The 60,948-nt window shown below is 41.9% G+C and overlaps 1 protein-coding gene across 2 annotated transcripts; it reads right to left on the reverse strand.

Moving 5' to 3' along the window:
- Positions 1-10,971: 10,971 nt before the first annotated feature.
- KDR (kinase insert domain receptor) lies at positions 10,972-55,470 on the reverse strand. Of its 2 annotated transcripts, XM_061192309.1 has the most exons (30): positions 55,120-55,470; positions 51,009-51,102; positions 48,866-49,062; positions 45,825-45,955; positions 45,372-45,540; positions 44,668-44,807; positions 43,868-44,045; positions 42,331-42,445; positions 42,077-42,240; positions 39,995-40,151; positions 38,769-38,892; positions 38,136-38,244; positions 36,970-37,311; positions 34,800-34,946; positions 33,940-34,071; positions 31,563-31,669; positions 30,999-31,134; positions 30,537-30,641; positions 29,082-29,195; positions 28,417-28,505; positions 27,667-27,820; positions 25,648-25,745; positions 23,250-23,372; positions 22,986-23,097; positions 22,270-22,369; positions 21,756-21,861; positions 20,420-20,571; positions 14,930-15,029; positions 14,343-14,428; positions 10,972-12,557 (listed from the first exon to the last, which is right to left on the reverse strand). In XM_061192309.1, the coding sequence occupies exons 1-30, from the start codon at positions 55,448-55,450 to the stop codon at positions 12,335-12,337; spliced, it is 4,335 nt and encodes a 1,444-aa protein (XP_061048292.1). In that variant the 5' UTR covers positions 55,451-55,470; the 3' UTR covers positions 10,972-12,334. The 2 variants fall into 2 exon arrangements, with proteins under 2 accessions (XP_061048292.1, XP_061048293.1); XM_061192310.1 differs by lacking the exons at positions 10,972-12,557; positions 14,343-14,428; positions 14,930-15,029 and adding an exon at positions 19,283-19,407.
- Positions 55,471-60,948: the final 5,478 nt, after the last annotated feature.

Below are 60,948 nucleotides of genomic sequence, written 5' to 3' on the forward strand. Positions count from 1 at the left end.
CACCATATCTGAACAGTTGGTGGGTACAGTGGAGGGGGAAGAGAGAGGGGAACACAGGTATCTCGTGAGATACATAGTGAAAAAAAAATCAGAGCCACAAATAAGAATGACAGCTTTCAAACTGACCCACCACTCTACCTAACCAGGCCCTAGGAAAGCAAACTGGTGTGAGGAGGGACAAGCTTACACCTTTCAGGGACTAACGCTTCATAGGGATGGTTGTACAATTAACATGAGCTGTGGGCTGCCAATAAAACGTAATAAGCTGGGCCCACATGAGGGCAGGATCCCTGGGGGAACCCAGTCAGGCCCACCACACTAATGGTGGTTTTCGTGCCATTAAACAGCAAGTATGTTAATAATTGTGGTGGTTTATCTCAACACTCCCTGGTGCTCTCAGTGCTTAACTCAAACGCGATGTTCATCAGCTTTTGCTAGTAGCAAGAGGGAGAGATTTATCAGAAAATGTAAAGATCACTTTGTGATTATTATTTCACCTTGGGGCAAGCCTACCCTAAGTGTCCCCGCATGGCTCCTGGTGGGACATTATCTTCTGAAGGTTCTGGAAATGAGTACCACAGCATTTAGATTTTCGTCCATGCCTGCCCCACTCCACCACTGCCCCCACACTTTAAAAAAAATTTAATACTGGGCTGACTTAAGTCACACAAAATGGCAATTGATAAGACATGGAGTAAGCTGTGTTTTCGTCTCGGCATAGCCTGGCTGACCTGGTCACTCTCTACTCCACTCCCACCTGGTTCTGGCTGGCCACAGAGCCACTTACTGTCTTGCCATCCTAAGTCTACTGCACAGACTCTGTTATCTGGTGCGCTAAATGCTCAAGGCAGTCATGCTGTCCCCCCGTGTGCACTCAGCACTTTACATACAGTACAGGGTCCGAGGACGACCGTGGACTAAGAACCCCAGCAGGTTGTGGAGGTCGGTAGTGGGCTGAGACTAACTTTCAATAAAGTGCCTGGTAGAAGACCCTCTTGTCATTTAAGAGAAATCAATAAAGCTTCCACTTGGAGTGAATCAGTCTCTAGGGATCTCCCATCACAAGTCAGTGGATGGAAGATTCAGCCAGCATCTTAAAGAGAGCAGTGACATCACTAAGCGGTCACATCACAATCTGCCTTGGCAGGGAATGCTCATTGGATTCTCAGATCAGACATTGTCAGTGTTCAAATATTTCTGATTGGAAGCTGCATAGAGGAGACCAGAAGAGAAAGAGAATGTCACCTTGAAAAAATGTAGTCTGCCACCCACCCAGCCTTAAGCATCTTATCCTGCCCGGGCACACAAACTCCAGAGAGCCTGACAGCTGGAGTGCTAGCTGGCCAATTCAAAGGAAAGAGACTTTCCTATAGTCTGCTTAGAAATCCAGAATCTTAACTTGATTTCCTCAGCATCCCACCCCAACTGTTGGTTATTCGCCTGAAAAACCCTGTCTCTATAAAATTTGAAGACACTCAAAGACATAATGACAAGAGTTTTCACCGATTGCTTTGTTCTTACACCATCTCAAAAAGTTCCCAAACAACATAAAGTTAACTAGGACAGAAAAGCCCCAAATGAGTTTCTGAAGGTCAGGCTGAATCAGGCTGATAAAGAGAGGGGATAGAGAAGATTATATTGTTATGGGCGCTACCAACATATTTTTCTAATACACCTTATTTTGGGTTGGTCTTGATACCAATTGGAGTCTGAGGAATGGCAGATTTCTCCACAAGCCTAGTGGAGAGATGTTTCTAACAGGTCCTAAAATATTTACTATGAGTTTCAGTGCTTGAATCAGCTTCTGGGATTAAAATCTGGATCCACTATTTCTTACTAACTGTACAATTTTGTACAAATAGGTTAACCTGCCTAAACTTCAGTTTCCTCATCTGTAAATTGGTGATAACATTAGTACCTAGCTCAGAGGGTCGTTATGAGAACTATATTTATAACTGCTTAGTACCCTGCCTAGCACAGACTAAGTTCTTAATAATTTATCGATTATTATTGTTGCTGTTATTATTATTTCTATGAAATCAATGGAAGTAATGAGGAGGTGCCATTGGTACACAAGGTAAGGGCCATTTAGTAGCTATTTGCCCAGAAATGAGACTTATAGTCTCCTTCCTTCTGACAGATGCAGTTTTAATGGCCTTGCCAGGCATCCACCTGGCCATTCTGGAGGGGCACTCGACCTTCACCAAGCTCACCTGGCAACCTAATGCCGCAGTGCCAAACCCTGAGTTAGCAGGAAACGCCGAGCCAGCTGGCTGCCACACTGAGCCTTGACAGGACTTCAAAGCCTCCCTCAGAGGTGACTCTTTAGCCCTCCCAATATTAGGGAAACAAATGGTCCTTCGTGGCTGCGGCTCCCTGGGGTCCTTCCTCCTCAGGAGGCTCATGGCTGCCGAAGCTTCAGAAAGCTCAGCCTCTTGACCCATCATCGGTCACCATTCTAATGATCTGGCAGGAAAAGATACCTGCCCTCGGTCCCCCTGGGGTGGACTCACAGTAATTTATGAGCCAGCAGAGCACCCCTTCCTCACGACTTAATATGCTTAACAGCTAATTGCATCTGTGTAGGGATTACACTTTACATTGTGCAGCTTTATGGAAACAAACCCCGGGCTTCCTCGGATTCCCTTAAACAGCTCCTTATCTCGGAGGGGGAGATCCTTATCAGGGCCATATGTTAGAGGGCCTGGACTGTTTCCAAATGACCCCAGGAGAGTCTGGGGCCTAATCAGTCTGCAGGCCCAAAGAGGGGCCTTGAACAGCGTCCCAACCTGAACCAGCTGGGAGGCCAAAGCCAAGGGAGGAGCTTCCTCCCTGCCTTCTGTCCTCCATAAACCTGTCAAAGGCCAAGCTGGGGCCCAGATGACCCACATCAGCTCCTCTGCCCCGGCGACCAGGGCTTCCTGTGCTGACCTTCATGCCACGTGGAGCTTGAGCGAGCAAAGCCCAGGGGATTACTGAGCACCTTATCCAAAGTCAAAGTGAAGCTTTTGCCCTTCCAGGGGTGCCATAGAAGGATTCTTTTGGTAGTAACACTTGGCTTTTTAACTCACAAGCTAGCTAAGCCCCTCCAACCCCTGAGGGAACCAGTCAACGCTACCGCCTTCCTTTGGCCAGGACGGCAAGGTAGGCCCCAACCTGGAGAAACAACTTGCTTCATACACAATTACTGGAGAAACAACTTGCTTCATACACAATTACTGCAAGGCTTGGGAGATTCCCGGCCTTGGCAGACACAGAAAACACTCCTTCCCCTGGGTTACAACAATTCAGTTAAAGACCGAGTCTTAAGGAACTCCTGGGGGAGGCGGGGCCGCCAAGTGTAAAGAACAGGAAACGTCTCCCAGCGTGAGGAGCTCGGGAGCCAGAGGGGCCCTGCCGGAGTTTTCCAGCCTGTGACTCACGGGGCCACTTCCCTGCTGAACCCGGCCTGCACTCTGGCTCCTCGGCCACTGTGTCTCAGAGCCTCTTCCTGTCTCCATTCCACCCAGGCCCCTGAACAAAGCAGAAGTCTGGAGCCCACGGCAAAGACTAAAGTGTTGTGTATATATTTGGGCGTCATCTGTGGAAGCAGCTATTTTGAAAACAAAAAAGTAACTTCCCTGCCCTCAGAAGAACTTGGTGAGCTCTTAGAAGTGTCTACGTTAACAATTTGAGACTGAAATCTTGATTATCACCTCTTGAAAAGAGAAAGGAAGACATAGTACATTCTTTTTCATTGATTCATAATAATAGGTAAGGAACTTATTGAGCACTTGTGTGTCAGGCACTGTCCTAAGCCCTTTACATCCATTACTTTATTTAACCCTTATGACAACCCCTGTGCGGTTGTTATCTCTATTTCATGAATGAGGAGACTGAGGCTCAGAGAGGTCAATAAATTGTACGTGATCACACAGCTAGTATATGGTAGAGCCAGGATCCAAACCCGTCTGTCTTACTCAAGCACCCAGCTTCTTGGTCTCTAATATTCTGGGCTGGAAGAGGACTTGGAGGCCATCTGAGCCAACTGGTACTCTGATCCTCAACTCTTATAACTCCTCTCCAACAACCTTACAGAACAATCTCTACTTACTCCAGGGAAGGGAGACTCTGTGAAGCACAAAGGAAAGAGCATGTGATTGGGCATCAGATGACAGCTTGTCAAATTATCTCTTAAGTGTGGTTACAAGAATGGAGAGTCAGAATCAAGTTGGTCTAATCAGCAAGGAGACTGGGGGACAACTCCCTCCCTTGATCTCCCCATATTTACACAACTTAAAATTTCCTTCACCTCTTTGGAAACTCCAACGTACCCTGAACATGTAGTCAACAAAAGCCCTTAAGGTTTTTTTTTTTGCTCTTGCTGGTACCTAGGAAAGCAAGCTAAAATGCCAAAAATCAATTTGCTGAGAGCCAATTGGCTAAAATTCTATTTACCAAATGACCGATTTTATCATTGCATTCCACAGATATTGAGTACCTACTACTGTCCAGACACTGTTCTAGACACTAGAGATAAAGTAGTGAACAAAATAGACAGAAATTGTTGTCCTGATGAAGCTAACATTCTTAGTATAATGGAATTGCTCCAGCCACTTTTCAGTTCTTATTGCTTTGAATGTCATTTCAATAATGCCTCAAATGGCATGAGACTTCATCTTGCATTTCTAGCAGCAGTTAGTAAGAACAATTCAGCATTTCATATCATTGTGATTAGTTTGGATCCCTTGACAGAATTTATATATCAATGGCAAATATATAATACAATTTTATGCTGAAATTGACGAGTTTGAATGACTCATTGAAAATGATTAAATGTATTCATGGGAAATGTAAGCCTATGTCCATCAACTTTTGAAGAATTGAACTTTCCATAAAATTCTGTTTTGAAGACAGAGTGAAAGCCAGTCCATTACAACTTCACAGAAATCTTCAAAACAAATTGATGTAAACTTTATAGATAATTCTTAGAAGTTTGGGGTTTATTGACAAGTTTAATTTGATGAGTTCATCATTGGGCAAACCGGTCATCTGACAAACTGATTTTTAGCAAATTGGTCATTGTCTAGCTGATTTTTGGGAAACTGATATTTGTTAACCAATTTAAAGTTATTGCTAAGCCATGGTGCCCCATCCCAAAATTTGTGCAGAAAAACTGAATTAAGTTATTTGAGTCACTGACCAGTGAGCTTTTACTGAATCCTGACTCTATCACACTGCAATCTTCCCAGGCACTTGTCATCCAGCAGTTTGTTCTTCATGCTGAGTCCTTATGCCAGTCTTCAAACCTAGGGAACCAGGGACAGCAGAAAGTACCATTGGAGACCTCCAAGCAGTTTGTCAACGGTAAGTTAATTAACAATCTTTGAGAACTATCATTCAACAAGCTATAAACCTAACTTCCCTATCCCCAGCAGCATAAGAAAATAGCTACCTTTATTGAATACTTTCCACTTATCAGGTAGTATGGTGGGTACTTTACATACATATCTCATTTAATTCTTATCCAGCTAAGGAAAAGAAGACTCAAAGAGGTTAAGTAACTTGCGCAAGACCATACAGCTAGTAAGTAACACACTTTCTTCCCTCTGGAAATCAGATGTTTATTGTAACACTAAGCTTTTACATTTAGTCAAAGTGGATTTAGCTTGTAGATAAAGCTGCCTGAAAGACGGAAATATTTAAGCCAACATATATTAACTAAGACACTTAGAGGTACCAGGCCACCTTCATATGTACCTTTTATTTGGTTGGTTGATTTATCAGATAAGTCAGCTCACTGCCTTCCATCAGGAGAGAGGATCCCATCCTGGTTCCCATCCCAAATACGAACATGTCCCCAAGGTATAAGTAGACTGGATTCAATCCCGGCATAACCTTGTTTACCCGGGCTTCAAATTTTAACTGCCAGTCTTCACTTGTAACCTGGTGATAATAGCACCTAACAGGAGGGTCCATTACAATGATTTAATGAGATAAAATGTGAGGAGTGCATAGCTCAATGCCTGGCATATGGCAGACGATCAACAATCAAGGTTATTTCTCTGTCCTTCAGGCTACTCAGGTCTGAGTGACTGCAGAGCTACTTGAAATGTCTATCACCATGAAACAGAGAAACATAATGAAAGTTGAATCCATGATATATATTCATCTAAAAATTCTATTACCATGATTAAACTTGTTCTAATATATATGTCATTCAAAATTAATACTTATTGGTACTTCTTCTTAAAGTGAACATTACTAAGTAATTCTGTAAGATTGGACTCAGGAATAGTTTCTGGCATGACATCCTCTTGTCTTGTTCATCAGTCAGAGAAGGAATAAGCTCTCCTGCAGTGCAAAAGACTACAAGAATGAAAGCTGGGCAGAACACTGAAATTTACTGATGAATGAGGTTGATAAAGGAAGAATGAAGATCTTTTTTTCTCTTCATGACAGGTCCTCAAGGCAATTTGCCAACCATATTAGACAGGGGCAGGGGGAAAAGGCACAGCAATATATCATGATCTATTCATGGTGATTGAACTAAAAGAAAATTCTGTTTCTATTGACTTCAAGTATATGCTGCTTAAAAGATTCTCAAGGTGGTTTATACAGGAGTACACTTTGATTTGTAAAACAGATGTATTCATGAAATGTTGCATGCTACTTGATAATATTTTGAAATACCCAAGGGGAAGTCATTATACATTTAGAACAATCCCTTCTGAAGAATTCCTAGTCAAACTAATGGCAATGATGGAATTTATTCTTTCCGTACTTTGGATTTTCATCCACTGGAAAAGTTTAAAAGGTAGAACAGTAGTATAAAGGTCAAACAGTGTTATATGACAAAACAAAAGATTCCTTCTATGTTGCCATACAATGCCTGCCAACATGGAATTCTTCTGGATGCATTAACAGAATCTCCTCTTGCTTTACAAGGGAAATGCAAATTTTTCAAGGTGAGGTGAACCAGACCAAGAAAAGCATTTCCTCAGCCTTCTGTCAGAAGGCTTCTTATCTGGTTTTTCCCATGAGCATCCTGACTCTGAAGTCAGGTTAAGCCCCCCATGGTGGAATCTATGTATTACAATACCTAGAAGGGTTCTTGAACTCAGATCTTTATTCAAAAATGACTGAATGAAGAATGAGCCAATAATGAGAACTATGCTCAATTTGTTAAAGGGGTACCATAAGGATCTGTAGAGAGTTCCGGAATAAGATTGGAGTTCCTCCTCTCTAGGGTTCTGACGATAACCTGTAACCCAAGCAGCTAAGAAAACAGTTTTTTTTTTGTTTTTTTTTTAAGAAAACAGTTTTGACCACTGTCTGCTAAGGTGACTGGCACACAGTAAATGCCTAACAAACATTTGTAGAAACCATCAGTGAGGATCCCTTTATGTCTCCTACATAAAAGGAGGAGATTGCCACCCAATCTACACTGTGATGCCTACATCTTGCTTTAGGGTCCCTATTAATTCAATGAGTTAATATTAATAAACTCTTTTCAAAAGAGTGTCTGGCACAATGTAGCATTTTTAAAGTACAGTTAAATATAAACAAATAAATATTACTTGCTTAAAGTTTAGTATTAAGGGCTGAATCTTTGGTACCTGATTTCTCTGGAGGGCCTTGCTTTTCCCCACTATGTGCTGCAGGATTCCTGTCTGCCAGTTTTCTTGTTAGCTTGGGGGATGAATGTGGAATGTTGCTTACTATGTATCCAGCCTGAATTCTCTACTTTGCATCTGGGTTTTCATTTCCATTTCTGTTCTCTCTGTGGCAATGAACGGAATGTTTTCAATCCCCTTTATCAGGATAAGACATTCAGCTTAAAGAGATTCCATGCAAAGCACCAGGCTCCCATGAAACCTCTCCCCATAACAATGGTTCAGAGGGCTCTTGATGAGTCATTTCTTACCCCATATCCTGTGAAGTACACACGGGATCAGAGTCAGCCACTGAGAGTATCCTTCACAGTGAAGAACTCCACTCACTTTCCTGGCCTTATTCCACACCCCCTGCCCCCCACAAACGTCACTCCCTGAAGAAGGGAGACGACAGAGAGCAAAGAATGGAATACAACTGGAGCGAAGGACAGCTTTCTTATTCCCTGCCCTTTTTCTATGCCAGTGTATCTAAAAGTTGAGAGCTTCTAGCAATTATAGTATAGTATGGGGGTATGCTGTCACCAGTTACTGGTAAGTACACTAATCATAGGTTCTAAAGTACTCGGAATAAACAAAAGGTGAGACTAACATAAAAAATCAAACCATATGTTTTCATTCTTTTATTTTTAAACCAAAAACTATGAGTGAAACTATTGAATGTAATGTTGTTCTACAGGTATCAAGAAGTCACATAAAGGTCATATGCTGTTGTAAAGAAAATAAAATCTAAGATACAGTTTGATATCTTCTCATTAACATTCACTCGTCAAGTATCTGTCACAGTTTACTGTAATCCTTGTCTTATCAATAGTCTTCCTTAGAATACTTTTTTCCTAACTCAGAGCTCTTATCTCTGAGTCAGACCTCAGCTGAGCCTGGTATGTTCTACCACTTTAGCTCCAGAACTTCAGGCCAACTTACATTTCTCTCTGAGCTGCTCCTCCCAGATTCTTCTAATTCTCTCCATTCTGATCAAAACTAGAGCAAATGGCTTTATTTTACCTTTTTAACCTCCATTACCTAGGAGCATTCTGTAACTTTCCCCCCCCAAAATCAGACTTAATATTGGTGCCACAAAGACTGCCCAGATTTCCACTTATGTCTAAACCCTTACGTGGGAGAGACTCATGTAGAAAAAGGAATTTTATAAAAACAGATTGGAACCCCCTTTGATCCTGTGCTCACTCCTTACCTGAAAGCATGGACATGACGTGCCTACTATCCCTAAGGGACAAGGGCACACAAATGTGGAAAGATTTATATCAAGAGCTACTCACTGAAAGGCTTTAGCTTTCTGGGTTTGCCTACATTTTACCATGTGGGTGATGAATATCCGAGTGAGAGGTAGAAAGACATACTAGGGGAGACAGGAAAATGGGTTAACTACAAAGTTGTGGATTTGAGATTTTTACTTTTCTTCTTTCATTGAAACAGACGTTGATAGGAATAGTTAGTCCAGAGGTAATGAACTTAAACTTCCCACCACTCTCCTCTCTCCTGTGATGTGGTTGAGGAGAAAGGCTGCTGGGGGGAGGGTTCACAGGAGAGGAAGTTTAGTGGAAAGAGAGAAACAGAAGGAGAAGGGACAAAGGGGTTTGAGAAGAAGGAGAAGAACAAAGCAAGTCAAGGGAGAGAATGAGAGAGGTCAGGAGCCAAGGGGAGACAGTGTGGCCTCACCTAAAACACACCAAATACCTTCAGTGAAAGCCTTGAAAATGAGACCGTGCAGGAAGCACTTTAAAAAGCTACAACGTTCTCTTCAATACAGGGGCAAATGAGGAGAGAAAAGGAGCTAAGAACAAGGGGCGTGGAAAACAGAAAAGAGAAGAAGGAGAGGGCCAAACCTCACCTCTTAATTATTCTGCCTGAGGTACTGAAAGCATTTCTTTATGAAGTGTGAAGTTTCAAATGAATCCAAATTCCTGGCATTGGAAACAGTGCCAGCGGCCGCTTATGAGAAATAAAATCTCTTTTTCCTCAAATGAAGAAAATTCTGTTTGTCTATGAGGTCTTCTCCATCTTGAATAACCTAGACTCTTCTGCCATTCATTTACTGGACAACACTGTAACAATGGGAAAGACAAGACCAGGCGTGACCTACAGTTTAACATCTGTCAGAAGACCCTACTCCACTAACTCCAGCCAATGGCCCAGTCTGGAAGTGCAGTGCCCAGGAACCACACACACCCGGAGGCACGCTCTTTTCCATCATAAAGTTGTGCAGAATGTCTCAGTGAGATGATAGGGTTTGAAAAATGTCACAATGTGTATTTCCCCAAGCACAGGGGAAAAGAGGTATATTTAATAAACAATGCTGCCATGATGGACAGCCGCTTGAAGAAAACAAAGCCAGATCCCTACCTCACTCCATATACAAAAATAAATCCCAAATGGATTGAAATGTAATAAAAGAAGGAAGGCAATTTAGAATTTTGCATTATTTTAGAATTGGGAAGACCTTCCTCAATATGATTAAAAAACCCAGAAGACATTAAAAAAAAAATAGGCATATCTTTTGATTATATAAATGTTTCAAAATCTTGTAGAAAAAAATCCCACGAAGAAAGAGTAGGACCACACTTTGGTGCCAATGATCTTTGGATAATTCCACTCACTGAATTCAGGCAAAAGTAATCATTTAAAATGGAAATGTTGGGTCTGAGGTTCTGACACTGCAAGGATAGAGTAAAGCATTATTGAAAACTATAGATATGCTCCATGCTTCCCTGCGCTGCCAGGTCTGGCCACCTGTCTCGGGACCTCTCACCCCATGATTTTCATGGTTGGCTGTTCTAACAGGCATGGGGGTTACTAGCGAGCAACAAATACTGTTGGAGTATTTATCAGGTATCTCTCAGTCCATGTTTTAAGGATCTCAGAAGTGCTTGGAATTTAACAAGAGTGCATGTGTGTGTGAATTATTTGTGTAATGAAGAAGAGGAGGGGTAGAAGCAATTAAGCCAGAAATATTTACCCTCAAAACAGCTGTGATAGTATTATACCATTGTATTTTTTTTTTTTACTAAGAATACATTTATTGGTTTAAAAAGTATATAAACATTTAATGAAAATATCCTTCATAAGAAGAATAAGGGAACAAGTGAAAATAAAAAACAGCTATATGGAAATGATGTCTGATTCCCCCTCCTCCATTCTAGAAGTGAGAGAAATGATAGGTACAGTGATGCAACCTTGCAAAAGGATTACTTCAAGTTTTTCACTTTTTTTTTTAATAAAATGGCATCAATTGCTAAAAGCTTTATGACCTTCGTTATGCTACATAATACTGATACAAAATGTGATAGTACAAAGTTCATTATATATAATATAAGGTTTTAATATATTACATTTGTTTCTACATAAACAGACTATAAATATATGTGCCATAGCATGTTTTATAGTCATGGTTCCCAGCATCTCACACTATGGTACCAAACGAAAAATACATTTTCTTTTTTAAAAAGGAAAGAACAAGGGCAGAAACCAGTAGAAAGAGCTTTACATGTTAAAAGTCTAAGTAATACAATAGTTGTTGTTATAACTTTGGCTACAAAGTAATTTTGAAATCTGGCTAATAATTACTCAGAGAGTGAACAAACCAAATCAGCTTTTACTAGGGTGTAGAGGCCAAATTACTAGAATACTGACTGGCCGGGAGGTCAGGAAAATACTGAAGGGAGGGGGAAGGCATGGAGAGGGGAGAAGGAACAAGAGAGTAATATTCTTCCTGAAGCTTTGACACCACAGCTTGATACTGAATCTACTGCATTCAGGCTCAGACATATCACATCAGGACAGACATGTCGGTATTCATCCAGAAGAAACCAGAAGCTGGTTTACACAGTCAGAAATCTTCGACGCGACAGACAGCCTGAGTGTCCTTTCTTTGTGGTGTCTTGAATAAAGGATCAGCCTGGGAGACAAGGAGCCAGAGCTGCATCATTTCCTTCCTGGGGCTTGGCCAGGAGACACGTAAGAGTCCGGAAGGAACTCTCATTAGGAGTCGGAAACAGCACAAGGAACTCTCATTTAGCCCAAATGGGAAGAGCACGCAACCTTCTAAAACCAGTCACCTCGTATGAAGCCTTTACGTTTCCTAACAGACCCTATGCCCACCTCCACCAGAGCCAACGCAATGCATGTGCAGGCTCCAGTGCATCCTCAAAGCAAGCCAGCATCTTCCTTTCCATCAATCCAAACCCCACACATAAGACTTGGCTCAGGATCCATCTCCTAAACAAAGCTTCTTAGATGGACTCAGCCCTAAAGGTCTTTCCCATCTTCAACACCTAAAGCACTTCCATTGCCTGGTTTATCTTCTACTTTTACAGAGGTGTCAACTCCCCCGGTACTGCTACTTCTTGGAGGATGAAGCCATTTCTTGAACTTCTTTTGCTGTAACCCCTGGGGTGACCCACATTAGGGGGCATCAGACATGCTTTTTAAATGAATTTTAAAAAGAATAAGGTCAACACCGGGAGAAGACACAAACACATTCTTGGGTCACAAGCATCTTCTCAGGAAATGCCTAGAGGACTGCCTCCCTGCAGTCCGAGGTCCTTGTTTTTGAAATGAAAATCAAATGTGGCTACTTTCTGGTGGTGGAAAGAACAACACTTGAAAATCTGAGCAGCACCTCTCATGTGATTTCCAGGACTGGGGGACGTGGGTGCCTCCTTTTACACAGGAGGGGCGCTCAGTGTGATCCCAGTGTCAGGCTGGAGAATCTGAGCTGCACTGCCAGCTTGCGGTCCCATCTCTACCAGCTTTAAAAGTTCCGCCTCCTCGCTGGAGTACACAGTGGTGTCCGTGTCATCGGAGTGATACCCCGACTGGTAGCCGCTCGTCTGGTTTGAGCCTTCAGATGCCACAGACTCCTTGCTTTTGCTGGGCATCATTCCACTGCAGAAGAGATGGCAACCAAGTGAGTCGGCAGAGAGAAGGGAGTTCTTTCGCATCTTATCCTAACCCCGTTCCCAACCCCGTGTGGGCTGGCATCTCCCTGGAGACACCAGTCCCTCTCCCTCCCACTTGGTAATCAACATAGCAGCCTCACTCAGACAATGTCTATTTTCAGGTACTCGCGTGAATTTGGAGTTTCAGATAAGTCCTCTTATTCAGGTCCAAGTCTTTCAAGCCTGAGATGAGATAAAAGGCGGTTCTCCTGAGTTATGTGAAGGCTCCAACCAATGGAACCTTTTTATGGCCTTGCAGATTGACAAGTTTGTATACAAGGATAGGAGCCAAAGGGACTCTTTCAGGATGTGGAGGGAAAGTGGGATGCTCTGAAAGTCCGCTAGTGCTTGCCCCACACTGTCAAGTAAGGGATTACAAGGCCTGTGGGTGGTGTTAATGAAGTTCTTGAGCAACTTTAAACTTTAGTAAGTCGAAGCGTGTGTGTGCAATCAAGCCAGACATGTCAAAAAGTGCTTTTTATTCATCAAACCCACATTCTTTGGAAGGACGGAGGACCTGGATCACTCAGCAGCAACTAGGGAATGTTTTCAATGGCGTGGAATCGTGACAGACGGTAATCATGTCCAAGCTTAGAAAAGAAGCTTAAAAAGGCTTTTTGTAGCTTGGTGTAGGCTGTGGGGAGCTTAAGCCATTCTGAAGTGTGGGGTTTTTTGCCCCTTTAGTAGGTGTTTTACCAAGCTATTCATGTTAAAAACTGCAAAAAAGGATTTTATTAACTCCCTGTTCATATATGGTTTAAAAGTTATTTCAAATGACTAGATATACATTTTTTCTTTCAATTCAGCCTCAATAAGATGAGCTTATTAGTGTCTCAGACAATGGCATAGTACCTATTCATTGCTGAACAAATATATTGGAATCAGTGAATGAAACATATGATTGGCTCTCACAGTCTCTCATCCTGGGCCTATGGCAGACAATGAAATTGCACAATGGCACGTTTTAATGGGTTTTTTGTTTGTTTGTTTGTTTTACATGAGCATCACTCGATACCAAGGGGGGTCCCATTTTATCCAACAGTTCGATTATAAGTAGATCAAAGTCTTCTCTGTTCTCACCTAGAGTGAACCTGCTAGCAAATAAATGACTACTCTGCATCCCAATATTCTTATAAATACAGAATCTTATTTATTTGTTAAGTTAAAAGCAGGTATATCTACTCAAAACAGCTACCAATTCCTACAGAATCACATGGAAGAAATATTCAAAACCAAATTCAGCATTTTTCCCACAATTAAGTACTTAATAATTCAGCCAAAAAAATTTAAGTATCTTAAGCAAATAGATAACGGCTTCTTTATACATTATATTTCATAAGGACAGGTGTACCCGTTTCTGTTCAAGTTTGAAAATTCTTCAGAGTGCACAAAGATTTTAACTATCTCAATAGTTTTAAGGATCACATCCAATGACCTCTTTCTTACTTAGCCAGTACCACACAAACCACTGACCATAGTAAATATGCTCAAAAATCCCCTAGTATTCATAAATTCTCATGAAAACTGACCAAATCCTCTTATTTCAGATTCTTTTTTAGACTTGCCAGGTAATTAGTTTGATTTGTTTCCATTCTTTATTAGTTAGGTTGATGCAAATTTGCCCAACAAACAAAGACACAAAAAGGGAAAACTCTGCACCTACGCTCAAAGTCCTAAGTTCCTTCCAAAAATTCCTGTTGAAATGTGTCCTTCTATTTTGGCTGAGCCTTACCTAAAAGACGGGGCTAATTTGGTTCTGTCTTCCAAGGTTTTCAGCTCTTCGGATGCAAGAACCATACCACTGTCCGTCTGGTTGTCCTTTTTAAGAGACAATGAGATGGCACAGTTGATTGTGTACACTGAACAATTACTTAATTAAACTGATTTCCTAACCCATCTATCAGACAACATTCCCACGTTCTGCAGAGGCAGGTAAAGGTATCATAGCCAGAAACCGTGCAGGCTACAAAAGGAAGTAACTGCTTCCAAGAAACAGACGCAGGCCTGGAAGAAGAGAGAAATTTAGGAAGAAGAAGCCGAGGAGACCCGTTTCTATCCCTCTTTCACAATGATGCTATGTACACTTGAGTGGAATTGGGCATGAAGCTGGATTGTCTTGAACCTTAGACCAGGGGCTTTGCTTATGGAAAAACCAAGGGGGCCCAATAAGTTCCATTGCTGTAATGACCCCATCACACATACCCTCAAGGACAGCCTTATAATGAGGCTCCAGGTCTCTAATGCTTAGGTTAATATTTATCTAGCTAATGTTTCACCTTTGGTATTATTTCTAAGAATATTTTTAAAAGATGTGCTTACATCTGGGATTACTTTTACTTCTGGTTCTTCCAACGGGATATCTTCAAATGTTTTTACACTGACAGGCCGGCTCTTTCGCTTACTGTTCTGCAGATACTGACTGCAAAAGAACAAATATTTATATTTTAGTGGTGGTATATTTGGCTGCAGATTCCACAAGTGATACCTAAGTTCATTATCTTTCAACCGCAAGTTTAATAGCAACCTTCAAAACATCCTTTGGAAAAAGAAAAACAAAACAAAAGTCTTTCTCTGCTAGCACACACTGAAGGCTTAATTTCCTGTGAAAGTCCATTTAAAAGTATAATATCACTGAGGGGCCTAGATGAGCCCCTTTTCCTTTGAATCGTACTTCTGAGGCCCAGGGCTGGACTGAAGACAACAACAGCAGACTCAGTGGTCAGCTGCCTTCTCCTTGGCTTCCTGGTTGCCTGTGATTCTTCCACTGAGCTCTCGGCATATTACTGAGTGTTTCACATCTTCCTGGCCATCTCCTAGGCAAGTTCTCTAGACAATGCCCACAGAACAACCAGTCAATGAAAGATGGGCAGAGGAAACACCTGCAGATCTCACTGAATCTCACCTGGCTCCGGTAAAGGATGCTGAACCCAGCAAGGTCTGGAGATAACCTTCCTCTACATGTTAATAGAGGCATAATGGCTACAGGGGCAGGTGGGCCGAATCTCCTATTGTTAGCCCACAGAGTTGGGGGTGTAGTTCGAGAGTCACAAGGTATTCTGTCTATTTCAAAGTCTACCACGAACTACACAGACTTGGGAAAGTCACAAATATATTTCTGTGCCCCTATTGCTCCATCGTTAAAATGTACTGGCAAGAGCTTTCCTTTCCTCACTCACAAAGATACCTGGAGGATGAATGAGATGATCATTGGTGGTTGATAAGGGGGTCTTAGAAAGAATGATGCACCATCAGCCAAAGCTTGTTTTCCTCCTTTGAATTCCAAAGGGTACACGTTTCTTTCAGGAGTCCAAAGGATTGGACTAGTCACATCAAAACAACACATCACCTGTTCCCTAAGGGTGTTCCTTCCCTACTATGTGACTTTGGGTGAGTCTGATTTTCTGTTAAAATCAGCCCAAGTGGAGAGAAGGAAAGTCCTTTTCATGGGAAGGGACAGCAAATTCACTCTTCACTCTTATCCCAGCATACTTCCCACTTTAGACGGCCTTCTGGATATATTATATATTCCGTGTGTTTTCTGTGATCAAGTGAAGAGAGGACTCATTTGGGCAAAGAAGGATAATGGAAACTAAGTCTCCCTCCCCTGCCCCAGGAGGCTGGTTCCTCCTCTTACAGAGAAGAGAGAATGGGGTTCACCAATGACATCCTCACTCAGGAAACTCCACAGGAAAGAGGACATGATGTAAAGGAGAGAGAAAAGCCTACTTCTCCTAAGTCCAGTCCCTAAAAGTGGTGGTTACCAAAAATTACTGGTACCATAGTCATTCATTCATTCATTCACTCATTCAGGAATCCTTTACTGAGACTCTCCCACGTGCCAGGCACTGTGCTAAATGCTCCTCAACCACTGTCTCATGGCATCTCCACAAATGGTACCTCTCTAGGTGGATATCATTATCCCAACTTCAGATGAGGAACTAGGACATAGAAAGGTTAAGGAACTTGTCCAAAATCACATAACTGGAATATCTGGATTATTATCTTGAGGGCAATGAGCAATCACTGAAGGAGTTTAAGCATGAGATTGACAAAGTCAGATACGCCCTTTAGAAAGATGACTCTGGGCTGAGGAGGGTAAGACCAGAGGCCATGAGGCCAATCGGGAGGCTGTTCCAATTATCTAGGAGAAAGAAGAGCAGCCTGACTAAAGAAAGGTGATGCCCACAAGGTCTGGAGAAGTGGACAGATTCCAGAGGTATTTGGGCTATAACGCAGCTGCCTTAGAAAGGCCAGCTCCTTGATTTCTGAGCCCAATAATAATAAACATTGCTCCGCCCTTCACAGTTGACAAGGCATTTTCATGGACATCATTGCATCTGCTCTTCACGAAACTACAGAATAGGTTTTCATTATTTCCTATATGGAAATGAGGAAGCTAAGGCTTAGGGAGGAAAGAGCTAGAACTGGGGCTCAAACTTAGGTTTCTAGAGCCCATGCAGGGTTGTTTTTGTTTGTTTTTACCTTATTCCACATTGACGCCCTTGGAAAAGCATTAGGAAGGAGAAGGAGGAAGACAGCAGTGAAGTAAAGATTGCCCAAGTCTTTACTGAGCACCTAGTATGCACACAGCCCTGCTCTCTCCCATGTGTGCACTGACCATGCGGTGGGGCGGGGGGAGGGAGGGGGGATAGGGAGGGTGGGAGGGAGATGCAAGAGGGAGGGGATATGGGGGTATATGTACATGTATAGCTGATTCACTTTGTTATACAGCAGAAACGAACACACCACTGTAAAGCAATTATACTCCAATAAAGATGTTAAAAAAAAAAAAAGATAGACAAAAGGTGCAGAAAGGACAGTTTCATTTCAAGCAGTCTAATATCAGAGCCAAATTCAGGAATATCTAGCCAGCAGGCTGTCCCAGGCATCAATCTACAAGGAGCATTTAAATCATCGCTAGCAATTAACGAAAATGAAAAAAAAAAAGGTATGTGCCAGAACCTTTGTCTGGGAGAGAATTGAAAAGAAATCTTTGATAAGCTGCTTGGAGTGGGAGGTGAAATTCCCAGGGGAATTGGCGGAGCAACTGCAGATGGTCCCCAAACTGCCCTCCAAGAACGATGAGTCCAATTAAGATGTGTTTTCTTGCAGGAAGCATGCAAACTTGGGGCCAGAGCTGATCCACAGGGGAAATTAGAGACAAACCTAAGTCTAGACACTAGTGGTCCTTCCTCCTCACCCTTCCCCCACATATCTCTCAGCCTCTTCTCTAAATAAATGCTGAACAAATATTTTAAAAATAAAGGGGCAAAAAATCAGGAGGTTGGCTCCCACGGGGATGTCTCTGTCCAGCTCTATTTATAATGCAATGAAATTGAAAATTATGAGGAAGCAAGTGAGAAAGACTCCTTGGCTCTTGGAAGATAAGAGCACAAGCCCCTTGAGAGGCACCCCAGCCTCACTTCCTCTTCCCCAGGGAAGCAGAACACAAGAGAGCATCCAAGTGAAATGTGCTGTGTGCAGATGCCTCGATTCTGCCTTTCCTTTAACCTGGATGATTAAAATGTGATCGTGGTGCCTTATTTTTAGTAAAGGCAAAAAGGTGGAGGGGGTCGAGTGGGGATGCAGACAAAAGATTCCAATTTCCATTTTAGTTTTCAAATTACAGCTGGATAAAAGAGAAACTGGACTGGAAAGACCAATTCAAAAATCACAGACAGAAAATAGGAGCCAGGCCTGTGTTGGGAGTGTGGTGTCGCATTTGTCCACGCCTCTGGGGATACATGTTGGCAGCCCTGTTTCAGATCCAGCATCGCATTTGGCACTTCCATTACACATACGTGACTTCATTGACTCTCGGCACCACACGCAAAGTGCCTGAGTAAGCCAAGAGGCTGCCAGCTTGGGTCCTCACCCCACCTGGTCACAGAAAAACTCAAGGAACACAGCTCACGATCAAATGGCTTTCTGATAACGCAGAAGGCAACAGTGTTTCAGGAATAATTACCACACCAGAAGGCCAGCTGAACTTGAACGAGGACTTTTTAAACATTGGGGTGGAACTATAGGTTTTCATTTCATTCCTCTTTCTCTTTGAGGCCCCCTCCTTGGTATGGGAGAAAACAGCCCTGAGTTAGATATCAGAGGAACTGGATTCATCCCAGGGATGTGATTTTAAGCAGCTCACTTAATTGCTATCATTTATTGAGTGTTCTCTAGGTGCCAGGCACTTAGAAACTCATTATACCATGTAATTCTCAAAGTCATCATTTTTGTATAACACCAGTGTCCTTGCCTGGGTCACGGTGAAAATTTGCCCCAGGTCACAGCTGCGAAGAGCAGACTTGGGAATCCAACCCAGTTCCATCTGACTCTAAAATCTGGATCTTTAACCACAATATTGTATTCTCCCCAGGTAACTGCTCTGACACTCACGTTCAACATCTACATCAAAAGGTAATAGTATCTACCTTGCCTAACTTTGGCAAAATCTGGTAAGAAAAAGTTCTTTGAAAAATGCTGAAAGTTCTTTTAGAATTTATGATTCCCAGGTGCTGGTCCAGGACCACACTTTGAGAACCACTAGATTTTTTTTTTTTTTAATTTATTTTATTTATTTTTGGCTGTGTTGGGTCTTTGTTTCTGTGCAAGGGCTTTCTCTAGTTGCGGCAAGCGGGGGCCACTCTTCATCGCGGTGCGCGGGCCTCTCACTATCGCGGCCTCTCTTGTTGCGGAGCACAGGCTCCAGATGCGCAGGCTCAGTAGTTGTGGCTCACGGGCCTAGTTGCTCCGCGGCATGTGGGATCTTCCTAGACCAGGGCTCGAACCCGTGTCCCCTGCATTGGCAGGCAGATTCTCAACCACTGTGCCACCAGGGAAGCCCTAAAAATGCTGAAAGTTCTTGACACAAATGGAATGGACAGCTTACAAGTTGGCTTCTTCCCACTCTGAGCTTTCTTCTCTCCCACGGCAGCGTTCCTGCTGCCCTCCCTGTGCAAGTCCACGGGGCAAACTGTCCTGCGTGACTCCCCACCTGCCAACTGGCAACCCGGCCAAAGGCTAGCACTCCATGGCCCCCCCTGCAGCCACAGCACACTCAAGGGGGCAGGCTCGGCTCATGCTGCCAGGGGTCTGGTTACAGGAGGAAAACACCCAAAACAAAGCAAAGTGAAGTAGTCCCAGGCTTAGTAAAAGGCAATTTTAATATCATATTGTAGAAACCATACCAACTCTTTCCTTATGCACAGGTGCTGGGAGAGAATAAAAAGAAAGCTGCCTTTAGGACCCCTCTACAAATCAGGAAAATACGGCAGTGCATATGTTTTAAATAAGCCCAGAAGTCCCATTACGCAAATAAAATGCTGAAAATCAGACTTGGGATGGGCTTCTGAAGTTGTGCTGCCCAGTCTAACTCAGGACGCATCCCCATGGCACACTGTATCCCAGCCAGAGAGGCAAAGCTCTGTTTTCATAAATGCATAGAACTCTTCCTTCCTGAATCTTTCCTAAGCCATTTAATTCACATTAATAAAAGAGTACATGGGGATAATTTAAATACAGATGTCTTTGTAAAATTGGTCTCTTTTTCTGGAGATTAACAAACTGTGGCATTCCAGCTATTTGCAGCTGCAGGGCTTAGAATTCTGAAAGGAAGAGCTTAGGCAGCAATGTGGACCACAGATGGAAAGAGACTCACCTACCCAGGCCCTCTTCAAGGAGGACCTCTCAGGGCGAAGGGTGAATGTGCAAGTGAAATGCAGCAACTTTACATGATGTCCTTCCTCCATCCCCTTCCCCAAGATGACCTTGAAGCTCCCTCCCCCAGGGGATGTTGACCTTAGACCGTACCTGATTCCTGCTGTGTTGTCATAATGGAATTTGGGGTCACACACTTCCTCTTCCTCCATACAGGAAACAGGTGAGGTAGGCAGAGAGAGTCCCGAATCCTCTTCCATGCTCAAAGTCTCTGATATGGGAAGAACAATGTAGTCTTTGCCATCCTGAAACAATAAACACAGAGTGCTATTGTTATGGCTTCAGTCCTTCAAGAGCCTTTCCATGAAAAACAAAGGCCATTGGGGCTTCTTGTTTATGGGGAATGTGGCTTTCATATCTGAATGTAAAACTTTAAGACAACTTTAAAAATGGCTTGTCAAAAACAAAAGGGCACTCAAAAGCGATGCGTAGATTAAAGTATATTAAAGGATCTAACAAAAAACAAGATGAGTAAGGGGACCACAGAGCACTATGGCTACAATGAAGACAAAACGGGTTGTGGTTACAGATGGAACAGAACAGGCAGAGCTCCACAGAGCTGAGAAATCGTTTCTTCACATAGTCCTATCTACGCGAGCTGGGTCCTTTAAAGGGCATGTCATCCAATTTTAGCGTCTACGCTTCAAGGCAATGGAAAAACTGATGACAGTCTAAAGAAAAGCAGTAAATGTTCAGGAAAATGGGTCTACTGAGAAAAGGTTGCAGAACTTAACATTATTTCATCAAGAGAAAGAAATAAAGGGCAATTTGATACCTCTAAATGTTTGGAAGGTTTATCGATAAAAATAGATTTGACCCATTGCCCCCCACCTGTTCAAAAGAAAAGCAGGAGGAAATTGGCTTCCATTCACTGTAGTAAGAGGTGTTGACTGGAGATTAAGTAACTTTCTTTTTTTTTTTTTTTTAAGTAACTTTCTAACAGTAAAGGCTACAAGTCTAAAATCCTCCAATGGAAGTTATGAGGGCCTGGGATTTTACAGAGGGAAAAAAAACCCATCAATTTTGCAGGGTTCAGATGTGTTTTTGCTTGAAGAATGGATTTAAAATTCCTCGAAATTCTGTCCACTGTTGATATTCACTTGATCAACTAGGTTTTGGTTTTTTTTGTTTTTTGGTTTTGTTTGTTGTTTGTTTGCTTTTTTACTTTATAAGAGCCTCTGAAGACACCACAATATACATCAGTAAAAATAAAAGTGATCAGCTCCCAGGTTATGAATTAGGATCTCATCTGTCAAAAAGGTGATTATGACTTTTAGAAAAGCATTACTGCTCAGATCTGGAAGAATATGGCTCCTTGGATTCAGTGGCTGAGAGGACAGTATGGTGGCCATGAGAAGGTCTAGGCAGCCGACGAGCCCTGGACGTCTAAGTACTCTCTGTAGAAGCTTCTTGGATGAAGGTCACAAACCTGCTGAGCATTAGCTTGTAACAGATTTCCCAAATGTTCCACCAGCTCTGAAAACGTGGGTCTCTGATTGGGCTCCCCATGCCAGCAGTCAAGCATGGTCTGGTACCTAGAGAAGCAAAACACTGATGTCATTAACCGCCTCTTTCCTCCTGATCTGATGCTGAAAATAAGCACTTGAATGAGTAAACATTTATAAAGAGTCCACCATGAGCCAAGATGCTAAAGAGGGATACGAAACTACGTAAAACACAGAACCCTACACTTGGAGCATAAAGTGTGTATAGAAAAGGAAACATCATAAATCAACATCTAGTAAAAACGGACTGGTTGGTATAGATAAAGTGCTGTCATTTCAAGAAGGATGACTCTGCTTGAGATGATCAAGGAAGACTTCAAGGGAGAAGTAAGACACAAACTGGGCCACGAAGGAGGTACATATAATGGAAAGTCTTCTAGGCAGGGAGAATTTTTGTGAGCAAAGAAGGAGGATAGAAAAATACTTGTAAAGTCTTACATTTCGGGTGTGGTATAATCAGGAGCTCTCATTCTAGTTCCTTCTTTCAATCTCCTACAAAATTCCTCATCAATCTTTACTCCAGGATATGGAGAAGCACCTAGAATAAAACAGGAATGGGGCATTATTATTTTTTTTAACATCTTTATTGGAGTATAACTGCTTTACAATGGTGTGTTAGTTTCTGCTTTATAACAAAGTGAATCAGCTATACATATACATATATCCCCATATCTCCTCCCTCTTGCTTCTCCCTCCCACCCTCCCTATCCCACCCCTCTAGGTGGTCACAAAGCACCGAGCTGATCTCCCTGTGCTATGCGGCTGCTTCCCACTAGCTATCTATTTTACATTTGGTAGTATATATAAGTCCATGCCACTCTCTCACTTCGTCCCAGCTTACCCTTCCCCCTCCCCATGTCCTCAAGTCCACTCTACGTCGGCATCTTTATTCCTGTCCTGAGGAATGGTGCCTTATTGATTTGATTTTCTCTTGCAGAAAGCCCTGAGCCTGATTCTTCAACACCTTCTTCACATATATATATCTTTTGTTCCTTTCTTTCTTTCTTTGTTTTTTTAGGTTTTACAACCCAAAGCTTCCAAGTAAGTTTCATCCGATAAAGGTGGAATACAGGAGAGGGAAAGGCGTACTGGGGTCACTGACTTTTATCATTTTATTTGGAGTATGGATGGAGGGACAAAGAGAAGGAACTTACCTAAGGAAAATATTTCCCAGAGCAGGACACCAAAAGACCACACGTCACTCTGAATTGTGTACACTCTGTCAAAAATTGTTTCCGGGGCCATCCATTTCAAAGGGAGGCGAGCCTACGGGGGTAGAAGACAAGGAATGAGAACCCAACTTATCAAATATCTGAAGGAAAAGCTTCCATTGTCCCTGGACACAGGTCCTGAGGCTTGCTGAGAGGAGTTTGAATTCTGCAACTTAACAGATCACTGGGTGCATCTCTGAAACTTACATCTCCTTTTCTGACATAATCTGGGTCTTTATAAATATCCCGAGCCAAGCCAAAGTCACAGATTTTAACCACATTCTTCTCCGACAAGAGGATGTTTCTCGCTGCCAGGTCCCTGTGGATACACTGCAAAAAGAATCGTGTGCATTAGGACTCAACATAACTGATCTCTTCTACATCTGTTGTGACCTCATGGTTTAAAAAAAAGAAAAAAAAAAACCCACATTAGAAAACCAACTGATTAACAAGCATTGGGTTAAACATCTTTTATCAACTCTTCCGGAAAAAAGTCTGTAAGTTTCATTGAGACACACATCTGCTTATTCCATAAACAGCCCCAGACTCTGGAATTAAATAAGTTATAGCATGCTGATGGAGTCATAAATAGACTTCTTTTGGACACAATTAAGAATGTGTTTCTGGTCACATCCACACGTCCCTTTTGCCTGGCACCATATACGGTTAAAAGGTGTTATTCTAAGGAGGCCCTAGAATGGGGTTTATTTTGAATGAATGCACGGAAATCAGAAACAAGGGGCTCTCCTCAGTTTGGTGCCCTTTGTTGGTTTCTCTATTCCATACGTAACCGAAGCTGGACAAGGTCTGAGAAACAAGTCCCAGTGGGGCTCACCCTGTTTTCAAAGCGCTGGCTTATCGTGGAGGTCTATGAAAGCACTCTCAGCCTCTCACTAGTCAAGGGGATTCTCTGGTACACGAAAAAGGAAAAGCGAATTCTCCTTGGCTTTCCTTCTATTCTTTTCTGTTCCTCAGTTTCTCTCTTCTCTGTATCTGCCTACCTTCATGTAACTTCCTACCCTAAGCAGCTTTATCTCCACCTGATAGATTTATAAGAGAACAAGAGTCTCGGGGAACATTGAGAAATGAATGAAAGGCTTAGATGAGAATTCTTATGTCAGTGGAGGAGTGATGTGCGAGCCAGGCATTACGGACCCCCTTACACCTCACATCTGTAGAGTACTTTCCTCTGAACGAGGCACAAGGATGTATTGTATGACACAGGGAATATAGCCAATATTTTGTAATAACTGCAAATGGAGTGTAACCTTTAAAAATTCTATTAAAAAAAAAATTTTTTTTTAAAAAAGCACATTGTCTGGCGTGATTGATCAAGACAGGAGACTCCAAAAAACACAGTCCTTCCTACTTTGCCCCTAACCGAAGAGCTTCCTTTTTTAAGCAACCAGGTGGTATTCAAGAAATTCAGCTGGTAGATGCAAGGGAAGTAAAAGGATCCCCCTCCACCCCTCATTCCCTTCCCCATCAAAGGAACCCTGACTAAATGGCAGGCTCTGGCCTTTAAAAAATAATAAAATAAAATCAGAATCTTCAAAAAGGGCAAAGGGCCTTTCTCTTTGGAAAAATCCTCTAAGATTCCACTTCTCTCCCTTCCCCTTGGAAGACAGAAGACAAGAGGTCCTGGGCAGAAACCTCGGAGATCCTGAGGCTCTGAAAGTGGTGACAAGCTTTAAACTCCAGAAAAAGACATGGGTGAGGGATTTCACTCTAATTTAGGAAAAAAACACAAAGTAAAAACCTTACGTCTTTCTCCCCCAGGTAGGCTGCAGCAACTGCATTCTGTCAACTGATAATTTTTCCTGATACTTAATCTGAATTTTTCTTGTTTAATGTAAAACCATCCATTTTACCGAGGGGTGCCTCCACAGTGTTTACAACCTTTGGAATGTTTGTAACTTGTCACGTACCCACCTCAGCCTTTGTTTGGCCTACTTTTCTAATTTTAGCTCTTTCAATTGCTCTCATCTAAAGCCTGTCCTTCCTGGTTTCTAATTATGCTACTACCAAATACTTTTTGATGGATGGTGATGAATGTCAAAGAAATGAAAAGCAGACTTGTGCCAAGATATTTGCAAGGCTCAGCCCCTCACCTCTTCTAGGCCATTACTCAAATGCACATTCCCCTAAAGCCTTGCGTGTCCCCTTGGTTTAAAATCAATGTACACAAACACAGAGGCATATGCCCACAGGAACATAACGCTCCTGTATACTCTATAACTCTTTCCTGCTGATTTTTCTCCACAGTACTTGCTCCCATCTAGCCTACCAGGCATTTCACTTGTTTATATTGTTTGTTCCACCCACTAGAACATAATCTCCATGAAGGTGGAGAGTTTTGCCTATTTGCTCACACAGTGTCCTTAGCGCTCAGAAGACTGCCTGCACTTAGTAGGCATTTATCACATGAATTAATTTCACGAACTCCTAATACCACTTTAATGAGCAGAAATGGGGCCTCCCCAGTAGAGCTCTCTTAACAGTGCTCCAGCAGTGGTGAATGAATTACAGTCCCAAACAAACACCAATGGCTGGCACTGGACACCTCATCTGCAAATCTGTGATGTGAAGAGATACTCTGTCTCACCTTCCGTGATGCCAAAAACTCCATGCCCTTAGCCACTTGGAAGCTGTAACAGATGAGATGCTCCAAGGTCAGGAAGTTCTTGTACACATCTTCAGAAACTGTCAGAAGACGCAGAGGGCAGAGATTGGTATTTCGGCCAGAAACTGTTTGTAAGTTTGATAGAGCAATCTTCATTTTAAAAATTGGGAGTTAAATTTCAGGAAATAGAAGCAGACAGAAAGTGCTTCTATCTTCTGTAAGTATGCTGAATCCTGGTATATTATTAGCCTTCATCATACCCCTTAGCAAAAATATTGGTTTTTCCATTTTAGCCAAATTGGACGAACAAATCCAGGAGGCAAAATGGAGGAAAAACTGGCACAGATAATAAGAGGGTAAAAGCAGCCTTTTACAAATTTGCTGTTTTAAAGTGTTGTGTTTTTTTCATATACCCAGAGGGATAAACAATAGTTTTCATATCAAGGACTCTAAAAATAAAACAACAACATCCAGGGTCATTGAATCTTTTCTCTCCAGGCTTTGTCCTGGGACAAAGGCCAAAGGTCAAACCATAATCTACAATGGCTAACTAAAAATACCGGAAATATATTTACTTCTCTCACTTTTAAACTGAGAAAGGGCTATAAACACATTAAATCTGGCCTGTGAGGATGCTTTTTTCCTCCAAGGATACGAATGAGAGACGACAGGAACATCGAGAGAAAGATGAATTTACGTAAATTTGTGGTATTTACTTCCAGGCAACTAGTACAAAGAAACACTAAGACATTAATGGGCGTTTCAACATGATCTCTTAACTTTGGTCAGATAAGATAAGACATGGCTTCTTTCCTGAAGACAAATACCAGAGCAAATGAAAACTCAGTTGTAATAATAACCTTGTAAGTATTAAAAAGACTACGAAACTTTTTCTCAGTGACTTTCTATGTTCAGGGCTGGAGGGCTCTCCATGAATAATTAGTGAAACTCTTTCATTTGCCAGATGAAGAAATGGAGGCAAAATTCTGGGCCAATGCCCCCTCTACTCCGACTGACTACCTCAAGCCCTTGGGTTTCCAGCTCTCTGGCCACCATTTTGTGAGAGAGAGGACGGGGCTCCACTCAGCGTGCACCCAGTTATGTGAGGTCCAGACAACCTCCCCACGCTTTTCTAGACCAAGTTCTAGCCTCACACCGCCTGCTTGGCTTCTATGGGAAAGAAGTCAGTTTTAAGTTCTCTCTGTGGCCTCAGGTCAAAGGGAACAGAAGCAGGTTTCTTCCACTATTTCATGATTGAGTTCTTCTAAGCTCATGCCTCAAGAAGACCCAAATGTCAGGAAGCCCCATCTCTACCTCCACGGAGCTGTCTGCTCCTCCTGCGGGAAGCAGATATACAGCGTATCCTGAAGCTGGAAGAGGTCCTGAAAGTTAGGCTGGGAACACAGCTCCACTCATAAAGAGCACTAAAATATCATTGGAAGCATAAGTGGATAAAGAAAAGTGCATTGACCAAGACTCTTCTGACGAAATATGGAAGACTTGATAAGCCACTTGGGGTAGAAACAACAGACGCCTACACTGCCTTGGAGAAGGCTGGGTATGATTAACTGAAGGACTTCTGTTGTGCTGGTGAAGCAGACAAGGTGGGACTGAACCGCTGTGGACAAGGCGGAGGCTGATCAAACACCAGAGAGCCTCCTTTGCCCATCCGGAAGATGGCGCTGAGCCTCTCCTGCTGACAAATGTTGAACCAAGACTTGAAGAGCATTGGTTCAACTGCTGCCAACTGCTAAGCCCTCCTGGGGGACCGAGATTTCTCAGGCGAGCCATGCTCTGCCTCACCACGTAGCCTGCTGCTTATTTAGACCTTCCGCCCCTCACTTTTGGGGAGACTGAATGAAAGCCTCCTAGAAATTTAGGTCTCTTTCAAATATTAGGTAATACTGGACTTTTCCAGGACAAAATTCGTTGTAACACCCTGTCACCTTGTCTGTTCCTACAAGAGCATGCATTTGGTGCAGAGGAAGCAATGGCAGGTACCTTCCTCTTCCTCCACATCACTGAGGGATTTCTCCTCAACAAATCCGGAGCTGGCTGAGCTCTGGCTACTGGTGATGCTGTCCAAGCGGCGTTTAGGATCCATGGTGATTTCCCCAACGTATTCTTTCCCTTGTCGGAATCGTGCCCCTTTAGTCTATAAAGAAACCGATGAACAAACTCCTTGAACACCAGAAAATCTCTCCAGTGTAGTTAAACTATAGAAACAATTGTAACTATTCAAAGAAGATGAGAGACATCAATTTCAGGATCATGGAATCTCTGGGCTGAAATTTTGGGCAAGTGTTCTACATAATAGATTTTCTTCCATAAAGCCTGTCTCTTTTCTAGCTTACAGATAAGGGCCTTGTTACAAGTTTCACTCAGACACACTTCCAACATTAGGGCGCTTTTGACACTGGGATTGACACTCCATAGGGCCACATATGGCCAGGGCAGAGACAGAATAATCCAGAGCTGTCCTTCCACCTGTCATTCCCTACCCTTACTCACACCCACCTTTCCGTCCTTGGCATCATCTATAATGGGTCAGTAGATTAGAGTCACAAAAATAAAACATGAGAAGTATGTGTCCTCCAGAAGGTAAAAGAGGAAGTTACAACAGCCAAGAGGTAACATGAAAAGATTCCTCACAATTTCTTTGCAGAATTTTACCAAAAAACTTAACCTGTACCACTTTGAGTTTTTCTCCATTTTACAACGTGAGCACAGTTGAGTTAGGAAATGACATACCTTGTAGGGGACAAATTCATTTCTCTTGCTCCTTAAGTAAGTGGACAGGTTTCCAAACTTGCAGAATTCCACAATCACCATGAGTGGCCCTGCAGACAGCACAGCATACCAAGAAGAGAAAATGTATTTGTATTTTCACTCGTTTCTCACCAAGTGTTTAATATATCAATGAGCTAGAAAATATCACAGAAGAGGCTACACCCTTTCACTGGAAACAGGATCATAGAAATCAGCTGGCTGCAATTCCCTTATATCGTAACTTTTCTTTTTCCAAAAGGCAATTCCACAGAAGACGAACCAAAATTTCAGAAGAAAATCCACCCACTTGCTTTTCAACACAATCACCTGAGATGACTCCATTTTAGGGGGGGACTACTCTTAAAGTCCTTTGTTTTCAAATTTGGAGGGAAGTTTACTCTTCTCCTCTGAACACCTATTACATAAGTAGCAAACTGTATTATAATGCTGTAGTAATTTTTAATTCACGTTCTAGAATAATTTACAGTGCCCATTAAACCTCCATGAAATATATTTATATATAGGAATCTGCCAAAGTTTCCTAAGTTAAGGAAACCAAGGCCATGGGAGTTGGGTGGTTTCCCTCAAATACCAGCAGAAAAGTATACGCCAAAATCCCACAGCCAGAGCCATCTATAGACACTCACCCCCTGGCTTGGTACAGGCACCAAGAAGATTGACCACGTTGAGATGGTGGCCAATATGAATGAGGATCTTGAGTTCAGACATGAGGGCTCGGTGTTCGCTGTGTGTTGCTCCTTCTACAAATACAAAGAGGGAAATCATACATGAGGCGTGACCTTAGGAGGATTAATGCCGCACTGTGTGCATCTGTGCAACTTTCCCTCCAGGGGTAATACAACTGTAACCCAATTGACACGCTAGCTGCCTTAAAAGACAAACATAAGTTATACTTTATAATTCTAAATCAAATTCTTTAAGTGCACCCAGAATGTTTGATATTTGAAGGAAGCCATTGTGAGGTCTTTTGCAAAGTGGAGAATACATCTGCAAATGAACTCATGCCCAGATTTTCTCCTTTTACGAAACTGGATTTTCACATATCAGGTTTACTATGCTTTTTAGGGCCTGATTATTTCAGTGCTTCCTCGTAAGGAAGCAACACCATGTATGGCTCATGCGTTAGGGGCTATGCTGGAGTTCCCACCAATCTGTGCCGAGCAGGAAACTTAACAAGGGTCAGCTGGCAAAGCCAGTTGGCACATGAGGCCGATGAGGCTAAGACTGTGAGTTTGATCCTGTACAGACTGGTACACTTCCCTCTAATGCACAGACATGGTCCACACCTCAGGCCCTGATGAGCCACCTCAAAACTACATATTCCTCGGCCACAAGGGAGAAAAGGCAAAAGGACAGAGATGCCTTCAAAATGCACAAGACCCATGGGCGAAGGGTCAGTAGCACTGTCTCCATCAATGAAAGCACATCACAATTCTAGCAAAGAGCTTTATACGCATCACCCCCCCCAAAATTAAAATGGCAAGACCAGAATTCCATTACGATTAGGCTTAACAATTGTTTATGAAACTTTTAATTTTAAAAATGTCCCCCTTAATCCTTTTTTTCCCAGCACAACCATTCTTATTTTACACATTGTCTTTTATATGTGAAAATCTTTTACATATTCTAATTCTAGGGAACATGCTGTTTTTTGCATGCTGCTAGTTTTACTTATTACATCAAATTTCTTTTTCCGTTTCTTGATGGTCTGTAATTATCTTACTAATGCACTATAGTACACTAAGAAAACAGTTTTGATGTAACCAAGGTATTTTTTTCCTATAGCCGGGCTACTAAATATAGTTGTACAAGCTGTGATCTGTGCAAGTGCTCCCAGGCAAGGTGGGGCGGTAGGGGAGCTCAGATCCATCCCAACTTTGCCTGCCAGGCTGTGGACCCTGGCATGAGTCTATAAAAGAGGAAATTTTTATCTAGTTTGTACAAAGGCATCATATAGTCTGGCTGCATATTTGGCTAGTGGGCCCACCTAGCCACAGAGCCACTGATACAAGCCTTTCATCATGTTTAAAGATGGGATGAAACAGATAGAGGGATACATCACCATAGAATTTTGCTTTTACCTTTCAACATTTTGACAGCCACTGTCTTGCAGGTTGCTGTCTTGTCAATTCCAAAGGCATCTGCTTCAATCACTTGCCCAAAGGCACCACGGCCAAGAGGCTTACCTAGAGTCAACAACAAAACAGACTTGGACTATTTCACCACCGAAGAGATAGGCAAAGATTCTGACTTGATAGGGTGACCATACATCCCAGTTTATCATGGACAGTACAGTTGACCCCCTTGTCCTGGCTTAATGATTTAATACCTCCCTCTTCCCCCTCTAAATGTCCTGCTTTGGGTGATTATACAGGGACCCTACTTCTAAGTGACTAAATGGATGATTACTCAAATTGAAGAGATGGAATGAATTTTCTGAACCAGGATCCAATGTTTAAACAGACTAGATTTGTCATCAGCCTAAAAGAGGAAGAGATGGCCTGGTAAACCCAATATCAAATTAATATCACTTGGAAACACACCTAGTTTCAGCCGGTCTCTGGGGAATTCCCATTTGCTGGCATCATAAGGCAGGCGCTCACAATGCTCATCCAGGGGGAGTTCGTCTGGATCCATGACGATGGATAAGTAGCCCGTCTTCAGTTCCCCTCCACTGGCCTGGAAAGCATTGCTCCTTCAAGTCACACACACCCTGTTATCTGGCTGTTGTTCTGTGTGCTTGTTATTGTTGTTTATAGAAGCCCCATTCTTGGTGTCTCATTTTCTAAATGGCTCATAGTGTGTGAGAGTAGTCCTATTATAATTCTGCTCCCAGTGTCCCCTCGACCCCCAAATGAGCTCAGAATTTAATTCTTAAATCTTAATTACACTAGACAGTCCAAGCCCATTTCTCCTCTTGTTGCTTCTATCAATTAAAGTCCAGTGGTCTAGCCAAAAGCAAGTGGGTAAGAAGGTTATTGTATGGAAATAAAATCGTGCCTATTGAGCCAATAACAATGGGAAGAATCAACTCAAAGAACCCCAGTCAGCTTTCATTAATCATGAAAACCAACGTGCATGGGACGGAAGGGAAATTATTTTGTTACCCGCTTAACGGTCCGTAGAACGATGACAAGAAGTAGCCAGAAGAACATGGCAATCACTGCAGTGCCTACTAGAATAATGACTTCCAAGTTTGTCTTTTCCTGGGCACCTGGAAAGACACAAAGGAATGAGCACCAACAACTGGAAGCTCATACCTTTTGATATAAAATAACAAAGTTCCACACTAAAGCAAAACCCCAATCTTACCAACTCAGGAAAATCCTAGACAATAATAGTCACAAACCTCTAACTTGAATGGAGTTTATAATATTCTTAATGGATAATTTAAAGTTTGCAAAACATTGCTCATGAAAACTTCCAACAGTAAAATTCTAAAGTAATTAAGAGAGAAATATTAATGTCCTAAAAGACAAACAGAAAGCATTTGGAAGAAGAGCAGACTTTGATGGAAAAAAAAACAGATCATGTTCTATAGAGAAGAAAAGTATTCTATTTGGGGAAAATAAATGCTTGGTTTTATGCTGTTGGTCTATATTTTGATCTGTATGGAGTTTGCGGAAGGACTGTCTAAGAAAACAAGTAGGGAAATAAATGTAGTCCTTTGGCCAGAGAGCTATTGGTGACTAGGCACCTACGAGATGCTCGTCACTTTAGATATGTCATGTCACTCAGTCTTCTCAATAACCCTCAGTTTTCAGATGGAGAAGCAAGCTCAGAGAGGTTAAGCTACTTCATCAAGGGCACACAGCAAGTTGATGGAATGGTCAGGAGTTAAACAAGGTCTGTCCAACACTGGCTAACATTTCACTACCCCATCCTTGTGTGGCAGGAGCCTCAGTGAGGAAAGAGAAAGAGCTGAGGTGAGTGCCTCAGGCGTGGCCTGGCAGTATGAGTTTAAACATGCTCAGGAAAGGAAAGAGAAGAGAAAAAGCTGGAGGTCAGCAAGGAAAGCTGCAGATGTTCAGGACTCCAGAGGACAGCTCTGAGAGGGGAAAATTAAGCCCAGAGGAGGCTTTCAACCAAGAGTGATTAGCACAGTGGTGATAAGGAAGCAATTATCACTTAGGGTCTCCCATTGGATGAGTGCAGTGTGAATCAAACTGGGCCACAAGCTGTGAGAGTGGCTCAGGCAGCCTCAAGAAGACAGAAAGACAAGTAATTAATTAGTTAGCAAAATAAGAGTTATAGTTGAGAGACAAGCACCAAGTATGCTTGGAAGTAGATTTTGTTTCTCTGGTGGTCTTACTGAAGGAGTTCTCTATTTATACATAGAGATTTAAAAGTCTGTTTGTTCACAGTAAAAAGTTCAAAGATTCAACTGTCTATATATTTGGTGCATTAATATTCCCATATGAACATTTGGGAAACTAGCAGGAAGCATTAAATATCTACCTCTTCCTTTCTTAGTATTCTCTTCTGGTGAGAAGTAAATATAATCTCTGTGCCAAGGTTACCTAGTTAGGCCTCTTGGTAACCAGCTGCAGACAGCTAACAGAGCTGAGGCAAAGCATGGGAGAGAACTGGAAGTCTCCCTTAGGATTTTGCCTAAAACATGAAGCACTTTGAAAGTGACAAAACTACCGTGTCACTTGAAATCTTTATTTGCAAGTGCAGTTTACAAAATGGTAATAAGCCTATAGATCTGAAAAGAAGTCAAGGTATTGAAATGTAATACTTGGCAACATAGATTTGACAGACTAACGGGACTAAAATCTAGTCTTTGAGAGACAAATTAGGATGAGTGCATAGAAATCCATCAGTTCCTCCATCTATCACCACCCCTCTCTTTTCCCCTTGCATACCATTCCTTCACCCACATAATACAGTTTCATTGTCCCCTGATGGGTTATTTTTAAAAAGACATAGGAATACACTTTTGAAGATAAAATATTCTGTCACAAATTCACCTTTCCCATCTGAGAAAATGCCAGATTTCACATCATTCCTGCATACACATTTAGATAAGAACCCCCAATTTTCCATTTCAGAGAAGCAATGGTCTATTGTTTACAAATGAATCTTAATTATCTTTAGTCCAATAAAAACTATGAACCTTTGTGACTATCCAGATAGCACTGACTTTCATGACTAGGCAGCAATTCTACCTAATAAATATAGAGGCATAATTTTCATAACAAGTTAATTAAGCCATTCATATGAAGAAAGAATCAGGGAAAGGAGGACATTCCACTCGCCTGGCTAAGAATTTTTCCACAGTGAGAACTGCGGGGATAGAAATGTGATGAGAGCAGAATTAAAATAGCATTAATTATGTTTTCTGGTTAAAATAACATATACTTAGAGTAGAAAACATACAAAGTACAAAGAATGTTAAAACCACCCATAACCCTCCTGCCCAAAGTATATGAGTATATATAAGATACAAGCTAATATTTAAAAACCACCTGACCCACTGACCTTCCACTATGAAAAACGCCTCCACTTTTGCACACCCAAGAACACTGCATGCCTGGCAGGTGTACAGGCCTTCATCCTCTTTCCTCACCCTGCGGATAGTTAAGTTCCGGTTCCCATCTTTTAGCACGATGCCTGAGAAAGGGGGAGAATGATGGTTTTTATTTATGATGTGGTCTGGTAGAGTTTTTCAGGACAGAAAAATTTTTAATGTAAATGTTTCCCTTTATCTTGGGCTATTATCTAACTCTAAAAAGAGTCATACGGGGTCAACTGCTGTCTCAGCACCCCTGGCTTCCACGAGAATTCAGCAGGCTCTGAATACTCGGGTTCTGAGTCTATGAGATGAGCCAGACCATGGACAGTAATATTGCTTTCTGTTCTACCTAAAACAAATCAAGAAACCATACGGATTTTATACTGTATGACACTTATATGTGGACTCTAAAAAATAAAACAAACTGGTGAATATAACAAAAAAGAAACAGACTCACAGATATAGAGAACAACTAGTGGTGACCAGTGGGGAGAGGGGACAGGGGAGAGAGAGGCAAGATAGGGGTAGGGGATTAAGAGGTACAAACTACTATGTATAAAATAAATAAGCTACAAGGATATATTGTTCAGCACAGGGGATACAGTCAATATTTTATAACTATAAATGGAGAATAATCTTTAAAAATTGAGACTCACTATGCTGTCCACCTGCAACTTAAATAATATTGTACATCGATATACCTTAATAAAAATGAATAAATAAATGAGTAAATAAATAATTGTTTTAAGAAAGAAATAATATGGATTTTAGTTAATATCTCTAGGAAAATTTTGCAGCCAAAAAGAGACCAACATGCTCTATTCACCTGAATCTTCCACAAGTGTCTCATTATCTTTAAACCACGTAATCTGTGGAGGGGGATTCCCAGACGCTGTGCAGGAAACTTCGATGGTTTCACCAATACTTGTTGTCTGGTTCTCCAGGTTTCCTGTGATCGTGGGTGCCATGCGCTCTACGCACACGCACAAAAAAAATCATAGGACATTTAGTTATAAGTTTTGAAGTGGTTTTCATATCAGTAAACTATTAAACCATTTAGTAAACTGTTAATTTACTAAGCCGAAAATACACAGAGGTTGATAACTGGAGCATTGTTCATGGCGTAAAGTTAAACGAAACAAGTCAGTCAGTTCAGACAGATTACTGCATCTCTTTGAACATTCATATTAGTGATTCAAGCTGGTAATCACATCACAAAATAAAAGTTGTCACCCTTGACTTCCCTCCAAATAAATAAATAAATTCTAGCCAGTGACACACAAGAATTCTGCCATGTTTCTCTTGGAAAGTACATAACTTCAGTGTAATTCAACAAAGAATGCCTTATATTTATTTGGTACTTTTTACAAAACTCATTTGTCCTGTTTCTGTTTTTCACTATCAACCCTATGGTGGGCAGTATTAGCCTTATTTTGCAGATGAAAGGGGTTAAACAACTTATCCCCATCCTTATAACTAAGTAAACAGCTGAACTCAGCATTTCCACTAAAACACAGACAAAACAATGATACTCTAAGGAAAGTCAAAGATTTTTAAAAAAATGAAGCCCATAGGTACTCGTTTAAATGTACAGGACAACTTTAGATTTAACCTTTCCTACAAATCATCAAAGTGCTGTGGAAATATCTTGTCCAAACCAACTGAACATCGAAAAGAATCCTGCTGGAAGAATCCACTTCAACATTTAGCAAACTTAGATTACCTCAATGGTGAACTACGCTGGGGCTTAAGCAAATGGACTCTAGTCTATTTCCAAGAATAATTTTTGGAAAACAACTTGGGAGCCCTTAGAGAGCGAACCAGCTCTTGTGAGCATGTATTTCCCGGGCATGGCAAAGCCAGGAACCTCCTTCACATCTCTTTCTGAATTTTTTCATTAGCTTGAAACAAGACCAGTCACCAAGATGAACAGAAAAAGCATGATCGTATATGGGGTGTGATTTGAAGGGCCTTGGGATGACTTCACTCGAAAACATCTCTTCTTCTGACACCAGAGTCTCAACACTAGCAAAATCTATCCTAGTGCCTGTCTGAAAATACCTCTGAAAATATGTCAAGGCCTTTGAAAATATTATTCCTCTAAAACTTCGGTATAAATTAGTTTATCTGGGCAGTTCCCCCTTCCCGACAGTTAAAAAAACAAAAAACAAAAACAGAACACATGCATCCTAGAAACTAGGAAGGGACACTAGGGAGAGGAGAAAATGGAAGGAGATAGCACAGAGAAACTCCCCAAATTTGACTGATTTCCCCAGAGACAGAGCCGTGTCTGCACGGATTTTGTGCAAGGCACGGGGTTAGAGGAGGTGTAGAGAGTGACTCGGTGTGGGATTTACAAAGCTTTCTGCTCACTAAAATGCTCATCTCATTGACCGTGAGCTGTACCACAGAGGTACAGGCACTGAGTGCAGCATCCCTCCCAGAGGCTCTCACAGGTCTTAAACAACCCCATCACCACACTCTTCAGGCAGCAGATGTCTTACCAAGCACGCAGTATGTGCCACTATGTTCTATGCCTGGAGCTCAGCAAAGAGTAAAACAGAAACAACCCCTGTCCTCATGGACACAGAGACCTCACTGTACTCCACAGCCCAGCAGTTGTCTGTGTTCTCACTCTGTCCACCACTATGAACTTCCGGCACCCTCCTAGCTCACGGTAGGCATTCACAAATATGTGTCTATTTAAATAACTGAATGCCCAAGAATGAGGCAGAAACTTCCCTGGTTTAGGGGAATCCCTTGCAGATAGTAGTGAGTGACCCCACCATCAGGGTTGGAAAGAATGGGGTTATTTTCTCTTTTTAATACATCACTTCACCACGATTAGCTTCCTTCTGCCTTGAGGACTTTCTGTAAGATAAGTGCTCACCGGTCTACTTCATAAGCTGCTAGAGGACAATCTTCACACAGCCCCTGAAAGCATTACATTTACGGCATCCCAACTGCTTCTGGATGGTCCAGAGTTACCTCCCTACCTAGGACTGTGAGCTGCCTGGCCACGCAATGTCTTTTCTTGGTCTTCCTGTCCTGAGCAAAGCAGATGTAGTCGCCTTGGTCCTGCAAGGATGCATTCTGCAGCTCCATGATCAAAATGTCATTTGTGCTATTAGAGATCATCGTGGCATTCATTCTCCAAAGAGCATCCAAGTTCTTGCAAACAGGTGTGGGCAGCTCTCCCATGTGGATGGGCAGAGCCTGTGGGCCAAGTTTGTACCATGTGAGGTTCTCAAACATAGTTCTGTCCGCGGAGCACCACAGAGACACGCTCTCCTGCTCGGTGGGCTGGGTGCCGGGTTGCAAAGTGATTTCAGGACCCCCTGAAATGTAAAACCCATGCTTAGAAGACAGTGATTTAACTTGGGCAGCACACTATTGCTTCCTTGTTGCCTTCAGTCTGCGATAAAGCACCAAGAGAAGTGAAGCTCTGGTATTCCCAGACGATGGAATACAAGGAGACAACCAAACTGGACAATTCCAGATTCAAAATGTATTATTTTACCAAACTACATTATTTGGAAATGTAAATGAATTCCTCAGATATATATGAAATCTCCACTTTGAGCTCTAAGCACGGTTTTTAAGATTTAACCACCCCCCCAATTCAAAGCAGATAATTATAACTTGGGATTTAAAAAATTAATTCCTCATTAATATATAACACTCACTGACAGGAAAACTATGTTTATTACAGTGAATTAGCTCAGACTGAAATATTTTATTCCATCCAGTCAGCTAAAGCTGAGCCATAAAATTAAGATGGACAAAGTCGGTAGTATTGGGAAGGCACTGCTCCAATGTCATTACAATTGCCTCCCAAAAACCCAACCTTGTCAGCTGTTCAATAGCAAGCGCATAAATGTTGACTGAACTTCTCTAAGCCAAGCACTGTGCTACACTCTGATGACAAAGACAAAAATATGATGCAGGACTTAAGCTTCAAAAGCACGTGTGAAACCATACTCCCTCTCCTGTGAAGTCAGCTGTACTGACTTCACGTGAGCCCAGGAGCTACCGGAGGAACCCTCCTTTATGAACAAAGGCATCAATTAGCCATCCAACTCCCCTTCCTAAAGCCACGCCACTCGTGGGAATGGCCAGGGCAACAGAGTATCAGACAGCCCAGCCCCTGGAGAGCACTTACTGGTCACGTGGAAGGAGATAACCCTCTCTCCTCTCCCAGCTTTGTTCACCGCTTCACATTTGTACAAAGCGGATACATTGGCTGCTTGGATAACAAGGGTACTTACAGTCTGTGAAAAAAACAAATCCCAGGCGATAAACAATGGAGGCTGTGTTTATGCACGTGCATTCAGACTAAAATTCAGCATCCCCACCACTGCTGCGACCTGCCTACTCCATTCAGACTCCAGCACTGACCACGCTCAAATCTGTGCAATTATAATTATGCTGGTGCAGCTCACACATCATACAAAATGAGCTTTGGAAACCATGGAATAAAGAATGTGTTTTAATACAACATCACATACCTTTTCTCACTTTCATGTTTATAAAATCAGAATTACCATACATCCTATGTACAGAGTTAATGGCATATGTGTTTTATTTTTCTCTGATACAGTAACAATAAGTCAACGGTGTTTCTAAAAGTTAATGGTGTTTTCAAACTGACTTAATATGCTAGTATTTTATCATCCAATTTATTTGACGATCAATCGCCAATATTCCTCACACATTGATATTATTTTACCCTGCTTTCACTCCATCCTTCCATAAAAGAGAGATAGATTTTCAAATTAAAGAACTTCAAACTCACTTTGTTTTTTCCTTCAATTAGGGCAAATTGATTTTTGTTGACTTCGATTTTGTTTCCCCCCTGGAAGTCCTCCACGTTTCTCCATTCTTTACAGGTATGTGGGTTTGTCGTTAAGGCAGCTTGGCTATAAGAAAGAGGTAACAGATGATATCATGGCTTAATTTTTCTTTAATTCATATCAATAGCAAGGAAAGGAGTCAGACTTCGGTTATTACGTTCTTAGAAATAACTTCCAACACACCCTACCACGTTACAAGACTTGGCGCCAATTAAAAATAGGCCTCAGCAATGAAGGAAAAGGTTCTAGGTAGATTCATTCAGGATACAGGAGGGAAGCAGCTATTCTGGGAACAAACCTCCATTCATAAATTGGATCGACAAGACAATTCAAGTTAATTTAGTTCAAAGGAAGGCAAGGAAACTAAGAAGCCATTGGGCTTCTTAATCTCCCTGGGACTGTGGCCTTTGTGTAGGAAATGGTCAGCATCTGAGGAAGAAACTAAGAGAGGCCATCTCAAAAACAACAACAGGAAGTGAACTGCTTAGGGTGGTGGTGGGTGACTTGTTGTTGTTTTTTTTCCTAAGGATGTCTGGACTTGTGTTAGGACCTGATAAGCCGGGCCTGAGGCTCCGAGGTCTACCGCTCCCTTGCATCCATCAGCACTTCCTCTGAGATGTACCTTCTCACAGATAAGGAGATTGTGGTATTCACCGGTTGATTGGCATAAGGAGAAAAACCAAAGACTGGCAATTAACAAAGTGAGCAAAGAAATTGCATTCAGAGAGATGGACATCAGGGCCAACCTGAAGAGAGAGCTAGCTAATCTCAAAGCGCGATACCCCAAGGAACGACATCTCCTTAAGACGTAAGCACAGAGAAAGACGGAAGGAGATTAAGAGTACCACTTGAGGGATAACCTTCTTAGAGATAGTCTTGTTGGCTTAGAATGGTGTCATATCATAGCTTGGCTATGTCCATCGACAGAGGAATAGATAAAGAAGATGTGGTACATATATACAGTGGAATACTACTCTGCCATATAAAGAATGAAATAATGCCATTTGCAGCAAGATGGATGGACCTAGAGGTTATCATACTAAGTAAGCCAGACAAAAACAAATACTGTAGGATATCACTTACACGTGGAATCTAAAAATAAAACAAATGAATAAATATTTTTTTAAATGCAAAAGAGCAGGAAAAAAAAGGGTGTGGCCCTACTCACATGGGCTGGTAGGTACACTCTGTTTCCAGCTGCCAGTACCAGTGGACGTGACTGGGGGGAGGAACGGCATAGATCGTGCACGTCAGCGTTTGGGAGGTGCCATACTGGTAAGAGTCCACGGGAGAGATCAGAGATTTCTCACCAATCTGGGGTGGGACTGGAGATGGGAAAGACAGCTTTTGAATTGTCAATCTGCTTTGAGGAATGGAAAGTAGAAGTTTTCAGCAACTAAAGCCTGTGTTTTTCCAAGCATAGATTTTTGCCCCCATTTGCTTTTTCAAAGAACATCTAGATTTGGAAAACAGGACACCTGACTTCTAGTGATACTCATGATAACAATAATAATAAACTAGTACGTTGAGTGACTTTGTGCCAGTCTCGTCACCCTGTGCCTCACCTTTTTCTCATCTACATTACAGAGATAGTTCTCCTCATCCTCCCAATTTCACAAGATCAGACAAGGCTCCAGGAAGAAAATAGTTGTGAATAATACAGTAGGTACATGTATTATGTACTGAGCATTGTTCTAAGTGCTTTACATCAATTAATTCATTTACATCAATTAATTCATTTAATCCTCACAGCCACCGTTATTGTCCTCCACTTTACACGTGGGAAAAATTAAAAAGTGAAATGACTTGCCCAAGGTCACCCACCACGCCTGCTTCTCCATCTCTCCCTCCTTCTTCCCCTTCCTTCCTTTCTCCCCTCCTCTCTCCCATCCTTTCTTGTTTTCTTCCCTTCCTCCCTCCATTCCTTCCCTGTCTTTTCCTCCTTCTCTCCCTTTTTTCTCTCTTTCTTTTTTTGGCTCCAAAGTCATTAATGCGAAACTATCTTCTCATCACTACCAACCTAAAGCCTCATTATACTTTCAAACCTTGACTTCTTTTTTTATCTTTGTTTTATAGAGCAGGGTAAATGCTAGGGTGAATCAAACGTTTAGTGACTTCCTGGATGAATGAGATAGAGTTATTCACTGTCCATTTTTACATCTTTATGTCTTGTTCCTTTCCTTCTCCCCACCCTACTTTTCAGCTTCCCAGCTTCTCTATACTCCCCAAACTCCTACACCCAAGTGGCTCCTAAGTGACATTTCTGGAACCTGTTATCTTTAAAATACTCCCCGAAGCTGATGTCCCAGCAAAGAAACGAAGCCAAGCTCAGCAGACATACAGAGCTTGGCAGGATATACAGGGAAGCACCTTAATGTCACATGAGAAGATCCTGAAGTTTTAATCTGCCATGACAGTAGAAAGCACAAAGAATTACAACAGAGAGGCACTTCCCAACCTGTGTTTGGAGCAAGATATTAATGGATGTATGGCGGAGGGTTGCTCTGGTCAAATAAGTTTGTTAAACCTTGGCTACTCTATGTCTCCCACCCACCACTGGAGAATGGCAATATACTATGTCCATCAACTTAGCATCTCCCACATTTACTTGACCATGATGCCCTTTTCCTCCCCACCCAGAGTACTTATTGTAAATAAGTATCTTTCAGTTTGGAAAAATAAAGTTCAAATCATTCTTAAATCAAAAACTTAATATCTCCCCCTTTACAGCCTCAGAGTCAGATCCCAGACTCCTGTTGAAAAAAAAATTAAAACACTTCCAACCAGTCAACAGTGTCCACCTGCAAAAGCCTTCTGCATTTGGAATCTGCCTGTGCATCACTGATACATCAACCCCCAAATCAAACTAGCAGCTTCCCACAAAATTCAAGAAGAGTCTTAAACATTTGCATGCCTGGAGCACAATTCAAAGGTACTGCAACTGGAGCCTGATGACTGTCCCTGTGGGCACTCTTATGTCACAGCATTTAGCCATTGGCTGCACCATCTACTTTAGGCTCTAGTTCGACCACCAAATGGTTCATTCGCATGGCCTCTTAAGCAAACATGTCCAGAGCATACCGCCCCACACCTCACTTCAGCCGCACTGTCCTGGATCATTTTTATACACCGGAGCTACTCATGATGTAAGTGAGGCAGAGACACCAAAGGAATGGTGGCCTGGCTCTTCAGGAGGACATAATCATACTCTTTATAACAGATAAAGAGAAGGGAAACTGAATGGACTCACCATTCACGACCAGAGATACCACGTGGCTCTGTTTCTCCTTTGAAATGGGATTGGTAAGGATGACAGTGTAATTTCCTGTATCTTTTTCACTCACTTCCATAATGGTCAGTACGTGCCCCACTTTAATTGTGTGATTGGACTCAATGGGTCTTCCATTTTTATACCTGTGGGGAAAAACAAATCCCAGAAATGAGTCCCATCTAAGGATCTGCTTTCACGTGGAACAAGGCTTTGCATTTATTTCCAGTCGTTACCATTTTATTTCTGGAGGAGGGTAACCAAGGCACTTCACAGGGACTCTGACACGGTCTCCCACGGTGGCTTCCACCAAAGATTCCATGCCACTACCGAAAGCAACAAAAGGTTTTTCTGGAAGAAAATAAAAATCATTTTTCTCATAAATGGCAACTTCTTATAAATGGCCATTTGGTTTAGTTTTTCATTTCAAGTGAAGAGTCAAAGACCTTGGGGGTCTGAGTCACTGCTGTTCAGAGAGTCCCCATCTCACCCTTCTACAGGTCCCACCCCAGGTTCTCCCTCACCTGTGGTCTCTGCGTTAGCTTTTCTCTCTCCCCCAGTCTGCTCCACAAGTCTACCGAGCACTCAGATCTCACTCAATTCAAGCATTTGCTTCTCTGTGAAGCTTTCCCTACGTCCCCCAGGGGACCTTGGGTGCTCCCTCTCCTCTGCTCCCATGACACCCTATACATACCTCCCATGTGCCCCAGGACTCAGTCCTCCGACCTCTTCTCTTTACCAACACCTTCCTCTTGTCAATTACACATTCCTTCTAAATCTATATCTCCTGCCCCTGACTTCCCTGGGTTCTAGGTTAATATATTAAAGTCTCCACTTGGATGTTTAGTGGGCATCTCCAAATGAAGCCACCCAACCCTGTGTCCCCAAATCCTACTCCTCTTCCTATCTTCCCTGTCTCGGTTAAGAAAACTACCGTTCACTCAGTTGCTCACGCTAAAAACGCAAAGGTCATCTTCCATTCTTTTTCTCTTATACCCCGCAGCCAGGGAATAGACAGGCAAACCCTATTGGCTCTATCTTCAAAAATACATCCAGAATCAGGTCACTTCTGACCACCTCCACTTCTACCACCCTTGTCTAAGCCACCCACCATCTCTCACCCGGATGACTGCAATTAGCCTTCTAACTAGTCTCTCTACTTCTGCCCTTACTTCCCTAAAGTATTTCACATTAAAATAACCCACATAGTGATCCTATAAAAAACATAAGCCAGAGCATGTCTCTCTCTGCTCAAAACCCTTCTATGCATTCCCATATTATAAAATCCAACCCTTTATGAAGGCCTATAAGTTGGATGCCATACAAATTATCATCTAAACTGAGACATTTATGTGAGTGAAAGAGAATAAATGGGAAATTAAGTTATTTTCTCAAAGCCCCACAGAAAGTAACTAAATACAGGTTTCCCCAATTGCAAGGCCCATGCTTATTCAGGGAAGCCTCTCAGCCTTGCGATCAAATGAAAATTTAAAAATGATCTTAGATAATAACCCTCTGCTTACTATAGTGATAATAATAATAGCAACAACAAGTAATACGTAGTGAGCCCTTACTACATCAGCTCATCTCATCTTTAAAGTTGGGATTTGAACCCAAGCTATGCTCTTGACCTTGAGGTCAAGTGGCCTTCCTAGCAAGAGCTCAAACACACCTTCTGAACGAGCAAAATAGGAATCACTAGCTGACCTAAATGTATTTAAATCATCTCACTTTTCAAGGCAGAGCATAATTCCAGAGGAAATCTTAGCTTACCATGGACCCTGATGAATGTGCTGTTCCTCTTGGTCATGAGCCCACTGGAAGCGGCACAGGTGTACCACCCTTGGTCACTCCGGGTTACACCATCTATAGTCAAGGTGCTCAAAAATTTCTTCATCTCACTCCCAGACTGGGTTTTTAGGTCCCGGTTTACAAGTTTCTTATGCTGATGCTGAAAAAGAGTTTAGTGAACTTCCAAAGTCCAGAATAACATTCCCTGGTAGCTTCTAGATACCCACAAAAGTCTTGGCCTTCAGTGAACACTATTTAATGCTAATACTAGATACTTCTGAACTTTTGTCATCATGCTGATGACAAATACATTTGGTTTCAGGAGAAATAAATAGAATCAGCCGAATCAGGCATTTTAAAACCTCACATAATGGGAATGAGATCAATATAAACTGCAGAAACACAAGGAAATATGACCACTGTTTAAGGAGAAGTCTCATGCCACCTCTTGAAAAGAAATTCCCTTAAAGGGAAAATAGATCAAGGACTTTGGAGAACAGAGAAATAATGCAACCTAGAAAGACATAATCCCCTAAAGAAAACTAATCTTCACAGCCTGGACAGAGTTCTTGGTTTTGCATCTTTTTTTTCCATGGGTGCTGTATGTCCTACAGTTTTCTTAAAATGTGTGTGTGTGTGTGTGTGTGTGTGTGTGTGTGTTAGTGTAAGTTAAGGCCCTTACATTTTATCTGGCCAAAGAGGTCCCTATCTCTCTCAAGCAAACTTCATTGGAGCTTATTATCAAAGTATTTGGAGGTCTGGCTTTGAATTGTTAGTGTTACCTTCAAAGAAGGGTATTCCCAGTTGAAGTCAATCCCCACATTTAGTTCAGTTCTTGCCGTACAATTTAAGACAAGCTTCTCTCCAACAGACAGCTCAACTCCATGAGGGGGGCTCAGAACCACATCATAAATCTTGTACCCTGGAGCAAGTAAATTGGAAAAACAGAAAGTGAGAGAGAAACCAAAATCTATAACATGGCACACATTTTTTCAGACATGATGCAACTTCAAAATGTGTCACATCATTTTTCCCTGAGGGCCTCCCCAAACCTTGGTTAACTCCCAGGAAAATGGTCTACAGAGATTCACAAAGCAGCCCTAAAGGGATCTCAAAGATGTTGTAGCCCAGTGGATAGAAAAGCAGTAAAATCTGAGAAGTCAATAGTCAATGGGGTTACCAAACTTTCCATAAAATAGGTATAATTAAAAGATTTGATGCCAAGCAATGCTCTGAACATTGAATTTTCCAAAAAAATACGCTCCCATAACAGAACTCTTATTCATCCTTGGTCTTGGTAAGGAAGGAGAAAAACCTCAGTTGCACATAGGTTTACTGGGTAGAGAAGAGCGGATGTAATGAATTGCTTAACAACAAATCTTGAAATAATATATTTCTCAATATCTCTTGTCCTCCAGAATCTTAATATAAGAAGCTAATCTTTATTGTCTGACATTAATGATACAGAAAGGAATTGTCCTCTTACCTACAACCACAACTATGTACATAATAGACTGGTAACTTTCATCATTAATTTTTGCTTCACAGAAGACCATGCCAGCATAGCTGATCATGTAGCTGGGAATAGTGAAGCCTTTCTTGCTGTCCCAGGAAATTCTGTTCCCATCAGGAACAAACCTCTTTTCTGGATACCTCTGGGTAGAAAAAGAAATATCAAATATTTAATCAAGTGCTATCCAAAAGTAAAAACCATGAACACTAAAGAATTCATCTTATTTTAAGAATACAAATTGGTTTTATTTATTGTCATTTTGACCCTTCCTAAAGTTTCCTTTAAAGCTCACTGTTGACTTAATGCAATATAATGCATGTAATATATATATTTATAATATATATAATGTTATAAACAGGCTACCCATCTTAATACTAGCTTAAAATTATGAAAGGGTAAGAGATGAAGAAAGAAGATGTAACTTACTGCACAAAGTGACACATTGAGGTTTGAAATGGTCCCCAGACACGGAATCACCACAGTTTTGTTTTTGTTCTCAGTGATGTACACAACTCCATGTTGGTCGCTGACAGAAGCAATAAACGGAGATCTGTAATCTAGAAGAAAATGTAATTCCATTAGTTAATGGCATTTACTAGAAAAGTGGGTCATCTTTCAGGTTCATAAACTCTAACCAGAGAAGTAAACTATTGGGAAAGACATTTCACACTAGGCAAAGGAATCCAGAGGTAGGTCTGCTGGTAAATATCTGGCTCCAAGGTTATGCTACAGGAGGAGTGTGTGTGTGTGTGTGAAAAATCTGGACGAAAACTCCCAGAATGAGACTGGCTCCTTTTGTACTGATGATCAACAAGTAGAGTGTACTTTATAGGTTCCACATTTAAGCAGATTGATCATTACAGTTTTTTCAAAGTGAAGGAGCATACGTCTTCATTTTCATATGCACTATACATCTTTCATGTACATAAATTTTAAAGTAAATTTAAAGTTAAACCTGTATAGTTTACCTACTGAGTTTTATTGATGTTAAAAAATTCATGTTCTCTCTCTTAAGGCAAATAGTGTAACTGTCATGAAAATAGGTTAGTGGCTCCCAAAGATTCTTTAAAGAAATAACTAACCATTTTTAATTCAATAATTCAAGAGAAAGTTTCATGTGAGTATTTTAAGATTGTGAAGACTAGATATAAGATTCTTTATATAATAATGTTGAATAGTTAAATTGTTTATGTTTACTGTTTAATTGCATTTAGTTTAAGATTCAGCAATCATTAATATCTTCAATGACAAAAACCTGAAAAGCCACCATGGCAAAGACTGAGAAAAAAACAAAAGAGATTTTAATGCCGTTCAAACATTGTTCGTATGATGTTAACACGCTGCTGGGAAACGACTCCTTTTCCCAGAGATAGAGTTGATGGGTGTGAAGCCATGCTTGAAATCTCAGAGAGATAATGGTTCATGCCACTCTCCCTAACACACCTGACCAAGCATTTTCAGAGCTCTTCAGGATGGCTGGTTCAAGTAAAGAAAGAGTTAATTAAACCAAAGGGGAGAAAAGCAGCTAATTCCCTGCAAGAGCAGAAGTTTGATTTCCCTCCCAGCTGGAAAGCACAGAAAGGCAGCCAATCCAGCCACCACATGCCATAGCCATTATCTTACGAGAACAAGACCCACTTCCCGGCTCCATCCATTGCTGGAGGGAATGGGGTCAGAAGACTAAGGAAGTAAGGTGGGGACCAGAGAGGATATTAAAGGACCGTCCATAGGGAATACTTCAATGTTTTCTTTTCCACTGTTAAACTTCATGACCAAAATCTTGGACAACTCACCTCCTAGAACACCAGGCTTAGACGGGAAGCAGAATTTGATGGTATACTCAAAGACAGGCAGTGTACAAATAAACAGTGCTGGGGATTGCTACTTCTTAATATTACCTACCTTTCATCTGCATGCTATGAAATATTACATAGCTTGCTTACAGAGCAAGTCTTTGGAAGCTAAATTAACCCCTTGACGTAAGACTAAAGCTATTCAGTAAATCAATTCTATTTCAGTATCCCAAAAAGAGGAAATAAACAAAAGAAACCCAAACAACCACCCATCCTCTCAAAATAAAATATTTACTGTAACTCATGAAATGAATTTTCACATGTCTCCAGGTTTCCTGACTTGGGGAGAAGGAAATAACGAGATATTATGGGAGAGGTTCATCTTGTAGTATTTCCAGACAGCCTGAAAGCAGGAAATCCTTGCAATCTTCTAAGAAAGCCTGATCTCCCAAGACTGCCAGATCAAAAGGAGCCAGAAATTCTCGAAGATCTGAGCCTTGTCTCTTTCAACTTCTGCAGAGGGGAGGAGGAGAGCACAAAATTCTACCTTGGATTGTGCTTACCCTGGGCAAAAGTAATTCTCAAATATTGTGCAATCCAGGAGTGACATACGTTATTCTGATGTGGTCCCCATTCCTCCCTTGCACTGACCATATTGCACTATTGAAATGCAAATGGAGATATGCAAGTGTGTCTCCCAAAGCTGATGAAATTCCTGTTCTGTAAAAGATGCTTCTGGAAAAAAGTCTAAGCCATCTTCACCTGCTTCAAATTCTCTGGGATGTACAGAGGTATGTCAATGTATAAATAAAATGTCTAAAAAGCTCATCTTTACCGAAAAGAAAAATATTTAGTATATCTAAGCAAAATACTATACTATAGACTTATACCCACCCAAGTTATATGATTTATATCTCATTAGTTAAGTCAGGTTTTCTTAAGTTAACATAAGATTTTTGAAACACGAAGGAAAGAATAATTCAGATTATAAATGCTAAATCCATGTGACATGGAGTTTACCCTACATGGATGTTAAGTTGGCCTCCACAGTGTAAATCCCAAATTGCAAACTATAGAAAGATGGAGCATGTCATCCAAGATCTCAGACCACACAAGCAAAGGAAAGACACACTGCCCTCGGAAGGCCTTTTGAGACAGTGACTTTATTTGCACAAGTGTATGGAAATTGTTTTTTATAAAGTTTAAGTGGGAAAAGAAAAGTTCCTATGAACAAAAATAGCTCCAGAGCCCTTGGCTGATTCCCTGTGCATTCTTGGGGAAATCTCCGAATCTGCTGTAGATAACCTATCTCTCCACAGAAACCTCTCCGTAATTCTCCCCTGAATCTTCCTTTTTGAGAATTTCAGGGTTTTTTTTTTTCTCAAACATCAGAAGACTTCTTATAAATCTCCATGGCCAACTGTGAACACAGATTTCCCTTAGAAACAAAGATCAGGACCAAACCAATTGGGCAATAGTGTAGCAAGGCCCAAGCTGCAGAACAAATCACTAAGTCTTGTACTCAGAGGAGGCCTTGGGAGAGAAGAATTTTGTAGATTCCTGTTGGCAGAGAGCCTTTAGAGCGAGCCTTTGTTGTCCAGATTCTTCTTTGCACCTATTGTGTTTTCTAACTGGTAAATTAACTTGGGAAGTGAATTCCATTTAACCACTTACCTTGAACATACACATAGATGACGGAGGCCATGTCAGTGTCCCGGTAGAAGCACTTGTAGGCTCCAGTATCATTTCCGATCACTTTTGGAATGGTGAGCATCCTACAGAAGACGCTGTCACTGCAATCCGTCACCTCCACTCTTTTCTCAGAGCCACTCTGATTGTTGGGCCAGAGCCAGTCCAAGTCCCTCTGACCCCTGAAAAATTCATTCCAAGCAAATATTCAAGTGAAATGCCTATGAGACTGTTTCTAAGAAAATAGAACGTTTAGTTCTCACACTTATACAAACTCCTCAACAGACAGATTCATAGCCTTCTACCAACAATGACAGATTATACGGACAAATGACAAAAAGCCAGAGTCTCAGCTTCAGAAATCACTTATAAGGATTCCCGAGTTTTCTATTACTTATTTCATTCATCCAACCAATATTTATTAAGCATGTGCTATGTGCCAAACGTTGTTGAAGACTGGGAATACAGCAGTGAACAAATCAGATAAAAATCAATGCCTTCATGGAACTTCAGTCTAGTTGGAGGAGACAGGCAGTCAAAAAGTAAGTAAACTTCAATAAAGCTGAAACTTTTAAAAAGTAAGTAAAATATATTGTATAAAAGGTGGTGATAAATACTATGAAGAAAGTCTAGAAGATGCAAAGAAACAAGTGAAGAGTTCTAGAGGGAGGGGGCTTGGTGAAGTGGGCCGTATAGATATCAGGAGGAACAGAGTTTCAGGCAGAGAGAACAGCCAATGTCAAGGCCCTGGGGTGGGTGCCTATCTGGAGTATTCGGGGAATGGCAAGGAAGCCAGAGTAGCTAGAGAAGAGTGGGCAGTCAGGAGAGTAAGAGGTGAGGTTAGGAAGGAAGGGGATGCAACTGTCTAAGGGCCTCGTAGGACCTTGGAAGGATGGCATTAAAGCACAGATTACTTTCATTGCAGCATTTCTCTACAAAGCCCCAAGGAAGACAGTCAACATCAAGAAGAATGTAACATCACTGACCCTTCTTTAAAGAACTTGAAATTTCCACGACGTTGCAGCTACATTAATGAAGTTACTTTTAACACACTCCATTGTTTTTCTGGGGACATAAGAGGAGTATATATAGAATCTTGGGGAATTTTAAACAACCTTTGTTGTTAAGGGTGGGTAAGAGGAAAATCTGCTGAGAAATGCATCTTGAAGTAGCAAAGCTAGGCAAACAGCACCTGTTACTATGTTTTTTCCCAAGGGTTGGGTATTGGCGACCTACCCTTGATAAGGCAACTAGGGTATCCTTTACACTCGGCAAGCTAAAACAGATCTGTGTCACTGTGCTGAACACTTGGCATTCATCAAGCAGAAACAATGGCAACAAGCTCCACAAGGTTCTTTGTGGACCATCAGCACTCTTCTCAGGGGGCAAGGTCACCTCTACCCACCATCTCTGTCAAAACCACACTGGTCCCAAGAAGCCTCTGGGTCTGTCATGCATAATCACTACATTAAACCCTAAAGTCTTCTACTTTTCTTCCTGAGGTAGGGGCTGGAAAGCAAAATTTAAAAGCCTCCTCTTCTTGTCAAAGAGGCCTATTTCCCCAATTAGCAAAAATCAAGAGCATGACTTCTTGCTAGCTGGTGAAAGAGACATGCCAGAACCTCAAGCCAGAGCATGACATGCACTCAGCAATATTAATGACTGAATATAAAATTGCTACTACAGTCAGAATTTTACCATAAAATAAAGTTCTTGAAAAGTGCTAAACAGATGTCTAAGAGCCATTCTGAGTATAACAAATATGTCCCCAAACTTCTTTAACTCTAAAGATTTCATTTATTCATTCAATATTTATTGAATGTGTATTACATAATATATGCTAGGTGCTATACTGGTTATTAGGGTGTGTGTGTGTGTGTGTGTGTGTGTGTGTGTGTGTATGTGTGTGTTGGCAGAGGGTAGTAGGAAAAAAATGCCAGCAAAATTGTACAGAATTTTCCGGAGAAGACCTTCCTCATGTTTTCATTATTACATTAGTTCTTAGAAACCTCACTACTTATACACAATTACGACAACTCTATTATAATTCTGCTGTATGGAAATTATTCTTTCTTTAATAAACAATGATATTCGACACAGGAAATCTGAATCTAAAATGTATCCTTACCTGCAAGTAATCTGAAGCGTTGTGTTAGCCATAATTGTAAGTATGTCTTTTTTTATGCTGAGCCTGGGTGGATCAAGAGAAACACTAGACAAACCTAGAAACAAATTAAATAAATGAATATAATTGCCACTCAGACCCAATAGGAAACACCTTCCATAAACAATGCACACTCTATACTTTAAAAGGCCTCTTCAGCAATTCATTGTGTAAAACTTGTGAATTTACTTTTCACCATTCCCAGTAAAAGTTCACAAGCTGTGTCATAACAGGAAGAATGGGCAGATGGTCATAAACCAACACAACAGTTCTGCAATTCATTGAGCGAGGGTGGAGTTCCTGTTTTCCTGCATTGCCAACTTCAAGGTCTTACAAAAGGATATGGGACATTGAAACCAAATGAACCTTCATCTGATGATCTCACTCCCCTGGGAAAGGACCCACTGACATTTCTTATAAAACATAGGATGCACACATTCGACTAAATTGCTGATTAATGAATACTACTTAGAGAGATTTCTATATAGTTCATCCATGTACTTTGAGGGGGGTGGGAATGTCCATGACATTGTCTCATTTTCCTTTATCAATTTTCTAGTGCACTTCCTCTGGTAACTGAACTGCCAAGGTTGAAAGACTGTACATTAAAACTAGATGAGAGGAACTGAGGAAAGAAACACGTTCCCATGTCATATAACATGCATATACTTTTCCTCAGAGAACAGAACCTAAAAAGGGTAATGCAGGACTTCCCTGGTAGTCCATTGGTTAAGAATCTGCCTGCTAGTGCAGGGGACATGAGTTTGATCCCTGGTCTGGGAAGATCCCACATGCCGCGGAGCAACTAAGCCCGTGCACCGCAACTACTTAGCCCCCGCTCTAGAGCCCGCGAGCCACCACTACTGAGCCCACATGCTTCAGCTACTGAAGCCCGTGCACCTAGAGCCCATGCTCTGCAACAAGAGAAACCATGGCATTGAGAAGCCTGTGCACCACAACGAAGAGTAGCCCCCGCTCGCCGCAAATAGAGGAAGCTTGCACACAGCTACGAAGACCCAGTGCAGTCGTAAATAAATAAATAAATAATAAAATTTTAAAAAATAAGTTTAAAAAAAGTGTAATGCTAATGAATTACAACTGGGGAATCTCAACTTACTGATCAAAGCGCTGAGCTTGTCCTGACACCAAGCTTGGAACACAGGAAAAGTGTCTACCTAAATATACCATGGGACAGATTCCTTGCCATGGGTCACTCCACAGCAAGAAGACTGAGTTCTCTGCCAACTAAATGCAAAGAGCTACCAGGTGTTGAAAAAGCATCAGAGAAAGCAAAACTGTCCACCATGTTCGGGTCTTAACTCATATCTAGATCTTCAAAACACCACCTTAAAAAGTGATTGATGCTGGGTAAGCACCCAAGCTTCATATGATCCTTAACTCACATCCACTAAGAACAAATGACTCTCTAGGCCTAAACTGGGATTGACATTGTTGGGCAAATAAAAGAGTATTAGCAAATATGAAAGTATGAATAAATAGAGTATGAGCAAATATCCAGTGTAAATATGTAGAGCATTGAATCTGTGGACCCCAACGTGAACAGCTGCAGGCAGAATGAACAACTGATCACTCGTGTTCTCATACACTCACTCGGATGTGCAAAGTAGGTTGCTGTAGATTTGTTAATCAATATTAAAAAAAATTTTTTTAACTGGAAATTATATCAATAAATCTCAGAAACTAATTGGCGTTGGAACTGCCATGGGTTTGGGGCAGTGGTTCTTAAACTTTAGCATGTGTCAGAATATGCCTAGGCCTACAAATCTGCATTTGTAGGTGACGCGGTCATACATGGTCTATGGGCCACTGTTGGATGGCTATTGGTCTGGGTGGTCATACTAAGTTAATCAGCAGAGCACTTTTCAATATGAAGGAAATAACTACTCCCAAAGTAGGCAAACAATAAAGCAAAGTGTTTAAAAGCAAAAGAAAAGTCTTCCAATAATGGAGCCCCATTTTGTCTAACAGAAGGAAAATGAAAATAATTCATTTGGATGAGCAGAGATATCAAACTTGACTGGGAAACACTAGGTTGAGAAACATGTCAAAAACAGTAACTTAATACAATTCCCATGATGACCCAAATGAGAAAGAACCCATTATTTGGGCACATTCATGTGAGAAAAAAATGGCAGTAAAGACTAAGCTCTAATTAAGCCAAGCTCACCCCACCACAAAAATAAGAGATTCTTGAACCTCTCTTGTAAATCACTGCCACAGATTATCTCACACTCTAGACACACTTTCCAATGTTAAAAAAAACAAAAAAGGTTCTCCATTCATAGGGAGCCAAAACAACACCATACTATTCCAGAGACATGTCTCCAACAAAAAACTATTCAACAAGGCTATCAATAATGATAACTTCAAATTCATATATGTAGACCAACACTCAATTTCTTTTTGCTCCAATAAGCTTCATTCATTTTCACAGGCAAGTTTGAGTTCTGCTCTTCAGAAAGCTCTAAAGAAATAACTCTAAGAAGTACATACGCTGCTACTCAATAAAAAGCTCTTCTATGTTCAAATTCCATAGCCAAAATTAATTCATTTGTGCACTATTACCCTTCCAGCTCAAAGACAGGAAGGAAAAACAACAGTGCCTCTGTCTCTAGAATTTGATGGCATCAATTATAGCCCAATCCAATTAAGCAAGTCACACACTCCAAAAGGGTAACCTCATCATTATATTCAGGGCAACCCGATTACGGTTACTACTGCTGTGCTATGAAACACCCCAGGCTTAAAAGCAACTCACTTCTTTGTGGGATACAGAACAAACCACAAGTTCCAGACCTTCATTCTCTCACCATAAAGGGGAAGAGAGAGGTCTTGTCAGGGACAAATGAGTGTTCCTGGTGGAGCTGGCCTGGATGAACCAAGTCATTATTCAGAAAATTCAGTAACTATAGACAGATGATCTTGTTACTGTATATGTGTGTGGGTGTCTTAAAAAAAAAAAAAAAGACATGTGGTTCTTTAATTTATAAGGAATTTTCGCCTGAATCATTTTACCTTTTCTTCCTTTTCCACCCTCTCCCCTTTCTCACCCTCCGAAGAGTGGAAATCTGGAAATCAGCAAACTGGCTACAGGAAAGAGATTAGAGAGAGAAATGCGAGAGAGATGAGAAAGAGAGATAAACAGAGAAGGAAAGAGGGATGGGGGAGAGAGAGAATTTACTGCATCAAGGGCATGCGTGTTCCTAATCTTGAAGGAGAGTGAAATTTTAGACGGCAAGGAGAGTGGCGAGTAGCACCCAATCTAGGTACCAAATCCCTCAGAGTAAGTTTTCAGAACGTGAACTTCTGACCATGTGCTTCCCCGAAAGACCAAAGCGCTTTGAAAGATGTTAAATTGTTTTACATAAGAAGGTGACTATTACTTGGAGACACTTTGGGAAGCTGTCACAGCCCCAGGTCCAAGCCCCAATTCCCCTTTCTCTCTGCGAGGAGAGCGGCGTCCTGCACCAGGAAGAAGAAAAAGTTTCCCTCTCCCTTAGACCCCACCTTATACAGTGGGTGTGTATGTGAGTTCGAACCAAAAGGGAACAGTAGACCGGGTTCCCGGTTCGACTCCTACAGAGGCAGAGCTAAGCGCACGGTGCCGTCTGCCGAGCCGGCTCGCGGCCCCCTAAGGGCTTCCTTCCCCGCGTCCTGGCTAGGATGGTGCGCGCAGCCGGACAACGTTTCACCGCCTGTTCCCGCCTGCGGGGGCAACTCCCGCCTGCCAGACCCAGGTGCTTTCCCACTCCCGCCTCCTAAAAGCACGGGTGTATCGGCTCTGCAGGACACGCTCCAGCCCAGGCCCTGTCGGAGGCCAGAGTCGCGGAAATGGAACTGGGCTCAGGAGACCACCAACTCGCTGCGTAATCTTGGGCCAGTCACTGAGCTTCAGTTTCCTCTTTGGTAAATGAAAGAACACACTGTGAAGTCACTTTCACCTCTCCAGCTCTATGACTCCGAGTTAGGTCCGGCCTCCAGGTCCTCTCCGCATCCCTATCTCTCCGCCCGTACCCGACCTCTCCGCTTTCCTTCTAGGGAGTGGGCTCCTTACCCACAGAGGCAGCCCGGGTCTCCACGCAGAGCCACAGAGCAAAGGCCAGCAGCGCCTTGCTCTCCATCCCGCACCTCGCGCCGGGCGCAGTGCCCAGAACTCGCCGGCGGTTCTCTCTCCCTGGTCCTGCTCCGCGAACAAGGCGCGGAGGTGGAATGCGCGCCGCCGCGCAGGGCTTCGGCTCTCGCAGGGCGAGGGTGCCCCGGCTTCGGCCGCGGCTGCAGGGGCGTCTGCGGGTGCCAGTAGGAGAGGGTATCCCGGTTGCCAGACAGCTCCGGGCTTTCTGTAGCGCGCAAGTGGTACCCCGCGCGGGCAGACGAAACGCAACCATACACCTCCGGCTCTCCCGGGGTCCCGGGATTCAGTGCCGGGTGGGAGCCAGAGCCGAAACTCTAGAGCGCGGGGGCGGGGCTATGCGGGGCGGGGCTTCCCTTCGCAGCCGGCCCCGCCCCTCAGCCGGGTTCTGTGAGTGGACCCGGTGCTTCCCACGCCCACTACATCTCCCCATCTCCCCACCTGCCCCGGACTGCGTCTGGCCCGGAGTGGCCCGAGGGTGAACGTGCCGGGCGCAACCACTCCATTTCTGAAAGAAAATGTAGCCCATAACGGGTTCTGAGCCACTCCAAGTTTCAGTCGGTGGCTGCCCTCCCACCCCGAGAAGTTGGGGAGCAACACGGAGTGCGGCGAGGGACACTGCTCCCTCAGGAGGAGCGCCGAAGTCTGGGGCGGCCTTGGCTCTGCGCGCCTCTGAAGTGGCTGGCGGACAGGCTGAGATCAGCGGCAGGCTGAAGCAACGAGGCAGAAGCGGATACTGAGCGGAGGCGAATGCAGGATCGCAAACTGCGACTCCAGCCAGTATGAGTGTTTTGCTTGGCCAGCACAGCTGTAGTTTAAAAATCTGAATCTGAATGCCTGTAGTCCGAATATTCACTTGCCCAGCTCTCCAAAGTTCCCACTGTTTCCTCTTACACCTGACGGCTTCAATTGTTTTTAAGATACCTGCCTCGCCCCCCAAAGCATTTAAATTTGAGATACCTGGCTTTCTCCAAAAACCTACCTCAGGCCTCCGGGGAGCTGGAAGTACCCCGGGCTCTGCAATATCCGCGGCGCGTGTGGGTGTCCTTGAGAAAAGGTTTTGTCCACCGGGTTACCCGACCAGGAGTCCGTCGCTTGACGCTTCCCGGGCATTTTCAGAGCAGAGCTTCCAGCCAAGCTCCCCTTAGGCCGCGGGGAAGGAGGCCCGCAGCAGCGGGCTTCCCTGGAGACGCAATGAAGCAAAGCCCAGACCCTGTCTCACTTTGACAATGAGACAATGAGTTACTGCCCAGACCCTGGGCACCCAGAACACTCTGTACCAAACCTCCCAACTCTCTCAGCAGGTGTAGATTCCTCGTGGCTCTGTAGACTCTCTGTTTCCTTTCTAACCACATTTGTTCTTCTTTTCTCTCCATCTGTCCCCACACCTGGGAAGTGACAGATGTCCCCTAACTTCATTAAATGGCATCTTCCAGATCCCTCCGTCTCTTACTTCACAGGTGCTTTTAAATGACAACTTAAAGGACTATCCTTCAGGGAGATGAAGAGGTAGAAATATTTTATTTCTACATCTAGTCCAAACTCCTCCTCCTGAAATACACATTAATGTAAAGTGTTTCTTCTCTTCTGCTATTTTTTATATGTACTGTATTTACTCTTCTACTTTGCCGGGGTGACAGTTGAAATGCTTTAACTCTGAAATATAATGAGTGCATTATGCTTAAAAAATCTTTTTAATATGAAAAGGTTTAGAATGAAAAGTCCTTCCTTCGGCAGAGGGAGGCATTTTTACCTTTCCTTTTTTCCCAAGCAAATTCTATGCACATATAGGTATAAGTATATCATGCTCCTCCTTCCACAAAGGGTACCCTTGGTATAAATACTGCTTGAGTGTTGGCTTTTTTCACTTTAAAATGTAACTTGGAGGTCATTCTACATCAAGCTTTAGGGCTCCATCTTGTTCTTTTTCACAGTGGCATGGTGTTGCACTGTATGGATGCACTAATATTTAATCTAGGAGGTATTCGTCAGGGCCAGGGGTATACTTAAAAGAAACTCCTCTCTTCCTGCAAGTAAACTTAGCAAGGAAAACAGGATGGGCTCTGGCAAAGTTGGATAAGGGGGAGGGAGATGGAACCTGGTTTGGAGCAGGCAGTTTTTCTCCATCTCCATCTCCAAACAATTCTTCTCTCTCAGCTTTATTTACAATTCATGACACTTCCTCTTCCACGTCTCACTTAAGAAGATAGTGTCTCCTCTGAATGCAAACCAGAACCTGCAGGCCCATGGTAATAGCCCCCTTTAGAAGTCTTGGAGGAAATGATGCGTCTTTGATGGCCACAAGACCAGAATTTGGCAGGGTCTCAATGAAATCAGTCTACCACATTCCCTCCCACACAGCACTAAGAAGTGCCTTGTGTTCACGAAAAATGACAAAGTCTAGTGGGGTTTTTTTTGTTTGTTTGTTTTCTTTCTTTCTTTTTTTTTTTTTTTTTAAGTCTGTTCCATGTGCAACACCCCCCCATTATCTGGCACTGCTGCAAAGGAGTGATTTGTGAGTTAATCAGACAGTACAGGTAAGATCACCACCTATCAAAGTAGGCAAGTGTGTACAGTGCCCCGTAAATGGTATTCAGACACCTTTGGGTGTGAAGCAGCCAAGAGTGGTGCTAAGTACACAGGGGCCACACTGGCTGGGCTTGCCTCCCAGGTCTACTGCCTTACTATCCACATGATCTTGACCAACTTACTGGTTGTGTATCTATGAAACACAAAAGATGATAATAGTACCTTCTCCCTAGGGTTTTTGCAGGAATTGAATGAGTTACTGCACATAAAGCCTGACCTAACACCTAGTAAGCACAAGCACCTAGCACATAGTAAGCACGCAATGCACACTGGGAAGCATTGTGCAAAGATTAATTATACTATCTCCTTCATGTTGCTAAGATCTGAATGGTAAATAAGGCTGATTTCTTCAACAACAGTTTCTGGTCCTACTACGTGCTAGATATTACAGGAGAGACTAGGGTTACAGTGGTGAACGTGAGCAGAAATGAGCAGTCCTCACAATAGCTCCACCCAGGGCAAATTTAACTTAATCACAGAGTGCTCTGTATCTCCAGCTGTTTCATTGGGCTTTGTGCACAAAGAATATAAATTGCTCATATCATCAAAGCATATGCATAAATTACACTCCACAGTGCCAACTTTTGTTCCATCGCCACCAGTATTTTGGACTTCATATCTTAAAAAAGTAGATACGAAGGCTAGCAAAAGGTTAATAACTGCGGAAGTTGGATGATGAGTACATAAAGGTTCATTTTACTATTCTCTCTACAGTTACACATTTAAAATTTTCCATGATTAAAAAAACCTGTTTTAAGTAACTATAATCAAAGTGCTGGCCGGTTTTGTATAATACCATTGACTTTTCCATAGTCGGTCTTGACATTACCTCTGGGAAATAGTTGAAGCAGAGAGGCAGGTGGATGGGAACTTGCACTTTTTACTTCATGTATTTCTATAACATTTTGTCAAAATGAGAAAGTGTAACTTTTACAAATAAAATATATAAATCAAGATTCAACTCTCCCTTCTAGTGGCTGTTATAGTTTTCAAATATTGCATTTGTTGATTACGTATTTGCATGTCACTTTCTCCTGTTTATTTCACTTAATTTGTTTCCAATATTTGTTTATGCTCTAACTTACCAGAGCCCTGACTACCTTGCCAGATGTTGGCTGGATTTCATAGCCCATTGTACTCATGACTATCATGCGCTGGGAGATCCTGAGCACCCTTTATCTCTCATTATCCACCTTCCTTACACACCTATGTGCATTTTTCTCTCTGTGTGACTTATTTTTAACTTAAACTTAAAACATATTTGTATGTTCAAGGAAAAGAAGGTTTTGTCACCACAAAGCCAGGCTTGCCTTGGATGTTTCTATCAGTGTTTGGCTTCATTCATCAAGTATTACATTCTAATAAATATAAAACAAACTCCCCATTCTTTTGGTGAGACAAATGAAACAGAACTTCATTACTTGTCACCTGCACAGGAAAAATCTCAGTTACTATAAATATGCATGCCTATGTGCCCTCCCCAAACTCATCCATATAGTTGCTTGCTATATCTCACAAGGATAAATATAACAATTTTAAAAAGTGGAAAGTATGCAGGGAATTTAAGTAACCAACTGAAAATCCACATAACACCAGAGAAGGATGTTAGAAAATAATAAAAGTAGCCAACACTCACTGAGCACATTCTGTGAGCAGGTACTGTTCTGAATGCTTCGCTGCATCTTTTGCGTCATCCTTGCAACATCCCATGAAGGCAGCAAGCACTGTTAGCAATTCTCAGTGAAGAAGAAGAGTGAAGACAAGGAATTGCTTACCCTTAAGTAAATGTTCCTTTGCCTTCCTAAAAGTCTTGCAAAAAAGAAAAGAAAAAGTTGTTTTATCTCTTTGCAAACAATCAATGCATAGTTTTCTCACCATTAGTTAATGATTGGTTAAAAATCAAGACACTCTTTGCTTTTTTTTTATAATAATAATAAGAATAAGTCAATTTTTGGAGCACTTATTATATGCCAGGTATTTTCTTTCGCTTAACTTATTGTAATGTTTACAATAACTCAGTGAAGTTACTATAATTATTTTCATATGGGGGTGGGGGGTGAGATTTGAAGGTTTAAGTAACTTTTCCAAAGTCCCACAACTGTAAGTAGTGGAATCAGGACTTAAAAGCAGAGAGGTAGTAAATATCCAAGATGGATGCCTCCAAGCACATAGTTTCTTTCTTTCTTTTTTTTTTTTTAAGGGAATAGTTTAATATTTTTATTTAACATACTTCCCTTCTTTTTTTTTTAACACCTTTATTGGAGTATAATTCAAGCACATAGTTTCTTGATGAGGACTGGTCTCCTTCAAGGGGTGAGGCTGAGTCAATAGATGCCATTGGCTTCCTCAGCCTCTCCATGATGATGGCTTCCATTTCCTAGGTGGATGGAAGGCCAAGGGTGACTTAGGAGAATCACTCTGCGACAATCAAGGCAAAATTAAAGGCAGGTAACTAGATCTCCCTCTCCCCCGCCCCAGGAACCCCAACCCAACTGGATCTTCACCTTCTTACCCTCTCAAAGAGAAGCAGTTGCTCCTATGTACATAATCACTTGGGCATTTGGGGTATTTGTTTTCTGCCATGGATTTTTTTTTTGTCCTTTAGTGTATTAGAAAACTTTTATTTGACCTTCAATACCCAGCTCAAATGTCCTTCCCAAGTAATGTTTTAGCTTTTTATTCAACTGCCTTCTTCAATTGAGATCCTCCCAGAAAAAACAGGCAGAGGTTAAATCTTACTTGAGCAGGTGGTTGAGTTTAGAAGGATGGTTGTTAAGGTATAATAAGAATGGTGAAATGCATGATGTTGATGCATATTTAGTAAAATGTACCCTGTACATTACACACTTATCATGATATGTCTAATTAAATAGAGCTATCATCAAAAATACTGTAGGGTTCAAATGATATGTACTAGCTATGTAAAGTGTACCTTACAAATCATTCTTAAATTCACATTTAAATAATAGTCATACACTTAATAAATATATCCAGAGCTATACTGAATTTATACTTTATCCTAGACCAATTAATTTGGACTATTTTGTTATTCACAGAGCCAGGAAATTACTTTCCTTTTCCTATATACACACAGCACTTTTATGATATGATATATGATAATATGACTATGTTTATGTGAATGTTTCTCCCTCAAAAGCAGGAGTT

The sequence above is a fragment of the Eubalaena glacialis genome, chromosome 5, assembly GCF_028564815.1.
Source record: "Eubalaena glacialis isolate mEubGla1 chromosome 5, mEubGla1.1.hap2.+ XY, whole genome shotgun sequence".
Taxonomy (NCBI): Eukaryota; Metazoa; Chordata; class Mammalia; order Artiodactyla; family Balaenidae; genus Eubalaena; species Eubalaena glacialis.

Excerpts from the sequence above, each read along its gene's own strand:
- KDR (XM_061192309.1), bottom strand. The coding sequence starts at position 55,450 with ATGGTTGCGTTTCGTCTGCCCGCGCGGGGTACCACTTGCGCGCTACAG. Across the intron at positions 51,103-55,119 it reads GACCCGGGCTGCCTCTGTGG|GTTTGTCTAGTGTTTCTCTT; the intron begins GTAAGGAGCCCA and ends ATTTGTTTCTAG. Across the intron at positions 20,572-21,755 it reads TACAAGCTAATGCTCAGCAG|GATGGCAAAGACTACATTGT; the intron begins GTTTGTGACCTT and ends TTATTGTTTCAG.